Source organism: Sminthopsis crassicaudata, chromosome 2 (assembly GCF_048593235.1).
Source record: "Sminthopsis crassicaudata isolate SCR6 chromosome 2, ASM4859323v1, whole genome shotgun sequence".
NCBI classification, from domain to species: domain Eukaryota; kingdom Metazoa; phylum Chordata; class Mammalia; order Dasyuromorphia; family Dasyuridae; genus Sminthopsis; species Sminthopsis crassicaudata.
This window is the reverse complement of record NC_133618.1, coordinates 21,787,576-21,859,664: the sequence shown is the minus strand read 5'-3', so window position 1 is coordinate 21,859,664 and position 72,089 is coordinate 21,787,576.

The following is a 72,089-nucleotide window of genomic DNA, read 5'->3' as shown; positions in this document are numbered from 1 at the left end:
ACTTGACAGAAGAGATTGACCTGGGTTACATTTGGGAAATTTTTGAAAACACCTGACATAAAAATCTTATGTTTTTAGCATTTACATTCTTCCAGTGACTTTATATAACTTCAGTTTCCCAATCTGAGAAAAATTGCTTTGTAGAGGATATATGATGATAGTGATAATATGAGCATAAATAATCTGCATTTTATAATTTATCATAAGTAAGTGGGTTAAATCACATATTTATAAAGAGAAAATCCAGGATTTATAGAATTGTAAAGAAAGGCAAGTCAGTTACAGAGCAAAAGTGAGACATAAGATATAATATTTTATTTGGTAGCTAAAAATGTTAAAGGACTTAAAATTAATCCACAACAAGCACTTACTTTTAAAGGGAATGACAAGGCCCGCTAGTGAATTGAGTAGAGCTTATATGAAAGATTTCATATTATTTTAAAATGCGGATTGTTCACTTTCAAGCTTATTTAACAACTTCTTTCTGGATTTTTAAGTTTCTAAGAATTAAAGAGAAAGAAAACTTTATTTTGAAAATGACTAGGGTAAAATAATTGAAAAAAACATAAAAAGGAAATTGTTTGCTACTGAAGGTGAAATTAATAACTTTTTGATAATTGGCCCTGGGATTAATCATGACATGAGTGAACATAGAACAGAATAAGAACATAATGACATTTTTCCTAGATAAAATGATGCCTTTTAAATATTAATATTTTTACTATCTATGTCTACATCTATATCTATACATGTATTTATCCTCTATCTATAGCTCTATGTCATTCTCTGTCTCTCAATTATTTCCCAAATGGAATCATCAACAAATAAAACCTGCCAATTAAACAATCACATCTGATAATACATACAATAATGTATACCTATACTACTAAACTTGTCTCCTGTAGAGGGTCAAATGTACTTGAAACAAGTAATCTTACAACAAAGTATTAAGTAGGACAGCCACTAGAAGGTCTTTTTCTTCAAGCTTGAGTTTGAGCTCCAGCCTCCAGTCTTCTGTCTTTTCTATCCCCAAGTCTGTCTTCCTTCCCAGATGTCTTAGCTCTAATATACTCTATTATAAGTACATCATCATAGATGTCAATTTTGTAGAATAGATGTCAACTTATAAAACTATACTAAGTCCTAAGTACATGTAAACTAGAGAATCATTATCTTAATTCCACTGAGTTAACACCTTGTTGAAAGATTACTTGTTTCAAGTATACTGAGCCCTCTACAATCTCCTGGAAAGAAGATAAGTTTATCAAATCCTCTTTGACCAAATATAGATTTTTTGACAAAATTTGAGTCCAGTTGTGCTTCCATGTCTTTTGTATTACATTATTTACGTACACATCATTCTTATGGTGATTCTGCTCTTTTTTTTTTTTTTTTTAATTCTGCATTGTTCCTTTTATGTCTCTTCATAATTCTCTGACTTCCTCAGATTTGTCATTTCTTGCAGAATGATATTTCAATATATCCATGTACCACATTTTGATATACTTTCTTTAATAAAGAAAACACTTGCTTCCAATTTTTCTGTTTTATAGTTTTGTTTTTTTTTTTCACAGATTTGACCTCTTCTTGCTTTTATACAAATGAGTGGCTTACCCCCAATGGCAACAGCAGTATAGATTGGGTCTAGATGCTGTATTCCCTCATATTCAACTTATCCCATGTGTATCAGCCTCACCTGCAGGTCATGAAAAGGGAATTGAATCTCTGGTGGACTTTATAGTCTCATAAAGCTGTTTTGAGACTGTTTATTAGTTCCTGAAAAGGCCTTTGAAGATGAAAAGTGTTCTCATTATTATGTAGAGAAATTATTTCCATGAGAATTCCTAATGAAAAAGTTCAAAGTCAGTTGACAGCTCACTGGATTTAGAGGAAAACATACTAAAAGCAGGTGTGGGTATATTATCAAACTGGCAATTCAGTAATGTCCCAATAGCAAACAATGCCTGTTAGAAGTATGTGTAAAGGGGAAAAGAAATTCTATTTAATCACATAAGTAAAATGAACTTAATTTAACCAAACAACCAAAAGAAGAGAGATCTTTATATTGATCAAAAAAGAGAAATATTGCCTTTTCCTCTTCCTTCTGAAGATCCCTAAACTTTCTTTGACCTTTCCTCCTACTGAAGGCTATTAGATTATCACTGTTCAGATATAATAGGTTATTAATTATTAGACAAGTATATAACACCTGGTGATGATTATATTGACCATAGTCAAAAAAAAATTTGGTTTGCAACTTTACCTTGAACTCTTACTTATTGTATGAATAATAATAATGCATAATTTCTGTAATCTATAAAATGAGGATGAAAATAGAATTTGTACTTCAGATTTGTAGTATCAGATTCAGTTGGAAAGAGACAGACTCAAACATCACCTCATTTTACAGATGGGTCAGAGAATTCAAGAAAATTTAAGTGATTTACTCAAAATCAGAGTCTATGACAGAGTCCAGCTTCTGATTGGAATCATAGCTCTACTACTTTATATGATGTCTTTCTAAGTTGGGATGATCAGATATGACAAGATATGCTAAAAACAAAAAGGATTGGGGAAAAATATCTTAAGACAGTAGGTAAGGCCAGAAAAGGGAAGGAAAAGAAAAAAGAGGAAAGGAGAGTACCAGACTAGAAATATTCTTTGCTAGCAACAAGTCATTTCCTCTTTTCTGTCTTGTAGGCTTCTTTTCAGTTTGAGAATTGGATAGTTCGTAGAATCTCAGAACCATACTGTGAAGTCACCATGCTATAGTTGAATGCTTTATCTAAGAAAATTAGAATACTGAAGTTCAGTTCCTTTGTCAACTTCATGTAAACTATATGGCTTTAGATAAGTCACTATACCATGCATTATTTTGCTTACTTGGAAAATAAAGGCATGTTGCATGCATAAGGTCCTTCCCCTTTTGGTCTATAAGCTGAGGATATAGCCTAATGCTACTTTATGTTCCTCAAAGGATGGTTCCCTTTCAAACCTATTTCTCTCTTATTCAAATTTGTAGGGTGCTACTTCCTGCAGAATTTCCACTCTGTCATGATTTTCCAATTTATCCTGATCATTTAAAAACCTATAGGCAGTAAATCAGACATTTAAAGGGTGCCTTTGAGCCAAAGGATAATTATTTCAGGCCCTCTGAACAGAAAACTCCTAGGCAGAAGGAAATGCTACTGAAGTCAAAAAGGGTTGATTCATCCGAAAAAAAATTCAATTTGCAAAGCACTTAGGCAAGAAAGACCAGCATGGGATTCTGAAAGATGGAGTCCCATCCATTTCTTCTCATTTCCCTTCATCTGAGAAATAGAGAGTCCTGGCAGATGAATAGGAAGCATCTGGTGTCATTTACCTGAGGCTGCAATACCACAGCAGAAGTGGATGGCACCAGCTGACTCAGGCTTAGGTCTCTGCTGGCCATAGGCCTAATTCTGTGAGCACTATAAAGCTACAACTACAAGGCCACCTTATTGGCCTAACTTGACTAGTGTGGGCTGGTGAAATTGGACTGGTAAAAATCTTGTTTAACTCTATTTTGTGGAGGATAAAATGATGGAGACAATCAAAAGTATATGGAATCCCATGATTCTCAGGTGGGAACACCTGGAGGCTACCCTTATTTGCATATATTTCCATGAAGCTGCATGCCTAATTTAGAATACCCCACCAGGCTGTAGAAATGTCAAGTACACACATTTGAAAACAGGGTAAGTTAAGAATGTGTTGTGCTCACTTCAGAATCTTTCTCTCAGATTCTTAGCATTGCAGATTATTATAGACAGTTTCTTGGATAAAAGTTTCATATCTCAAATATATAAAGAACTTTGTCAAATCTATAAAGATACATTATTGCTCTAATGATAAACAGTGAAAGAACATGAACTCTCAGCTTTCCATTGTAGAAGTCAAAAATGTGTAGTCTTATAAAATGCTCAAAATCATCATTGATCAGAGAAATGCAAATTCAAACAATCTTGAAATATCATTTTATATTTAATAGATTGGCTAAAATGATAAAAAGGAAAGAGGAAAATGTTGGAAGGATGAGGAAAAATCAGGATACATTCATTGATGACATTATGAACTCATCCAAGCATTTTAGAGATTAATCTGTAATTATTCCCAAAGAATTATAAAACTGCCTATACACTTTAACCCAGTAATTTCACAGTATGAAAAAAATGTAAATGTTCTAGTATATATAATATAACATAATATAATATATAATATAAATGTCATATATATATATATATATATATATATATATATATATGTTGCTCAGCAGTTGACCGATATCTATTAGTCAACTGGGGAATGACTAAACAAGTTGTATATGATTATTTATTCAACTTATTCAATTTATTATTCAACTTTATTTTATTCAAAAATTATTCAATTTTATTTATTCAACTTCCTCCAGTTGAGGAATACTTACAAAGTTTTCTGGAAATATAAATAGCAGGTACAATCCCTTTAAGCACAATTAATCTCCGTTCCCACCAAAATATTCCTAATTGTCCTGGTGCAAAGTCAGTTTTAGAAGTTGTAAATTTTCCTTAACAGTCAATTCTTGAAGTTCCTCCACAGATCTTTTAATCATGGTGTAATGAGGTCATCCCTTTTCAACCTCTACACAGCAATCTCAGTCATCAATTGTATCTAATAAGATGCTCCCCACTCTGCTCTTTCCAGGACTCAGTAAGCACCCTCTATACTGGAACTGCAAACTTTCAAGGTGTTGTCTGGGGCAGAAAATCTTGCTTCCTAAGGGCTGAAGGGGATGAGGTCACTGTCATTATGTAAATCCTGAAAAATTATCATTTGTTTCAAATGAGGATATTTCCCTTTCTCCTCTCACATGAAGTAAACCAAATAGTATCTAATATTGTGAAAAGTCATAGAACACATCTGAGGACAGTACTATTTCTTTTTTTATTTTTAAAATTTAATTATTTTAATTATACTGTTTATTTTTAATTATTCCTTTATGGATCATGTTGGGAGAGAAAAAAATCAGAGCAAAAGGGAAAAACCATGGGAGAAAGAAAAAAAACAGGAAAAAAAGTGAACATAATATGTGTTGCTTTGCATTCAGTCTCTTTTTTTCAGATTGCAGATGGCATTTTCTGTCAAAAGTTAAATGGGATTTGGATTGGATTGCACTGAACTACTCAGAAGAACTAAATCTTTTATAGTTGATCATCACCCATTTTCACTGTTATTGTGTACAACGTATTCCTGGTTCTGCTTGTTTCACTCATCATTAGTTCATAAATCTTTCTAGGCCTTTCTATAATCAGCTTATTCATCATTTTTTATACAATCAGCTTATTCATCATTTTCAATAATGTTCCATTACGTTCATGTACCACAACTTGTTCAGCCATTCCCAATTGATGAGCATCTACATCTTTTCCAATTCTTTGTTACCACAAAAAGGGCTGCTACAAACATTTTTGCATATGTGGACCCTTTTGCCTCCTTTTTGATTTTCTAGGATATGTTCCCAGTAATGACAGTGCTGGGTCAAAGGGTATGCACAGTTTTCTAGCCCTCTGAGCATACTTTCAGATTGCTCTCCAGAAAGGTTGGATCATTTCACAACTCCACAAACAATGCATTATTGTCCCAGTTTTCCCGCATCCTTTATAATTGTTTCAATATTTATAATTTTTTTTTGTAATCTTAATCAATCTGAAATGTATAAGGTAGTACCTCAGAGTTGTTTTAATTAATATTTCTCTACTTAATAATTATTTAGAGCATTTTAATATTACTTTAAATGGCTTTAATTTAACAGTTGTAATTTTTTAACAAAGCAATAGGCAAACATTTGGTCAAAAGCAATCTAATTCTAGCATCATTGTAGTAATCTGTTTCTTAATGATGTGATTCATTCTTTCCACTTTCCCTGATGAGGGCAAATGCACAGGTGTATGGAGTTGAAACTCAATTTGCAATCCATCCCTATAATTTCTTATAAAACCTTAGTAGTAAGACATGATCCATTATCTGAATCAATGGTCTCTACTAATCCATAGTTAGGCACAATGTGTTCAATGTTATTCCACTAACTCTTCTTAAGGTAGCAGAACTCAGGGGAAAGCTTCTACCCATCCTAACTGAGGTCCATTATAACCAATAAATATCTCAATTTTCCTACTGGTGTCATTTCAGTAAAACCTAACTTAAATATTGTGCAGCCAGTCTCCCTCCTTCTGGAAGAATACCTCCTTGATACCTTTTTAATCTATTGTTAGCCATATTACACACCATTTAGGTACAATTTGTTTTGCAATTACACATATGCGTACATGACAAATTTTCTTGCTTTGCTGACAAAAGGCCAGGGCTGGGACCAGGGCTATGCTGGTACTATCTGCAATAGGATTGCAGGCTGAATGTCCATCCTAGTATCATATAGATTTTCTGCTAGCCTTATAAGTTGCCTTCAGATAACAAAATGTTCTTCTCAGTTTTTTGGATGTTCTGATGTTCTAAAATTTGTTTAGAATAATCATTTAAAAGAATTTCTAGAGGTTTGGGAGAAAGACTGGGTAATTCGTATCTTCCCTCTCCCAATTGGCTACACCTTCCTAAATGTTCTTTTAAAAAACACCACATGTTGCTTGAGCACCTCAATGATTTCCCTAATACAATATAACTAAAATCTTCCTAGGCATGGCCTTCTTTAACATTCTCCTCTCATCAAGTAATTACCAATATTCTTCAGGGCTTTATTTTGTTTAGTTTGATTTTGTTTAATGTTCTTGCAACCATTTTCCTTCATTTTGTGAACCAGGAAAGGGGTAAGTACCTGACAAACTATTTATTACCAGAATTTTTGAAGTAGAGGCTAACTGCTTTTCTGTTTTCCCTAAAGTTTCTAAAATTCACATTTCATCCACACCATTAACTTTCTATTTTTCTTTCTTATTTTCATTCAATACTTTTCCTGCTTTCTTAAACTTACTTTTAACATGTTCACTATAATGAATATATTTTACTTCCTTTTCTATCTCATTCCTTTATCCTTGAAACAAGGAGTGGGAATAGTGGGGCTTGGAGAGGGAAAGCATCTTTTCCTTCAAAATCTTCAATCTTATCAATTTTTTCCTAACCAAACTTATTTATTTTTATTTCTTTGTAAAAGGGAGAAAGCAGGATGAATTTTTAAGATTCAGAATATAGGTAATATATAAATAACTTTGGAACAAATTTCAAAAATTTGTACCACCTGTACAGCAGGGCTGACAAAATTTTAAAGCACAGCTCATAATAACATTTAGAAATTACTCAATGCACAATTTAGAAAACAACATGCTGCCTTAAATATATTTCATCTAATTAGGAGATATAAACATGTGATCTCTTTATCTCTTTAGATAAGTTACCAAAGAACTTTGTTTTATTACTTTTTTTTTTTTTTTTTTTTTTGCTGTGGCGATTGGGCTTAAGTGACTTGCAGAGGGTCACACAGCTGATATGTGCCAATTTCTACTATAAATCAAATCTAATACAGACTTGATTTTTTGTAACAATATTTCAATATCAATGAACACATATTTCTAAAATCTTACACCAGAATGAACAAGTTCACAATTTTAGCATACACTAGTTGATAGTAATTGTCTGATACCAGAATTCTAATAGACAGCTACCAAATTTAAATACCCTTCAAATCTATCCAATTCAACTCTTCCTTCCATCCTCAGCAAGATGACTGAGATGATAAGCCATATCCTTTTATAGCTCCCTCCCCATACAAACCCACACAAGAGAGGGGAAAATCACAGAGATCATTTTATTTGTTTTTTTTGTTTGTTTGTTTGCTTTTCAGTTTTTCTGCAAACTTAAGGATTGACCCTCAGAAGACTTTTAGTCAAGTAAATTAGGCTTATTTAAAAATACAATAGACTGACTCTTTAGCTTATAGAGAAACAGTGCCAAGCAATTTAATGATTAGTCCCCAAGCCTCTAGAATCTGCTAAAATGTTTTAACAATTCCATAACTTTGATTATTTTTGTAGACCTAAATTGGCCAGTTCTAGGTCGACAGAAACATATTAGTTTTTTTTGTTTTGTTTTGTTTTTGTTTTTGTTTTTCTTTTTCTTTTTGATGTGTGAGTTTAAAACTTTCCTTATCTCAGAACTAGAACTTCCTCTCTGTAGCCAAAATCTGTTTGCATAAGTCCAATTATATACATACAAATGCTTTTAAATCCCAAATGGCTAGATCTTTTCCTTTGTAATTTGGCTAAGAGAAACATTGAAGACAAAGCACAGGTTTACATACACACACACACACACACACACACACACACACCCCACACACAAAGACAAACTGCTATCTGAACTCTTAAGTCTATTTCCTAAAGAACTATCTCCTGTGATACTAGATAGATTTATAGATCCATCTATTTTAGATTGTTCCTTTCCCATGGTTCACAGTTCCTTTTTGATAGAGGACTCACCCACTTTTAAAAAAGGGGAATTAGAGCACTCTTATGAAGTGCTTGTAAACCTCTTAGACTGTTTCCCAACTCCTGTCACCCAGAAAGCTCATCAGTTTTTGTCAAAGGAAAAGTACTCTTAGGAACTCTTATCACTTATAGTCCCTTCTGGCTTACCAGATTCTTGACCTATCTGGGCTATGTACACAATTTATGTGACAGATTCCAATCTTTTCTCCACTGGCTTATCTCCTGAACTGAATTAATGCTATTTTCACTAGCCCAGAGCTCCATTTAATTCCTTTCTGTTTTCTCCAAGTGTCTACCACTCTGTGGGAATTTACCCAATCAGAGTAGGAGTTCCCCAGTCAAGTTCAAGGAAGACTGAAGAAACCTGCAGAGGGTATCTACCTGAAGATTTTGTATTGGAGAGACTCCTCGTGAACAGAAAATATCCCAGACAAGCCCCCAAAGCTGTGTGAAAACAAACAAAAAAACATACCTTACCAACATTGAAATTAGAGAGTCTCAAGGCAACTCCCAATATACAAAATATATTCACTAGAGGAGTGCAAAGTGCATGCTACAAACCAGTATTGTATAGAACCTAATGCAGAAGCACCCCCCCCAACCCTCCTGGTCCTTTTTTCCATTGGCTGTGAGTCTGTACATACATTTTAATCTACCCAGAGCAAATGAATATTAGCCAATGACATACTCTTTACCATATTAAAAACTTAAGGCTAATGAAAAAGTCAGGGGGAGATAGAAAGGAAATGTATGTTTATCTAAGATAATCAAATACCTGCAGATTTGGGCTATCGTACAACTTGTTATTGCAAAGACTATCTTATAATTAGGACATAAGTCTAGACCACATTCTTATGAGAGATCTTCACTCAGTTTATCCCATCCAACTGTTAATGGTCCAGAACACAGTGGGATAATGTTGGCAACTTCATTTTCTGACAAAGCTCTAGCTCTACAGTGCCTCTTTCAGCCACCTTCATGAGTATTGAAACAAATTGCTTTCATCTACCCTTACTGCCCAGGAAAAACATCAAATACTTGGGGGGGGGGGGACATCCATCTAAGTAGCCAATGATTTTTGTGAGCTACAATTTGCCCTTAACCTGCTTTAGTCCAAATTTAAGTTATAGATGAGTTTATAGAGCGGTATTAGTCTGTATAAATGGAAACCTTTTTTCATACTGGGATTTCTCTGTACTGTTGGAATCACAGATCTATCTACAACTTCTTCATTCCCTCTCACTTCATCCCTTACTCAACAACTCTGACAAAGAAGTCCATCTTTTTCAGTTGCAGTTAACTCAGATGTATATATGCAAGAGTCCCTAGAGATGAACTAGTCCAATTCATTCATTTTCCCATTAAGGAACTAAGAGGCCATAGAAATAAAGTGATTTTCCCCAGGTTATAAAAATAATGATTAGCAAACAATAAATAAAGCTCTCTGACACTCAACCTATTTCTTTCCTAGTTCCATTTAATGTATTTGCCCTTGATTACAAATATTCTGAAAAATTAAATAATGAAAGCTAGTACAGTTAGACTCAGGCATTAGAAAATATCTAATGATGTGACAAGAATCATATGCTGAAACTTCTTATGAGACTCCCCTATCACCAATTCTAAATGCAAGTGATTAATTTCTCTGACTAAATCATTTGATATTGCTGCTTATGTATTAGTGTTCCCTCCTTAGAGTCTTCTTCTTGTCATTTTGTCAAGGTTTCGTGCCTGTCCATTTCACTCCCTTCCCCTATATTTTTTTTCATTTCACAATCATAAATGATGCCTCTCTTCTGATTTTGAGTAACAGTTAAATCAGTCCTTCTAGTCATTTATCTTTAGGAATCATCTCTTCAGTTCAGTGTTTACTTCCTTCTTAGCTTAAGCTCCATCCATGCTCTTACTCAGGTAAGATCCTCTACTTAAATCATTTCCTTGAATGAATATTACAAAATAAACTTCAAGGTTGACATTCTCTTTCTGCTACTACTACCATTGGCTCTGAAAGTGTCAAGCCCTGAAATAAACTGAAACAATGAATTGAGGAATAAAACCCCTTTAACTGAGATAATATATCTAGAGCCCTGGGGGAGTTACAGTGGCTTCCCCCATCAAAGAGACTGATGAAAATTTATTTAAATAGTTTTGGAAAGAGGGTGGAGGATACAGTATGAGGTATCAAGGCCTGACATTGATATTTTAGTTTCCTTTGGCAATCCAGGCAAGGATAGCCATATCCTTTTTGATGTTTTACCCTTCATGTCATAAATTCTAATGGAAAGGAGTAAGCTAAAATCCAGCTTGACCTAGGTTCTCCACAAGGCAAAACTTTTGCTGAGGCATATCTATGGACAGTCATTCTTACATGAGTAAAAGGTTTAACAGTATCATAATCAGTTTTAAGTTCATATTGCAATCAGTATTAACAATTTTCTGTCATCACATTAAAAATAATAAGTTTTGTTGAAAGTTCAGCAAGAAAAAGGACAAAACTGATTTACTGATTTTCTACTATTTGAGAAGTTTCTTAAAATCTGTGATGTTTTCTGTCTTATTCATTTTTTTATTCACATCTGAGCCCTATGAATAAAGAAGTACTAGGTATTGGGAAAGTGGTTCGGGATGTGAAAAATTTACAAGAGATGTTATTTTCATCATAAGGGCCCTTTAATAATGTGAAAAGGCTCATAGGCAAAATCAAAATGATTTTACCAGCAGGCTGTGATTGAAGGACGCTTTTTAAAAGTCAGAGGATGATGGGATGTAAAGGCAGGATCTAGAGAGTTAAAAAGGAGATAGAGAAAGTACTAGTTGAGAACAATGTAGCACATGCTTTGTCTACATGAGCAACTGAATGATGAGACCATTGAATATGACTTAGATTTACTAACAAGACAGTGGCCAGGAATTCAGCCTTCTTTTATGATATGGTATGGTTTACAATGGTAATAGAATGGATTCAATGTTTATGTCATTCCTGACAATGAAGCCGAGGCGGAGTAGGTTAGAGTTCACATCACCAAGTACCAGGTAGTACCTACAGATGAAATTAAAATTATGTTACTGAATGACACCTTTTTCTCAGTCCTGCTAATCAATCTGGTGGGAGGGAGGCTTGGATTGAGGGGAGATTTTTTTTGGGAAAAGCAAACGCAACTTTTTGCACTGCCTATTCTTTGTCAAATACCCAATTTGCAAACTATCATATTCTCAATTATCTTCAAAAGGAACTGAAAGGCAAGGGTGAATCTCTTCTGCTTAGGCAAACCTATCTGAATGATCTTAAAGTCAACTATAAAAATGACCTTATCTGGAAGATCTTCAGTTATCAGCTGATCTAAATATTGCTACCAGTGTATTGCTATCTAAATGAGCTTATAATAAACTTCTTTTAATTCTCTTTAATTTTCTTATTCCTGATTTTTGCTTCATTAATTAGGATAAAATTATTTCAACACATATAAAGGCTTCCTTGCCAGTAGAATCATTAGTTTGGAACAGGAAGATAATTCAGTGGTGTGGTCTGACCCTTTCATTTTACATGTAAAGAAACTAAAGCTAAAACAGGTTAAATACCTTGCCTTAAGATCAACCAAGCATTAAGTGATATGTCTATCCAAGCTTTGCTTAAAGTGTGAAAATACATTTAGTTATCAAAGTGCCTTTAGAAGTTATATAGCCAGAAAATTACAGTTTCAGAATTGTAAGGCAACTCACGGCTTATGTTCTTCAATCATTACCTGACTAGGAATGACCTCTTTTTACCAGAGGAAACTGAGTTCCAGAGGGAAATAATGGCTCTTTTTTTGGATTGTACTTATGATTCCTTTGGAATAGGCACTCTTGGTAAAGAAACTCCCTGCAGAGTTTTACCAGGAGAGATCTGGAATTTCACTGCAATTTGTAGACTGAGAGAATTGCCTGGGATGTTGGGAGATTAAATTCAATACTCAGAAATTTAAAGTAACAATGGGGGTCAAAAAAAATTACAAAGACATATTTAGGATTTCTTCCCAGGACTTTGAACTCCAAATCCTATATTCTTGTGATTATTCTATGACTTTAAGCTACATTAAGAAGAAATGCATTAATAAGGAAAATAGAAACACATTTGAATAGAGGGCTATGGATGTCACTAGGTCTCCATTGCAAGCCTTTATTAAGTGTCTTCACAAGGAAAAAAAAAATAATGGTATTTATCCTCATGAACTTTGTATTCTAATGGAAAAGACAAGTAAACATCAAGGTACATAGAATGGAGTAAATAAATGATAGGGAATTTCAGAAGAGACCACATGAGGGCTAGGATTAGAAAAAGCTTACTTAGATGGAATTTGAATTGTGCTGAGAGAAACTGAGAAAAGTGAGAGGGCAAAGAATTCTAGTCATGAGGAATGACCAGAACAAAGAAACCTAAAAATGGATGATATGATATAGATGAAAATTGTTCTAATATGGAAATTGTAAGTTAAGTCAGTAGACTTTAGGTAGACAGAGCAATAGTACTGAATTCAAAGAAGACTCAACTCATCATTGTTATTTAAATCAGGTCTCAGATACTTACCAATTCTTTGACACTGGTAGAGTCATTCAACCCTGCTTATCTCAGTATCCTTTTCTGTAAAATGAGCTGTAGAAAGAAATGGTAAAGTATTCAAGTATCCTTGCCAAGAAAAACCTGCAAATAGGTTATGCTATATCTCCTACAATTATTTTTATGGAAGAGAAAATCAGTTTAAATTACTTTTGGTTGTTTTAGATTTTGTTTTGTTTCCCCTTTAAGAAATCCCTATAGATACTGGTCATTTAAAAAAAAAAAAAAGAATATGGACACATTGAGGCACAACATACCCCAACAATATTAGGAAGCTAGGATCATCAGGCTGGTGTCACAGATATGGTAAAATAATTTGCAAACTCAATTTGTCTTCAAATTATTATGCAGGTGATAGTGAGCTAAGTTCCGAGGGGATTTAGTAAAGAATCAGGAGCAATAATTTTATAGGAAAAATAAATAAATAGCAAGTTCTTCAAGTCACTAATGTGCTATTTTTTATGGCTTAGAAGTAAAATTGAGTAGTGATCTTAGAGGTGGAGTTGAGAAGTATTGAATTCTAGGACTTAGAGGTAGGGCTACACCTGCTATTGTATTGTATGGGTTAGAACTAAAGCATTTCCAAACTATTGAACTCTCAGGAACTTTATTGTTACTGACCAATAGATTGTTATCTGACAGCCAGCATTGTTTGTGGCACTCCTGAGACTAGGTAGTCTTAGAGTTATTGCTGCATCCTTTCTAGGACCTACATTACATCAGGTATAAATCTAATAATATGATTTCAGGAGTACTACAATTCTGCAAATACTATAATTATATTTCCATAAAAAATAATGTAGGAGATATATCACATTAACTTTTGTTTTCAATTTAAGCTAAGAGCAGAGAATGTTTTGAAAACAAAATTGAATCTGACTCTCATTGTTTGTGAAATCAACTATTCATTAAAATATATTATTGTTGACAAAGGTAAAACCAGGCTATCTATTTATGGTATCACACCTTCATTCCTGGTGACTCTCTCAAGAGAGGATCTAAGTGAATAAGTGAATCTTTCATCTCTCTCTCTCTCAGTGAATCTTTCATCTATTTCTCTCTCTCTCTCTCTCTCTCTCTCTCTCTCTCTCTCTCTCTCTCTCTCTCTCTCTCGTCTCTCTGTCTCTGTCTCTCTTTCTGTATCATTATGTCTGAATATTTCTCTCTGTTTCTCTGCCTGTCTTTTTGTATGTATATGTTTATATACCAGGGAATGAATTAAATTACAATTTTATTTTTTTGTTGTGATTTTGTTTTAATCCATAACAAACTGACCCACATCATCCTGCACTGCAGGATCCAAGAAAAATAATATTTTTAACAAATGTTCAATATATTCAATCAAAGATTTTTTTTGATACTACATTTTGAAGTTCATAGTGATGGGGGTTGAGGTCCCTTGAAGATTTTTCTCTGACTGCCCAACCCCATGGCTGACCTTGATTTACAAATCCTGGTCAAAAGCACCCTTTTGAATATCCAGGCCCAGCCCCACTATCTGCTCAGCTTCTCCCAGCCCTCAACTGATCTGAGCTAACTGAAAAGTCCGCCAAGAACTTGGGGGTACCACCCATCATCTTTTAGGCATAAAAGAGACAAGTGGAACTCTGTCTTTGCAGAAGCCCTCCCAGCCAATACATGGTATCATTCCAGCCATCTAAGGATTCCTGCCCACCCAATGGCCACCTGTGGCCCTGGCGTCTTTCTAACTGAACTTTACTTCCAAATTTCTACAATAAACCTTTTATTTATCAATCTAGGTTTTCGGGACTGTAAATTCATTTACAGGGGACACTGCGCCTCATGGGAATATCTATGCACCAAGAAACAGGGTTCCCCCTTTCCTTTCCCTCAGTAATAGTATTTGAAACTTGAGACTGGGGGAGAAATTAGCATCATACAATTATATTTATAACTACTTATTAATTTGTGATCCATTCTTTCCCTCCTATTTTTGTTGAACCCATTCCTGAAAGGTAATCAGTGTCTGAAGAACATACCTGAGGTTTATGATTACTCTGATCTCCTAAGGCATCTGCTCATAAACTAGGTTGGTTATCAATCCACCCAACTGAGAAACCTGATTTCTATTTATAGTTTATAGTAGAAACCATAATCCAATCTGGAAGAGTTCTTAATTCCTTCATTTGATCCCCTCTGTTATAGTTTAGGATAACCCTAAACACAGAAAGGATAAAACTAGCCAGAGACTTCTAGATGAAAATAGCTTTGCCTTATGGATGCCTTGAGATTTCTGAATCTCTTAATCAAGCCTTATTTGCAAGAGAAGGAGCTGGAAACTTTTAACCCATCTTTTAATTTAATGTTCACCAATCAGAGTTGAATTTTACTTATTGGTGACTTCTTTATCAAAAAGAATTCACCTAATTTAAAGTGTTTTATACTGGGGCAGCTAGGTGGCCCAGTGGATAGAATACCAGCCCTGAATTTAGGAGGACCCGAGTTCAAATTTGGTCTCAGACACTTAACACTTCCTAGCTGTGTGACCCTGAGCAAATCACTTAACCCCAGCCTCAGAACAAGAATAAAAAAAAATAAATAAAGTGTTTTATACTGTCCTTTAGAACACATTTGGTTACTGAGACTACTGATCATTAATTTGTTGATTATTGGATATATTAATTAATAAATTGATTACGGATACCTGGAAACTCTGATTCTCTGTTTTATTCAAAACTCCAGAAAACATCTTCAGTTTATACCCCTTTATAGCATTAATAGCAAATATTATTTTTCATTTAAAAATAAGGAAATTGAGGCCCAGGGAAGGAAAATGAGATTCCTAAACAAGTACTTGTCTCTTAAAGGAAGCTCCATAGTACCATGGAAATAAAGGAAAGATCCCTTCACTTTTTCTTTTATGACATCAGCAACTGCATTTTGAAACTAGCCTTTATTCAACATAGGATAATTATATGGATTGATTTTAGTCTTCTCCTAGTTTACTTAGCAAAGATGAGTACAGAGAAACCATTAGTTATTCCAAACAATTCTAAAAGAGAAAGAGTACTCCAATTATAAGACTAACATTAAACTAGAAACTTTCTACTTTATTGCAAGCAGAATTACAGATTTCCTTCAGTGTTCTAAACTATTTACATTAGTTTATAAAAATGAGTTTGCTTTGCTTTGCTTTTTTGTTATTGTTTTGTTTTGTTTTTATTTTTTAATATAGGAGTGAGGCAGAACATTATTGGAGCATATTCCCTCTGTTTCCCTGAACAAATATAATCACTGACTCTTTCCAGGAATATGAATCTTTGAACAAATTTTTCACATTTTTAAACCATTTTATTTGAGTCTTGTGTTTTTAACAAGGCAATATAATGGAAGGACTAATAGATTTAATCAAAGGACTTCAATTATAATACAGTTCTTCGACTATAACACCTGTTCAACATTGGATATATCACTTCACTTTGATGGGCCTTAAGGTTCTTATCTTTAAAAGTGGGGACTGGGTGTTCAAAAACATGACCTTTGATTTGCCTCTAAATATATAATTCTTATTATCAAGAAGTGAATTAAATGATGTTCATTGGTCCCAGATATGTCCATCATATGACAATTCTTTAAATAATGAAAATATTTATGATATGTAGATATAAGGTATCTTCAGAATTATTTATGTTTTCCCAAATTATGAAATGTCATAATACATATAACTGTTAAACATATATATCTACATAGATAGATACAATTTTATGTATGCATATACAAAGAGAGAGGGAAAGGTTTGATATCTAATAATGGAATTTCAGGAAGTAGATGGAAAGCATATTTCTGTGAGGCTCCTTGGTTGCATAGTGCATAGACTATTTAGGCCTGGAGTCAGCTAGACTCATCTTCCTAAGTTCAAATTTTTCCTCAGATGCTTACTAACTGTAAGGGAAAATTGACGAAAGTCTTTTAGTTATCTTTGTCTTAATTTCTTCATCTGTAAAATTAACTGGAAAAGGAAATAGCAAATCAATCTAATATCTTTGCAAATAAAATCCAAATAAAGTCGTGAAGGTCAGATATGATTGAAAAACTACTGAATATTATATTTTGCTGAATATGTAAGCTTTCTCAAGTTTCCTGAAATCATTCTCTAGTGTTACCAGATGTTTGCATTGCTTATACATAAGGCTGGAAGTTGGAATTTGGTCCATGGTTTATTGAACAGACATACCCAATTTAGTATTGCATTGGGACTCACAAAGAAACCCATTCTGAATCTCCTAAGTTAGGAAGATATTCAGTTAAATCAAAGAAGTGTTGAAGGTTTGATGAGTTCAATGACATGATCAGTTGGAAGAAGAATGGGAAATCATCAGTGTGGAAAGACAGGAAGAAGTGATAAGTAGACAGGCTTGAAGAAAGAAATCTCTGTCTATACATTTTAGACTGTACTGTGGAAATTTGACTCAATCAGTCTCTAGATATGAGATATAAACTCGGTCTGTTGGCATTTTGCTCGTGGTTATTTTATATTTCCTTTCTATACATGTTATCCAGAAATGAGCATAAAATGCAATATATGGTCTTACCTCCACAGGTAAAATAAAGCCATCTCTTTATCCCTAGATCCTTTCACTCATTTTAAGCAGTCTAAAATCATATTCAATTTTATAACTGAGACTATTAACTTGAATTGAATTTGAAGTACACTGAGACCTTCAGATTATTTTCAGAAAATATGCTTTTATTTCTTATATTTCTTGTATGAAGTATATCTGTTGAACTCAATTATAAGACTATATTTTACTTTAGAATTTATGTTTGCGACAAATCCAAAGACAGGAACTCATTTGCCAGCTTGATCCATTGGATAAATAATGGGAAGGAAAAAGAAGAAAAGGTATAAAAGGAGAGAGGAAGGGAAAAGAAAGAGAGGAGATAAGAGAAAAGGGGAGGGAATAAAAAGGAATGGGATCAGAAGGGCTAAGTAAGAGTAAAAAGGGGAGGAAAGGAAAGGGAAATGAAGGGAAAAAAAAAAGATGACATTTTTCTGAGATGTTGAAAGATTCCTTTTTTGTTTTTTACATTACAAAATATTCATATATCATCAATCAATTTTAATATTTTTTACATTTGCAGTTTTTCAATTTGTTATCAATGATGTGTTTGAGAAATGGCCTAATCCAGAAAAACTCTAACTCTCTCTCTCTCTCTTTTTCTCTTTTTCATTTTCAAAATATCTGTCTTTTTCTCATATTCATCTCTTTGGTGATTCCTGAGTATGCCCTGCCCATTAGTGATACCATTCCAACTTTATGTATCTGTACTTAATGAAATGATGTGCCAGATTGCTATAGTTTTCCAAGGATGAGAGGCAGAGAGTGATGGGCTCTAATGCCACTGGAACTTTTGTTATGAACTGCGAAAGTGTCATCTCTGCTAGGTTACTTTTTCTTACTTCTTTAAAGCTACAAGTGTAAACTCAAGCAATTAGCAAGGCAATTATGATGGGAAAGAGATAGACCAAAGTAAAAGGGAAATTCCCTAAAAGACGAAATGATTCAAAGGAATCAAAATTGTTTATTGTCATATATCATTGTGCCTTGTCATTCACTTACATTTGTCAGATCGTGTTTCTATGTTTAACCAGTCCAGGCATGTCATTAATATAATAAATATAATTTTATTTGGAAGCATTATAATAACTTATATTTATATGACATAAAAAGTTTGAAAATTGGGATGAAAATATTATACATATTTAATAGCTTCAATAAACTATTGTTAAAATTACACAAAATTTTTTATCATGTCCTGTATTATTTGAACCTCATTATTAATCTAGATATTATGTACTTCACCTATTATTACCAACATTTTACAGATGGAGAAACTGATATTAAGGGAAGTTGTTAGTATATGTGGAAGAGAAAATTTGAACCCAGTTCAGGTACTCTAATCATTAGACCAGTCATTATAGAAGTTAGAGAGAGATGGGCCAGTCAAAGCATTCATTGCAAGAAATTTACCTTTATCCAAAGATGGAGATAATAAAAATCATATGAATAACTTTTATAGATAATATGACATTTGTTATTTATCCAAATTGAGGAGAAACTCTGTATGCTATACTTTAAACAGTTATTCAGGATTTCTGTATAATTCAGATTTGTTCCAGTCTACTTTCTGAGTCAATCCAGAATAAAGTTCCAAATCCTTCTATGTCATAAGAACATTCATAGAGATAAAAAAGGCCCTATGAATAAACCCTATATTTGAAGAAGAAAAATAATCAGTAGCAGCTAACCCAGTTCAAACATAAGAATGGGAAGGTGAGAAGGAAGCTCATAGTACCAAGACCGAAAGACAATGTCAGTAGACTTAACAGGTGAAGAATGTGTTAGATAAATCAATCACTAAGTTGGCTATAGATTTGACCTTGAGGGTCATAGATCACCATTATCATTTTATAGATGGGGAAACTGGTCCAAGGAAGTGAAATATCTTTTCAGAGATCTCCTTTTTGATGTAACTGGTCATTTAATATCCCAGAATATCTATTTTCCCATTTCTAAAAGAGGAATAGTAATATTTGCCTCAAATATTTTAATAAACATATATTTAGCATTTTCCTTTTTTGATAGGTAAGATATCTAACAGTAACATTACCTGCATCTTACAGGGGATATTATTACCCCTATTTTACATAGTAGAAGTAAATTTTTAAAAATATTGTATAGTGGGTATATTTCAAAATAAATTCCAAGCTTATCTTTATTTATATGTAAGATTATTATATTATTCTTGGATTAGAATCTGGGTAGTAGAAAGTAAAGGACACAGGAAAGGAGTAGAGGGTAGGATGTAGTCATAAAATAATTCTGAAATTAAGTCAAAAGTAGATTCTTATTTCTAATAATAAACTTGTCTATTAGAAAACAACCAAATACATGAAAGAGTGTTCCAAATCACTACTGATCAGAGAAATGCAAATTAAGACCACTCTGAGATACCACTACACACCTGTCAGATTGGCTAAGATGACAGGAACAAATAATGACAAATGTTGGAGGGGATGTGGGGAAATTGGGACACTAATACATTGCTGGTGGAGTTGTGAAAGAATCCAGCCATTCTGGAGAGCAATCTGGAATTATGCCCAAAAAGTTATCAAACTGTGCATACCCTTTGACCCAGCAGCGCTACTACTGGGATTATATCCCAAAGAAATACTAAAGAGCGGAAAGAGACATATATGTGCCAAAATGTTTGTGGCAGCTCTTTTTGTTGTAGCTAGAAACTGGAAGATGAATGGATGTCCATCAGGTGGAGAATGGTTGGGTAAATTGTGGTATATGAAGGTTATGGAATATTATTGCTCGGTAAGAAATGACCAGCAGGAGGAATACAGAGAGGCCTGGAGAGACTTACATCAACTGATGCTGAGTGAAATGAGCAGAACCAGAAGATCACTGTACACTTCAACAACAATACTGTATGAGGTTGTATTCTGATGGAAGTGGAAATCTTCAACATAAAGAAGATCCAACTCACTTCCAGTTGATCAATGATGGACAGAGGTAGCTACACCCAGAGAAGAAACACTGGGAGGGGAATGAAAATTGTTAGCACTAATATCTGTCTGCCCAGGTTACATGTACCTTCGGATTCTAATGTTTATTGTGCAACAAGAAAATGATATTCACACACATGTATTGTACCTGGACTATATTGTAACACATGTAAAATGTATGGTATTGCCTGTCGTCGGGGGGAGGGAATAGAGGGAGGGGGGTAATTTGGAAAAATGAATACAAGGGATAATATTATAATATATATATATATATATATATATATATATATATATATATATATAAAATAAAAAAAAAGAAAGAAAACAACCAAATAAGTAATTTCATTTAAATTTAACTCAATAAATATTAAGCTCCTGTCTTATGACAGATACTGTACTAAGTGCTAGAGACACAAATAAGGAAAGAATAAATAAAAATAAAGACAGACCCTACCCTCAAGGAGTGTATAATAGAATCAGGGAAATCAATTAGAAAACTGGGAGGGGAAAACCAGAGGATACCCAGGATGGAGAAATGAGCTGCTTTTTTAATAGTGGAGTTAAAGCAGATCTGCTGATGGAAAATGGAAAATTACTTGGAATGTTTTGTTGTTCCTCCTTCATTTGTCAGGAGGACCAATGCTTGGGAAGGTGATATCTAGACTTGCCAGTGAATTGCATTTAAGTAAGGCAAGCTGCACAAAGTCAGCAGTTTCACTCTCTTTCCCACTGAGACAATCAGTAAGACATGACAGTAAGATTTCAGTTGAACAGCTTTATCCTGGGGGAGGCATGATGTTCCATGGTCTTAAAAACCAGCAGAGCTACTGATTAGAAATGGAAAGTTAATTGGTAAATTGAGAGTCCTCTATAAAGAAAAGCTCCTCTCAAAGAATCCTTTCAAAGTAGAGCTTAATATTCTACTTCAGATTAGTTTGGTATGAACAATACAACCTCCTAATTTCTAAGAAACAGAAATACAGATCAATTCTAATCCAGATAGAGATTGAGGCTTCAATTTAGGAAGATATGGCCTTAAAGTTGATCTCTGATACTTAACCTGTATGACTTGGATAAATCAATGAATTGGTAGTATTTGATGAATTATATTACAATGGGAAACAGAAGCCTCCAATCTGAGTATACTCTGCTATAATTGTGTGTTGAAATAATTTAATTCTTATTCTACCAATTAAACTCTTTAAGTCTGGGTTCTCTTGGAATTCAGTGGTTGTGGGTTCAGAAAACCTTTATTTGTTATTTTTAAAAATTTTTTTGACATTTTTCCTCTGTCTTTTCCTCTTCAGGAAAGCTTCAATGGGACAGGAATGAAATAATGTCCTGCACCTTGGGCAATAGACAATTGATGCAATAGCAATCCATTAGTTGATACATTTAATTATCTTTGGCACACATAATTATTAGGGAAGAGTAAACTTACCTCCCTCTGCATCCTTCCTTAATTCAGCTTACTTTGATGCTAAGAATAAGTTTAACCTTAAGGGAAATTGAGCAGGAGATAGTGTTTGCCTTTGACATTCTCTGCTCCTCTCAGTCTACACTCACAATAATTAATAATTGTTAATTTAATTTCCTAAACAGTGCCCTTGGATATTATCCAAGGAAAATGTGTAGGTTCTCCTCTCTTATGAGTTAGCTATGTAGTGTAGTGAATAGAGTTGTACTTGGAACCTGGAAGACTTGCCTTTGAGTCTGATTTCAGTAATGTGGTGATTGTGTGACCTTCAACAAAAAATAGAATGTCTTTAGGCATCAATTTCCATATATGTTAGACTGAAATAAAAACAGCAGTAGATAATATCTATTTGAAAGGATTGTTGACAGGATCAACTAAAATCATGTGGAAAGAGATATGGGAATGATACTAATTATTCATGGCTAGTTTAGAGGATCTGTACATAGCTCCCTTGTGTCAATTAGTGAAAAATGAATGTCTGGCATCAAAGTATCTGAAGATTGGATTTAGAAAAATCTAATTTATTTATTTACATTTAATATTTGTTTTAGCACTTACAATTCTATTTGTGTAATTTAGCCTCATTGTGCTTCAATAAACACCTTAGTATTTCTATCTACTAAGTCAAAGAGGGTCACAATGATCTTAGAGAAAGATTTCACTTCAGTCCTCTCATGTTTAGACACATGAAGGTGTATAAACAAGGACTAAATTGTCTAATACAACATACACATAAGATGATATTAGAGAAAGGCTTTAGGGTAAATGGAAATAGAACTGATTTAGAGTCAAAAGAATTCAAAGAATGGAAAGCCAAAGGACTTAATTTCAAATTACATATTTGCAACTTACTACTTGGGTGATTATAGCAAGTCATCTCAACAATCTATAATTTCTTTTTTTCTCTTATAAAATGAAAACTGAAGGCTGTTTGAACTCAAAAAGTCCTTGAAACAAGGTACTAAATGGAATTGAGGAGACAATGGTTAAATCTAGTATAACATTGGTTTAATCCTACAATAAATAATGATTTCCTAGAGATATAATGATTGGTGATTAATCAGTGTGGAGCATATAAACTAGGAGCCTTAGCCAGGATTGAGATTTGGAAGAAGCTAGAGGCAGAAACTGGCAGAGGTAAAGGACTGGCAGCAGGAGCGAAATCTCTTGGAACCAAGGAGAGAGATAGGCCTTTAAGAAAGCTAACTGGACATTAGGAAAATAGACAATATTTTGAAAGAGATAATAAAGGATTTGGACTTTAACCCTTGGCTACTCATATGGTTAGTAATAACTGAAACGAAGGCTGCCTCCAAAAACCCCAAGAAAACCTCAACAGACAACATTACATTTTAAAGAGAACATTACAGTACTATCCTCTGATCTGAATTCAAATTCGAAATCTGTAAATGTTGTTCTAAAAATCAGGGGAAAGTTGTCTAATAATTAATCCTATAGGAGACGAGAAAGCTTCAGACAGGTTAAATGATTAAATTATGTTCACAAATGATAACATCCAATATCCAAATACATGTTCAATAGAAACTGCTGAGTGCAAAGATAGATCCAGAAAATATTAAGAAATGAGTGAGAGGAAAGGAAGTTTATCATTGATGGGCTTCTGCAAAGTGGTTTAGCATAAAATAAGAGAGATGTTGGAAAAAAAAGCCAATGATCACATGTTTATATGTCTATTGAATTGATGAAGGAATGGATGGATACACTTGGCATCTGGAGATGGTGGGAAACCATTCTCTATGAAGATTGAAAATTAAATAAGTTAGCATCAATTAATTAATCAGGTCACCTATGAATAAACATTTATGAAGTATCTGCTTTAAACCAGCCAATGGGATAAGAGATAAGACTAAATATATATAAATGAAATGATCATTGGCTTCAAAGAGCTTGTGTTTTTGGAATTCTTGAGAATAAAGCCAGCGTGGTAAGGAGTTCTAGGGACATTGACCAAAATCAAATGTTTTCATAAAGTATCATTAAACAATTAGCTTACCATTATGGATTAAAAATAAAAAGCTACTCTTGAAACCTGGGAGAATGGAGTTTTGTCACACATAAATACTTTCTGGCTTATCATGAGCAATTCAGTTACCTAGACTCAAAAATTATAACATACCCACACACATACACACACACACACACACACACACACACACACACACACACACACACAAGATGCTATTGGATCTTAAGTAATTTCCTCATCAAAGATTTCATAAAGTTCTGACAGCAGAGGTCCTGTCTCTGTCTTTGACAGAGAATATATGTTGAGATGGATACATTGACATCCAAGGGCCTTGAAAATGAATCTATATTGTTTGGAGTTTACTTTTAGGACAATAGGGAGCTACAGCTAAATGTTGAGAAATGATGAATAAAGATTTTGGTTATGCTTTGCTTCCCAAGACTGAATCATCTTTTAAAAGAGTCCCATTTTCTGGTTAAGGTACAGACAACTACACTATTAGGCTGAGAAGAGAAATGCAGAATTATGATTTAACTATTCTTTGTTCATAAAAGAATATTAGCCATGCTTCACCCCCACACACATTTCCAAGCATGTGTTACTATTCCTTTGTAAATTTGGAAAGACACAACTTTTTTTGTTAAAGCTCTTCTGCTTTTTAAGTGAGCCATTTGAATATACCCTGCCTCGATGTGTCATGATTATAGGTTCATTTCTGTCATCCAGGGAGCTCCAATTAATTATGTTCTTCCTTGCCTTTCACCAGCTTTCTTTTTCATCAAGTTATTTGTTTTCTGCAAGATTTATCTTTGCCCAATTATTCGTTAATTACCCTGACATGTTGCTTTTAAAAAATAACCACCTCTAAACCACAAACTTTCTGAAGTATTTACAATCTGACTGGCAAAAAAGGGAGACAGTTGAGAAGATTTGAGAAACTTTATTCCCCATTAGGGGTGACAGCATTATTATCTACTTAAAATGTGCTGATTAAGTCAGCTTTACATCCATGAGGAGAAGGGGTTGGCTGGTCTGATCCCAGTATTATAGAATGCTTGTGCTGGAAGGGATCTTAAAAATCTACTAGTTTATTGTTTTGTAGTTGCAGGAAAGTCTCAGCCTTATGTGCAGCTGTGGAGGAGGGAAGGGAACAGAGATTTTCTGTCAGTGTTTTCTAACTTTTTTGTGTGTGTCATGAATGGTTTCTTTGTCAGTCAATCTGATGAATCCTATGGACCTCTTCTCCAAATCATGCTTTTAATCATTAAAGAAAATGCTATATTTAATTAGATGGCTAAAATTAAGATGTTTTCTCATACAAATTCACACCTATATCTTGGGGTAGATCTCAAGTTTATGGCCCAAAATTATACCAGGTCCTTGAATGTATATATCAGGAAATTAATGGCCTTAGAGAGAAAATTATTATTCTTATATCAAACAGATAGGAAATGCCAGAAGTAAAGGCATTTCTATAGGCCATAAGTCCTAATCTCTTTCATTTATGACATATTCTCTCCTAAGGAAGTGAAGTAACTTTTGGAATGGTTAAAAATTTTACTTCCTTTATCATAAGCTTTTATACAAGAATACAGAACACAACAGCAAATCATTTCTATCCCTCACTGTGTTTCCTTTGCTTCACTCCAACCTGAATATACACCTCAAATTCAATCCATGAAGATGGCAGAGGCAGCCTTATACTGGTACAGTGCTAAGGACATGAGTTACAAAGGCATGTTACAGTGCATGATCTCACTGACGAGATTAGGTTATATGGGGGACAAGCAAATTACAGATAGAAAATTAAATTATATTTATGTATACATTATGCACACAAATATGTATCATATATGCTTACATATACTTTCATGTAGTAATATGAATACATAAAGATTGATATATAGCTATATATGTAATGACTTGTTTATGATTTCTCCTCTCTACATCCTTGCACTTCCCTCCCATATTTTTTCCTTTCTTTGTTCCAGTTTATCATGCTCACCAGCCATACTACAGAGTCCCAATGACAATGGCAAATATGAGATAACCTGAGATTCCTTGTTGAAGCAGTAACCATTGTTAGGATTCTTACAAGGTGCTAAGTAAATGGAAATGAGGAGACAGTGGTTAAATATAGTTTAGCATTGATTTAATCCTACAACAAATTATGGTTTCCTAGTGACATAATGCTTGGTGTATATTCAGTGTGGAACATATAAGGAGGAGCTCTCAGCACCAGAGAGGAGAAGCCCACTAGAAGCTCTTGGGGCCTTAGCCAGGATTCAGTAGAGGAGATTCAGAAGCCAGAGAAGGCATCTTAAACTCTTGGAACCAAGACTATAGATAGGCCTCTAAGAAAGCTAACTAGGCCCAAAGAAAGAGACAAGACCTTGAAGGAGACAATAAAGGATTTGGACTTTAACTCCTGGCTGCATTTGGGGTGATTACTCTGAACGGAAATTAAGGCTGCCTCCAGAAGCCCCCCAAGAAGTTGCTCCCAGAGAACAATATATTTTAGAGAAGAATATTACAAACCATGGCAGTGGTGAGGGCAGGTCCTGCTTCTTCTTGGATATCACCATCTTGCCAGCACACATCACATTCTGCAGCAGAGTTCATTTATGGAAGGTATAATATGTTGTTGATTGCTCCATTGTCTTAATTATACTTCCTGGTTTTGTATGATCCATTTTTCTTTTCTCCTGAAATTCTGCTGAAGAGAATCATAGAAGTCAGTGTTAGCATTAAGATGTCTTAAATTAGAGTACCATTTCCTACACATAAGAAATGGATAACCCTGGGAATGTCATTGAGTCTCTTAATTCTTCAAACAAGCTTGAATAATTACAAAGAAGCAAAGTATATATGATAACACAGAATGTTCCTACAAAGTTTCCTACTCTTATGAATCCCAGGTCTGAGGTGAGGGGGATATATGTACATATGTATATGTATATACACATACAGACACACACACATATACATACACACATATATATATATATATATATATACATATATGTAATATATATATGTGTGTATATATAGATACACACATATATATATGCATATATAATATATATATATATGTGTGTGTGCATATATAGATACACACACACACACATATATATATATAACTCATTTCTCACATTCAATTTAATGCAGCAGTCACTTCTGTAGAATTCTTACTAATATCTATCATCTCTTTTATAGCCTCAAATAATTTTCTCTAGTTATTGATCTTCTAATCACCTATTAAGGTACAGTTGAGTTCCTAATTCTTTTTTGTGTCATACTTTTTATGTCCTTTTCATATGTTCTTTTTCTGACAAGCACATTTCTTATTTTTTAATTGTTGTTTTATTTTTCTTAATTATATGTGAAAAAATTTTGTTATTGTTACTGTTTTTTAAAATTTATTAATTTTATAATTATAATTTTTTGACAGTACTTATGCATGGGTAATTTTTTTACAACATAATCCCTTGTATTCACTTTTCCAAATTTTCCCCTCCCTCCCTCTACTCCTTCCCCTAGATGACAGGCAATCCCATAAATAATAAATGTGTTACATTATATCCTAGATACAATATATGCGTGTAAAACCAAATTTCTTCTTGCAAGGTAAGAATTGGATTCTGAAGGTATAAGTAACCTGGATAGAAAGACAACAGTGCAAACATTTTACACTCCTTTCCCAGTATTCCTTCTCTGGGTGTAGCTGTTTCTGTCCATCATTGAACAACTGGAACTGAATGGGACCTTTGTGTTGAAGATATCCACTTCAATTAGAATATATCTTCATACAAAATCGTGGTTGAAGTGTACAGTGATCTCCTGGTACTGCTCATTTCACTCAGCATCAAATCATGTAAGTCTCTCCAAGCCTCTCTGTATTCCTCCTGCTGGTCATTTCTTACAAACCAATACTATTCCATAGTCTTCATATACCATAATTTGCCCAACCATTCTCCAATTGATGGACATCCATTCATTTTCCAGTTTCTAGCCCCTACAAAAAGAGCTGCCACAAATATTTTGGCAAATACAGTTCCCTTTCCCTTCTTTAGTATTTCTTTGGACTATAAGTCCCATAGTAGTACTGCTGGATCAAAGGGTATGCATATTTTGTTAACTTTTTGGGCATAGTTACAAATTGCTCTCCAGAATGGTGGGATTTTTTCACAACTCCACCAACAATGCAACAGTATCCCAGTTTTCCCACATCCCCTCTGACATTCATCGTTATATGTTCCTGTCATCTTAGCCAATCTGGAAGGTGTGTAGTGGTGTCTCAGAGTTGTCTTAATTTGCATTTCTCTGATCAGTAGAGATTTGGAACACTCTTTCATATGAGTGAATATAGTTTTAATTTCATCATCTGAAAATTGTTCATATCCTTTGACCATTTATCAATTGAAGAATGGTTTGATTTCTTATAAATTAGAGTCAGTTCTATATATATTTTGGAAATGAGGCCTTTATCAGAATCTTTAACTGTAAAAATATTTTCCCAATTTGTTACTTCCCTTCTAATCTTGTTTGTATTAGTTTTGTTTGTACAAAAGCTTTTTAATTCGATGTAATCAAAATCTTCTATTTTGTGATCAATAATGATCATTAGTTCTCTCTGGTCATAAATTCCTTCCTCCTCCACAAGTCTGAGAGGTAGACTATCCTCTGTTCCTCTAATCTATTTATGATCTCATTCTTTATGCCTAAATCATGGATCCATTTTGATCTTATCTTGGTATATGGTGTTAAGTGTGGATCCATATCTAATTAATGCCATACTAATTTCCAGATTTCCCAACAGTTTTTTTTTTTTTCAAATAATGAATTCTTATACCAAAAGTTGGTATCTTTGGGTTTGTCAAACACTAGATTGCTGTATTTGTAGCCTATTTTGTCCTGCGTACCTAATCTGTTCCACTGATCAACTAATCTATTTCTTAGCCACTATCAAATGGTTTTGGTGACTGCTGCTTTATAATATAGCTTTAGATCAGGTACAGCTAGACCACCTTTATCTGACTTTTTTTTTCATTAATTTCTTGAATTTTTGTTCTTTCATATGAATTTTGTTATTTTTTTCTAGGTCATTAAAATAGATTCTTGAGTATCTGATTGATATAGCACTAAATAAATAGATTAGTTTTGGGAGTATTGTCATCTTTATTATATTCACTCAGCCTATCCAAGAGCATTTAATGTCTTTCCAATTATTTAAATCTGACTTTATTTTTGTGGCAAGTGTTTTGTATTTTAGTTCATATAATTCCTGACTTTTCTTTGGTAGATTGATTCCCAAATATTTCATACTCTCAACATTTGTTTTGAATGAAATTTCTCTTTGTATCTCTTGCTGTTGCATTTTGTTGGTGATGTATAAAAATGCTGAGGATTTATGTGGATTTGTTTTGTACCCATCAACTTTGCTAAAGTTGTGAATTATTTCTAAAAACTTTTTTATTAGAATATCTGGGGTTCTCTAAGTATACCATCATATAATCTGCAAAGAGTGATAGATTGATTTCCTCATTTCCTACTCTTATTCTTTTAATCTCTTTCTCGACTCTTATTGCTGAGGCTAGTGTTTCTAATACAATTTTGAATAGTAATGGTGATAGTAGGCAACCTTGTTTCACTCCTGATCTTACTGGGAAAGGTTCCAGTTTATCCCCATTGATGCTTACTGATGGTTTTAAATATATGCTCCTGACTATTTTAAAGAATAATCCATTTATTCCTATACTCAAGTGCTCAAGTGTTTTTAGTAGGAATAGATGTTGTATTTTATCAAATGCTTTTTCTGCATCTATTGAGATGGTCATATGTTTTTAATTAATTTGATTATTAATATGGTCAATTATACTAATAGTTTTACTAATATTAAACCAGCCCTGTATTCCTGATATAAATCCTACTTGATCATAGTATATTTTCCTGGGCATGATTTTCTGAAGTCTTTTTGCTAATATCTTATTTGAGATTTTAGCATCAATAGTCATTAAGGAGATCGGTCTATAGTTTTATTTCTCCATTTTCAACCTACCTGGTTTAGGTATCAGTAGCATGTCTGTGTAATAAAAGGAATTTGGTAGGACTCCTTCATCCCCTATTTTTTCAAATAATTTATATAACCTTGGTGCTAATTGTTCTTTAAGGGTTTTGTAGAATTCACATGTAAATCCATCTAGTACTGGGGATTTTTTCTTGGGGAATTGATTAATAGCTTGTTCTATTTCTTTTTCTGAAATGGGACTATTTAAGCTGTTTACTTCCTCCTCTGTTCATCTAGGAAGCCTATATTTTTGGAGGTAGTCATCCACTTCACCTAAGTTATCAAATTTATTGGCATAAAGTTGGACAAAGTAATTCCTTATTATTGCTCTAATTTCCTCTTCATTTGTGGAATGATCCCCCTTTTCATTTTTAAGACTAACAATTTGATTTTCCTCTTTCTTTTTTCTGATCAAATTTACCAAAGGTTTATCTATTTTATTGGCTTTTTCATAAAGCCAATTCTTAGTTTTATTTATTAATTCAATTTTTTTTACTTTCAATATTATTGATTTCTCCTTTTAATTTTAGAATTTCAAGTTTAGTTTTTGGTTGGGGGTGTTATTGTTATTGTTGTCCTGATACATGTACATTCATTTGTTACAATAGCTTTTTTTCTTTTTCCAAATACAAGCAAAAATAGTTTAAATAGTTTACAAAACTTTATGTTCCAAAATTTCCTCCCTCCTTCTTCCCCTCTTCCAGACATCAAACAATCTATTATAGGCTATACATTTGCAATTCTTCTAAACATATTTCTATACCCATCATGCTGTGTAAGAAAAATGAGATCAAAAGGGAAAAATATAAGCAAGCAAATGATAGCAAAAAGGGGAAACTATTATGCTGTGATACACATGCAATCTCCATACTTCTCTTTGGATGTAGATGGCTCTATATATCACAAGTCTATTGCAATTGGCTTGAATCACCTATTGTTGAAAAGAGTTAAGTCCATCACAATTGATCATCACATAATTTTGTTGTGGCTGTGTAAAATGTTCTCTTGGTTTGACTCACTTTACTTATCATCAGTTGATGTAAGTCTTTCCAGGTTTTTCTGAAATCAGTCTGCTTGTCATTTCTTATATAGTAATGATATTCTATTATATTCACATACCATAACTTATTTAGCCAGGGATAATATTATAAAAAAAATTACTCATGCATTATTAATCAAAAATTATTAATATTATAAAAAATTTAGCCAGGGATAATATTATAAAAAAAATTACTCATGCATATATAATGTGGAAAAAATTCTTAAAAAAATAAATAAAAGTATGACTAAATTGTCCATTTAAAAAAAAAAAAGTCAGGCATGTTTCATCCAGCAGTGTCTCTATTGGAGCTGTATCACAAAAAAGATCATGGAAAAGGAAAAATAACCCACACTGCAAATAATTTTGGAGCAGTCTTTTTTATAGTGATTCAAGCCAATTCCAGTATACTTAGGATGGAGACAATCATCTGCATTTAAAGAGAAGACTATGGAGACTAAATGTGGAGCACAACATTTTCACTTTTTTGTTTCCTTATTTATTTTTTTCATTCTCATTTTCCCCTTTTGATCTGTATTATCCCTTGTATTCATTTTTCCAAATTATCCCCCCCTCCCTCCATTCCCTTCCCCGATCACAGGCAATCCCATACATTTTACATATGTTACAATATAACCCAGTTACAATATATGTGTGTAAATACCATTTTCTTGTTGCACATTAAGTATTAGATTCCAAAGGTATAAGTAACCTGGGTAGATAGACAGTAGTGCTAAGAATTTACATTCACTTCTCAGTGTTCCTTTTCTGGGTGTAGTTATTTCTGTCCATCATTGATCAACTGGAAGTGAGTTGGATCTTCTTTATGGTGAAGATATCCACTTCCATTAGAATACATCTTCATACAACATTGAAGTGAACAGCGATCTTCTGGTTCTATTCATTTCACTCAGCATCAGTTGATGTAAGTCTCTCCAAACCTCTCTTTATTCCTCCTGCTGGTCATTTCTTACAGAGCAATAATATTCCATAACCTTCATATACCATAATTTACCCAACCATTCTCCAATTGATGGACATCCATTCATCTTCCAGTTTCAACTAGAAACATTCTTAATAAAATCAGGGGTGAAACAAGGATGTCCATTGTCACTTAGATATTAGAAATATTACCTTTAGCAAGCAATAAAATAAGAGAAATTGAAGGAATTAGAGTACTTTGCATTCCTAGAGGATCAAGTTTAAAATATGCTAGAAACAATTAACAACTTTAGCAAAGTTTCAGGATATAATCTGTTTAGAAGAATAGTACATATTTAGGTTATAATGGATTGCTTGTTATGTGGGGGAGGTGAAGCAGGAAGGAAAATAAATTTGCAATAAAGTTCTCTAGAACTTTGCATGTATTATTAAAAAATAAAAAGCTGTTATTTTTAAAAAAGAGTCAGGCATGAATGAAATGATTAAATTATAATGATGATATTTATATAGCACTATAAGATTTCTTTTACTCCTTTACAAATATCTTACTCAGTGTTAGATATGACATTAGAAGTCACTAAGTCTTACTTCCTTATTTTACATGTGAGGAAATTGTGCCAAAGACCTTAGCAGGTTTGTACAAGGTCACATAATAAGGAAGGTCTGAAACAAGATATTAAATTAGATTTTCTTAACTCCAAATCAAGCACTCTATTGATTATAGCATTTAGTTTCTTCATCTTCTTGAAGTTTTTTATGCAAATTCCAATTTCCTTCATGGTGTTTTATTTGTTATTTTCCATCATGAAGGATACAACATGGATGACCTCATGCAATAAAGTGTCATTTCCATGGGAACATAATGTTACCACTTTTGTTAAATCAGAAAGAGAACTGGGTCTGCATCTCAAATAACTCATTTGTTATCTGTGTAAAGCCTTAATTGTTTCTCAGCTTTTTGATATCTTGGTTCTCAGATATGTAAAATGGTAGGTTTAGTGCTATACTTTGGTTTCTCATCACAAATCAATAATCCTACATTCATACTTAAAATGAAGGCTTGAAATAAGATTTTTTTCCATGTAATTTTAACTTCTTTACATGTTCTCCATTCATTGCAAAAAAATTGTGTTGATTGATGATGCTAAGTTTCTCCATGAGTCAATTAACTCATGTTAGACAAAATGTCACATTGAAAGGAGCAACACTGAAATTGATTTCTATAGATGACTACAAAACTGTATTATTCTTAACATTCTGTGCCCATTTACATGTTCCTCTCCTGCCAGATCTGTGGAAGTATAAACAGATTCATGAGGCTATGAACTATTTTGTAATTTTTTAACGTTCCAGGGATCCTACGCATCACCTAGAGAATAACATACTAGAGAGGAACTGCTCCACACTTATCTATGTAAGTCCTTGGAAAACAGACATAGTTTGATGCAGTTTGATAAACTCTACAAGGCTTGAAAATCCAGTGTAGCCTCTCAGAATCCAGTGTAATATCAGGAAAGGATAAAATATTAAAATATCTATCTATCTATCTTCTTTCATCTATTTATCTATCTTTAATGTTTTTCATATTATATTATACGTAACATAATATTCATATAATAATGTATACAATATTATGTAGTAAAATATACCTATATAATATATAATATTTTATATATAACATGTAATATTATAAATAATGTTTTCAATTAATTTTCTTTCTTAACTCTGTGAGGCAGATAGAGCAATTATTATCAACAGTTTATTTAAAGCTGAGCAAACTGAGGTTTTAAAAGGTAGAAAAATGATTCAGAAAGCTAAGATGACTAGATTATAACTAATAAGCTCCAAAGATGTTATTCAGTTATTCAGACTCCCATTTTATGACTTCCCAATCTACCTAGATAGTTATGTAAATGTCTCAGTCTTACCTTAGATGCATCTTAGAAATCATGTATTCAATTTTTATCATTTTAACAATCACTTAATAAGTACTCATGAAGATTAAATAGATAACATAAAGCTAGAATCTAAATAAGGACATATTCCCAATGCTTCATGCTCACCCTCTTTTGTGGTGTATGTGTTATATAAACAAGAGTAAAAATAAACAAGAGATCATGAATTATATTAATTTATTATCACCATTTTATTTATTGTTAAATTAATTATTTTATTTTTATACATATATATTAACTTTTAAAATATGCATTTCTTCCTAAATATGCATTATGTTGGAAGCAAAATAATAAAACCAAAAGGCTAAAATCATGAGAGAAAAAAAAACAAACAGAAAAAGTGAATATCACATGTGTTGATTTACATTCAATCTCCATATTTTTCTTTTTAAATACAGAAGGCATTTTCTATCCAAGGTTTATTGGAATTGCTTGAATCACTGTTTATTTCAAGACTGTCTTTTTTTTGTCTTTTTCAGATTTTGCCTCCATGTCTTGGTTGATTTCTCAGACTAAAATTTCTTTACTTCCTAGGTTTCTTCTTACCCTAAAATATTACTCTGATCCTGGGCATTTATTACTCTAGAAAATCTTTCCACTGTTCTATTCTTCATCTTACATTTTTTATTTCTATCCAGTGAGATATAATCAGAAATGTTGTTCAGAAGAGCCAAGCTTCATTCTCTTTTTATTGGATTTTAGACTTCCTATCCCTTGTTATTATGGCTCTACACAACTAGGTTCTTTTCCTGTGGTCCCGCACCTCATGATTTTAAGTTTTTTTATTAAGCATTATCTTCTTCCATTTGAATTAAGCTTCTTGAATTCAATAACTTCTTTTTTGCCTTTTGCTTCCATCCTCTTCCCCCAAACCACAGGAATTAGCACAATCTTACACAAAGTGCTTAATAATTATCCATTGTCTAATTGCCAGGATGACTTTGCAGGCTTTGTTCACAGACCTCATTCCACTACTGAACAAGATGTGAGTTCTCAACTGTTACTTTTTTTTTTTTTTTTTTTTTGAGGGCCAGGTCATTTATTTAAATATTAATTTAATGTGTTTATTTAATTTGTTAATTGAATTGATATGTTTATTCCTCCCTTCCTTCCTTTCCTGCTTCCCACTTTTCTTTCTTTCTTCCTCCCTCCCTCCCTCCATCCCTCCCTTCCTCCCTTTATTTCTTCCTCCCTTCCTTCCTCCTTTTCTCCTTTCCTCCCTTCCTCCCTTCTTCCTTCCCTCCCTCCCTCCATTTTTTTCCCTTGCTGGATATAGATTCAATACAGACATGAATTTCAAACATATTTCTGACCTTTATTAGTTACAAAAAAAAATTGACAAGCATTCTTTGTACTTTAGTTTCCACGTTTTAAACATGGGTATAATAATAGTTGTAAAGTTTCTTGTGGGGCTCAAACTATATGTTTGTGTATTTGTATGTATGCATGTATGTATGTATACCTATATCTATATCTATATATGTGTGTTTATATGTATATGTTTGTAAATATATATCTTTATTCTAAGGATGACATTATTTATTATTATTATATTAATAAAGAAAACATTTCTTAGGATAATATAAACGCTAGACGTTTTGTAATGTCTTGTTTTTTTTTTTTAATTGATTTAAAATTACATGAACTAATTTTTATACCATACTTTGACTCCATATTTTCACAGGGTCATATAATTTTAGAATTGCATTGGGCACCAGAGGCTAAGTAGTCTATGGAAGAGGGAAAGAAATCCTTTTATGCAATAGTCAACAAGAGTCATTAAAAAAAAAAAAAAAAAAAAAAAAAAAAAACTACTTAGAAATGTAGGCAGAAGGGGAAGCCACTGCTTCTCAAAGATGAATATCTCACTTTTGAATAACCTCTTTTTAAATACCTACACATTAATTCAATTTGTTCTGCCCCCCAGAACCAATAACTACTGAATTTTTCTACTATAATAATATTGAACATCCTCTTGAGAGTAGCTATTATCATCTCTTGCCCTCCATCTTCTCTTCTCCCTATTGAACATCCACAGTTCTTTCAAATAATATCAATGTGAAATGCTTTCAAAAACCGTCTTTATTCTTGAAATCTGCTTCAGTACATTCTCCGGTTTATCACCCTTCATAAATGGTGACACTAATCCTGAACACATTATTTCAGTAACTGAATTACCATAGAATTTGGGCAATGTCATGTCCTTGCTCTTGAATGTGGTACAGGTTTTGCTTTTTTTTTTTTTTTTTTTTTGCAAATTCAAAAGAAACATTTTTTTTTTTATAATACAGTAGAAGGTGATTGAAATAATGAAACTGAAATCTATGGAAAAAAAAGATTTCAATTGCAGTTGCTATCATCAATTTGAGTTGACTCCTTTATTAAGAATAGTTTTACATTAGGTTTAGACTGGTGAATCAATATTCATTGTTAAATTTTGCTCAAAATATATATTTGAATATGTATCATACTTTAGTATTTCCTTTGGAAATTTAGTTCCACAATATTTTTATTTTGAATCAAATTCTCATAATTTAGATCTTTGTTAGAACATTATAGTTTGTATTAGCACTTTTATATTTATATCTATCTGTCTACCTATCTATACAAAGCAATCTATCTGTATCTATCTATATGAGAGAGAGAAGGAAAGAAAGAGAATATGAAAAAAAGAGAGAATGAAAGAAAGAAAGAGAGAATGAAAGAGGAAATGAAAGAAGGAAAGAAAGAGGGAAGAAAGGAAGGAAAGAAGGGAGGAAGGAAGGAAGGAAGGAAAGAAGAGAGGAAGGAAGGAAGGAAAGAAGGGAGGAAGGAAGGAAGGAAGGAAAGAAGGAAGGAAGGAAGGAAGGAAGGAAGGAAGAAAGAAAGGAAGGAAGGAAGGAAGGAAGGAAGGAAGGAAGGAAGGAAGGAAGGAAGGAAGGAAGGAAGGAAGGAAGGAAGGAAGGAAGGAAGGAAGGAAGGAAGGAAGGAAGGAAGGAAGGAAGGAAGGAAGAAAAAAAGAAGAGAGAGAGGGGGGAAACAGAGAGATAGAATTTTGACAAATCTGAATTTTAGACATTGGTAAAAATCAAAAGTTGTTTTAACTCAAGAGGCTTAAAAGTGATTTAAACAACAAAACCTGCAGCCTCTTTAAAATTGATATCTGGGTCAAAGATTTAATTTATTCTCTAATACTTCCTTATATTTATATTTATATATTATATTATTTATATTATTATTTTTATATTATTATATATTTTGCTTTAAGTTATCTCTGTGACAGACTTCACTGAATTCATTATTGCATTATTTTAGCAATTATTATTGCTAATTACAATGAGCAATTGTATTATTGTTTTTATTAGCTATTATAGAACTATTTCATATAAATAAATTATTCTTTTGATAAACTCATCTTTGCTTCAAAACAATCTTTCTGGAAATGCCTCAAATACTTAGAAAGAAGAAACTATCATAAACTAATAAGTCAATTTGACAGTATCAGTTATCATGGATCATATGGAAATAAACAATCATTCAAATTATAGCAAACAATTTATTTGAGAAATGATAAAACTGGGGATCTATAGAAATTTTGACTGGGACTAAAAACAATTCTATGGTAGAATCATAATACTCTTGATTCAGAAGATATCTTAGAATTACTTAATACAACCTTTTATCCAATGGTGAATTTTTTTATAACATATTTTATAGACAGAGACCTTTTCATGTTTACATTTATGATCTCAATAAGTTTTTATCATCCCCTCTTTGGAAGCTTGTAGAGTTAGAGATCTCATGATATTTTCAGTTAGCTTGACCCATTGTTAAATACTCCTGGTAACAGATGAGTGTAAATATATATATATATATATATATATATATATATATATATATATATATATATGTATATATATATATTTTTTTTTTCTGTAGCTGGAAACCACATTTGACTCTCCTAGAGTACTTTTCAATGAATCCAAAACAGTGAGACATGTGGAACTATGCCTAAAGGGATATAAAATTGTGCACACTTTTTGATACAGCAAATAGTCCATGTCTATATCCCAAACACAATCAAAAAAGAGAAAATGACTTATTGGTACAAAATTATTATACTAGCTCTTTTTTTAATGGGTAAGATTTAAAATAGAAAGTAGCTTAACAAGCTATGTGATTATGTGACTTTATTATTATGCATGACAAGTAGGGTGTTTTTCAAAAAAAAAAAAAAAAAAAAAAACAAAAACAAACCTGGAAAGGCATATACCAACAGATGCATACTGAAGTGTCCAGTAAGGGCAATATTGTTCCAAGAAGAATTAGGAAGAGCTTAGATTTTCTTAGCAATACAGTTATCTAAAATATTCCCAAACAACAAATGATAATACATAGTATTTACCTCCAGAAAAAGAATAAATGCTAATTGAACTAAAGCATGCTGTTTTTCACTTTTTTTCATTTTTTTCGCTTTTATTTGAGTCTTCTCATACAAAAATCACTAGCATGGGAATGTTTCATTTATTATACAGATGTAATCTATATCTGATTGCTTTCAGTTCAAGGGATGTTTGAATTGAAGGAAAGAGGGAGGAATAAAATTTGGAACTCAAAACTTTAAATAAATGTCTTAAATTGGAAAATAAATAAATATATTTTCAGATTTACCAAGATAATTGATTTTATAAAATTTAATTTAGTTAGGAATATATTCAATGTGTCTAAATATTTTTAAATTTTATTTTATTATAGTTTTTGTTCACAAAACATATGCATGAGTAATTTTTCAACACTGACCCTTGCAAAACCATCTGTCCAAATTGTATCCTCCTTCCCCCCACCCCACCCCAAGATGGCAGGTAGTACAATAAATGTTAAATACATTAAAGTATATGTTAAATCCAATATATATGTACACATATTTATGGTTATCTTGCTGCACAAGAAAAATTAGATATAGAAAGAAAAAAAAACATATCTTGAGAAGAAAAACAAAAATGCAAGCAAACAATAATAGAAAGAGTGAAAATGCTACATTGTAGAACACAGTTCCCATTGTCCTTTTTCTGGTGATGGCTCTCTTCAATACTGAAAAATTGGTACTGGTTTAAATCATATCGTTGCTGAAGAGAGCCACATCCATCAGAATTGATCATTGTTTATTTTTGTTGTTGCTGTCTATAATGATCTTCTGGTTCTGCTAATTTCACTTAGCATCACTTCATGTAAGTCTCTCCAGGCCTTTTTGAAATGATCCTGTTGGTCAATTCTTAAACAGCAATAATATTCCATAACATGCATATGCCATAATTTATTTACCCATTCTCCAATTGATGGGCATCCACTCAGTTTCCAGTGTCTAGACACTTCAAAAAGGGCTTCCACAAACATTTTAATACATGTGGGTCCCTTTCCCTCCTTTAATATATCTTTGGGTTATAAGCCTGGTAGAAACACTGCTGAGTCAAAGGGTATGCATAGTTTGATAACTTTGTGGGCATAGTTCCAAATTGCTCTCCAGAATGGTTGGATCCAGTCACAGTTCCACCAACAATATATCAGTATCCCAGTTTTCTCACATCTCCAACATTCATCATTACTTTTTTCCTGTCATCTTAACCAATCTGAGAGGTTTGTAGTGGTATCTTATTTGTCTTAATTTGGATTTATCTGATCAATAGTGATTTGGAACACCTTTTCATATGGCTACAAATAGTTTCAATTTCTTCATCTAAAAATTTTCTGTTCATATCCTTTGTCATTTATCACTTGGAGAATGGCTCAATTTCTTATAAATTTGAGTCAATTCTCTATATATTTTAGAAATGAGGCCTTAACCAGAATCTTTAACTATAAAGATGTTTTCCCAGTTTATTGCTATAGTTATTGCCTATTTTGTTCTGTAAACCTATCCTATTCGAGTGATCAACTAGTCTATTTCTTAGCCAGTACCAAATGATTTGTATAATATTTTATTGTTATAATATAGTTTTAGATCTGGAATAGCTGGGCCATTTTCATTTGATTTTTTTTTCATTAATTCCCTGGAAATTCTTGACCTTTTGTTGTTAAAGATGAATTTTGTTGTTCTTTGTTGTTATTTTTTCTAGGTCATTAAGATAGTTTCTCAGAAGTCTGATTAATATATCAATAACTAAATAGATTAGATTAGGTAATATTGTCATCTTTATTATATTCGCTTGGCCTATCCAAGAACTCTTAATATTTTTATAATTGTTCAGATCTGACTTCATTTTTATGGAAAGTGTTTCATAGTTTTGCTCACATATTTACTGACTTTCTCTTGGCAGATAGATTCCCATATATTTTATACTATTGACAGTTATTTTGAATGGAATTTCTCTTTGTATCTATTGATGCTTAATTTTCTTAATTCTGTATAAAAATTCTAATGGTTTATATGGACTTATTTTGTATCCTGTATCTTTGCTGAAGTGGAGGATTATTTCTAGTAGCTTTTTAATTGATTCCCTGGGGTTCTCTAAGTATACCATTATATCATCTGCAAAGAATGATAATTTGGTTTCCTTATTAGCTACTCTAATTTGTTAAATCTCTTTTTAATCTCTTATTGCTAAAGCTAGCATTTCTAATACAATATTGAATAAAAATGGTGATAGTAGGCAACTTGATTTCTCTCCTGATCTTTCTGGGAATGGTTCCAGTTTATCCCCTTTACATATGATCCCTATTGATGGTTTTAGATAGATGCAACTGAAGATTTTAAGGAAGAATCCATTTATTCCTGTACTATCTCGTGTTTATGATATTAAAATTGTGATATGAAAGAATTTATTTACTATTTCTTCATTTGATTTTGAAATCTTTATGTCCTAATATTTGGTCAACTTTTGTATAGGTTCCATGAATGGCTGAGAAGAAAATGTACTCTCTTCTGTCTCCATTCAATCTTCTCCAAAGATCTATCATACCTAACTTTTCTAGTATTCTAATATTCTCTTTAACTTCTTAATTATATATTTTGTGGATTGATTAATCTATTTCTGAGTGCAAGGTTGTGATCTCCCACTATTATAGTTTTGTTGTCCATTTCTCCTTGTAGCTCTCTTAACTTCTCCTTTAGGAATGTAGGTGCCATACCATTCAGTTCATATTGTTTCATTATCTATGGTACCCTTTAGACACAGTGTCTTTCCTTATCTCTTTTAATTAGATCAGTTTTTGCTTTTGCTTGATCTGAAATCAAGATGGCTACTCCTGCTTTTTTTTTTTTTTTTTTTTTACTTCACCTGATGCATAATAGATTCTACTCTAGCCTTTACCTTAATTCTATATGTATATCTCTGCTTTAAATGTGTTTCTTGTAAACAACATATTGTAGGATTCTGACTTTTAATCCTATCTACTATCAACTCATTAATTATGGGAGAGTTCACCCCATTCACATTTAGGTTAAAACTACTAATTTTATATTTCCTGCCATCTTATTATTCCCAGATTATACTTTTCCCTTTCCTTTTCCCCTTCTCTGCCTCTGCCATATTTTACGTATTAGCACCACTTGCCACAAGTAGCCTTCCCCTTTAGAGTGCCTCTCCCTTTCTTATGCCTTTCCCCTACTATTTCTGTATTTCATTCTATTTAGCCTACCCCTTCCCCTTTCACCTTTCTGCTACCACTTTTCAACAAAGGTGAGAGAAATTTCTCTGCAAACTAAATATGTCTAATATTTTCTCTTTGAGCCAAATCTGATGAGAATAAGATTCACACAATGTTCATCCCTCTCCCTTCTTTCCCTCAATTATAATAGGTTTCCTTTGACTCTGTAAGCTGTACTTTCTGCTTTTGACTTCTACTTTTCCCTTTTTCTGATACAATCCCCTTTCTACTTCTAGGTTTTTTTGTTTGTTTGTTTGTTTGTTTGTTTGTTTTTTTAATAACAGTAAAATCCAATTATATGGATTTTATATGTCTACCCATAAAAATTATATGTCTACCCATAACAGAAAAAAACAGTTCTCAAGATAATTTTTACCTTTTTATGTTTCTCTTGATTCCTATATTTGGAGGACTTTGTTTGTTTATTTAGCTCTGGTCTTTACATCAGAAATAAATGGAATTCACCTGTTTCATTGACTGTCCATTTTCTTCCTTGGATGTAAATGCTAAGTTTAGTGGGGTAGTTTATTCTTTGTTGCATTCCTAGTTTCTTTCCTTTGGGAATATCAGATTATAGGCCCTTTGATCCTTTAAGGTGGAAGATGCTAGATCAAAGGTAATCATTATGGCTCCTCTGTATTTGATTTTTTTTTTCTGGCTGCTTGTAATATTATCTTGATCTGAGAATTCTGAAATTTAGCCATGGTATTCCTTGGAGATTTAATTTTGAAATCTTTTTAGAAGGAGTTTGGTGAATTCTTTCAATTGCTATTTTACTTTTTGAATCTATGATATTAGGGCAGTTTTCTTTAATGATTTCCTGAAAAATAATATTTATGCTCTTTTTTCATCATGGTTTTCAGGGAGTCCAATAATCCTTATATTTTGTTTGCTATATCTATTTTTCAGGTCTGCTGGTTTCCCAAGTAGTTTTTTTTTTTTTTTTTTAATATTTTTTTGGTTTTGCTTGACTGATTCTTAATGTCTTATTGAGTCATTAATTTCCATTTGTTCAGTTCTGATTTTTACTGAATTATTTTCTTCATTTACTATTTTTATTTCTTTTTGTATTTGTCCAATTGAGTTTTTAAAACAGTTTTTTGTTCTATGGATTTTTTTTTTTTCATTTCACGAATTCTGTTTTTTAAGAAACAATTTTCTTTTTCTAATTTTGTTTTTCTGGGAGTTTTTTTTTTTTTTTTCATTTTGTCAAATGTATCTTTTAAAGAGTTATATGTTTTTTTTTTTTTTTTTCAATTTCACTAAGTATTTTGTGTTGCTTTTTCCAAACCCTCTTGTCAAGTTGTAATTTCTTTTACCCAATTTTTTTTTTTTTTTTTTGCAGCTTGCTTTTTAGATCTTTTATAATTTCTTCTAGGAAAGCCTTGTGTGATATGTCATTCTTTGGGGTTTCATCTGAAAAAGATCTGCTTTTAGTCTCCAGAGGGTTTGAAACCTGTTCTCCTCTTTTATTGTAAAAACTATGGTCACAGTTCTCTTTGCCTTTTTACTCATTTAAAAAACATGTTGGGATCTGCTTTTAGGGCAAGTGAGGTTTTCCAAGCTTCCTCTACTAGAGGCAGTGAGGCAGCAATGGCTGCACTGAGTCCATGCTCACTCACTCCCAGTTTTGGGTGGGCATGACCAGGTCCCATGAGACTCTAGCACTTTGGGGTTCATTATTTATCTTTTGTGTTTGTGTTGGGTGTTTTATAACTTCCCTGTTTGTCTACTGGCTTGTAACCAGGGCAGAGAAGTCAACACAGCTGTAGAATCCTCTGCTTATATTCTCTGCCACAATGATTCTGCACCACCCTACAGAGTCCAGCCTTCTCTGCAAAGTACCCCTTGCCCTGCCTGTCCATAATCTACCTGTCTGGGCCTGGCTATCTCCCTCCATGCCCAAACAAAACAGACATTACCTGGTGATCTTCAAAATTATCTTCTGCTCTCAATATTTTTGGATTCTGACAATCCAGAACTAATTCAGAGGCTGGATTTACTAATTAGCTGAGGGTCATTGGAGAAGATCAGAAAGAAGCATGTGTCTTCTACACCATCTTGGCTCCACCCCCTGTGTCTCAATTTAATTAAAGCAAATATACCCCCCAAATTTATCATACTTCCTCTGTTCTTTAAGTTGGAGAAATCAAACAAACTGACTCTTGAGTTGCACTGTGAAAGAATTGTATCTGATAGAAAATGAGATGAATAAAGAAAAAATGTCAGGATGGAGGGGTAGATGAGCTGTGCTATAAGTTTTATTAATTGCAAAATGGGATATAAGAACAGGAACAATATGGAATAAAGTTGAGAAAATTTTCCTGTTCCCCAACATATCTTTTTTTTTTTTTTTTTCAGTCAAGAATTGGGTCTCATATATAGTTAGAAAGATGAGTTTTACATCAAGACAAGAAACAAATTATTCAGTTTATTCTTAGTAAAATAAAAACTTGAAGACATTTAGGTTAAAAGGGAAATTCTCAGCCACTATTACATCTTGTCTAAGTGACAGTTTTAATTGGGAATCTATCCATATCAATTTATGATTTCTACTTTTAGAAGAGGAGAAAGAGTCAAGTAAAAGGAAGGGGGCAAAGTCAAATTGGGAAAAATTTTCTTTTCAAAGAAAAGAAACTAACTCCCAAGGCATGACTATACTTCATCTCAAACTCCTTATCTAGATAATATAAGAATAAATAGTTTAAATGATTATAACAAATTTAACACTGATTTCAATAGGATTTTTTTTTTTGAGGAATATTTTAAAACCATGAATAGACTTATAAAATACCACTAGGATTCTACTTTGTTTGTTGGACTATATATTAATGGAAAAAAAAAAAAAAAAAAAAAAAAAAAAAGGAGATGCAGGTATTTGAAAGAGATTTTTCACACTACTATGTGCAAACTTACTCAAAGTATTCCATATCTATATAGAGAAGGGCTTGCAACCCTGTGAGTGAGTTTGGAAACTGTGGTCTACTCAAAGACTCTTTCCTCTGGCTGTCAAGTACTTTATCCATCAGCAACTTTACTCTAGGACTAATGAGCACATCCTTCAGAATTCCTGATAACATGTTCTCTTCCTCATGCAAATCATGGCAAGAATCCTGTACATAAGATCTCGAAATAAACTTTCTGAAGCAATTAATACTAATACTAATACTAATACTAATAATAATCATAATAATAAGCTCAGGCCTACAAATCCACAAAACAGGAAAACAACAAACAGAAATAGAAAAACAAGACAACTATTATCTATACTTTGACAGAGCTTTGGACCTTAGTTGCAAATAATGCTTTTTGATTAATTACTATTAAGTTAATTGGACAACCCATAAAATTAATTCATCAGGGCTTTTTATACAGGCACTTACATCAGATCCTTTTTTTGACATGTCAATCTTTCAATACTTTGAAGACAGGTATCATATTCCCCAGGGCCTTCCCTTTTCTAAGTTGCACCATATGTGCATTGATCTTAAGGTCTTTTTATAATTTGTTACCTTCTATTGATGACTTACAATTGAGCAATATCCTCCCTAAAATGTGGTATCTGTAATTGAACAAAATAGTTTAGATATAATATGACCTGAACATATGTAGGGGTTCTCAAACTATGGCCCGTGGGCCAGATGTGGGGGGGCTAAGGATTTTTATGCGGCCCGCCAGGCCAGGTTATGGCAAATGGCCTGAGAGGTGGAGACAAAGTGTGAGTTTTGGCTTTTACTATAGTCTGGCCCTCCAACAGTCTGAGGGATAGTGAACTGGACCCCTATTTAAAAAGTTTGAGGACCACTGTATTATAGCATAACAGTCTTGTCATTATTACTAGACAATATGCTTTTCTTAAGATGTTCATAGTTTCATTAGATTCCTTATAGTCCATATTACTCTTGTAGCTTACATTAAGCTTCAGTGTAATAATTTTTCCTTAGACTGGTATTTGTAATATCCATTTATTGAGCCTAATTTTATATTATTTTATATTTCCCTCTTTAAATTTTGTGTTATCTTTGGGCAGTTGTCTTTTCTGTGAGAGTATTTCTGTATCCTCACTCAATTACCCAGTATTTCAGCTATTTTTTTTCAGCTCTAGAAAAATTATCCATTTTATAAAGATGTGACATTAGTCTTCATTTGTACAACTGATATCAAATTATACAGTGTAGCATACAGAATGGGTGTAGGATGACCCCCTGATTACTCCATGGGACCTTTCCATGGGATACTTCCCTTTGTGTTTGTGTTGTACTATTATCAAGGAATATTTTAATCAAATCAACCACATTGTTCAGGATTGATATAAGTATGCTAACATCACTTATATGTTGGTCAATGAGATTTATGGAAATTGTTCTAATGATGATACAAATTATGATTACAATTATATAATTATGTTTAATTATAATTATATAATGCTTTAAGATTTGCAGAGAAATTTATATAACCTATTTAATTTTATTATCTATCATAACAAGCCAGGAAGGTAGGTGATATTATTATTCCCATTTTATAGGTAAGAAAACTGGCTGGCAAAGATTATCTGAATTGTACAAGGTCATATATCTAGTAAGTGTCTGAATGCAGAATCAAATTAGAGTCATGGAGACTACAAGTCTCACAATAGCAATTATATCAGTTAATTGCCCAAATATAGAGAGTTAAGGATAGGATCTATGTTTTCACTGCAATGTGAAGTATCTTGTGAGGTACTTTTTTTGGCAGTGCATGTCAAACATTCTGTATTACATGTACATACACATGTAGTACAAACCTGTGTGAGTGTGTATCTTCTTGTAGATATTCAAATATGCACACATGCATGCATTTATGTAGATAGTTCTGTAGCTAACTAGAGTATTGACCAGTATATATAAATGATAAGTCTTTTGAATCTGTATATGTTCTATGTACTTGAGCTTTAATGACTATCAGTTACAAGATTTTTCAGCAATGGGCTTATGCTCTAAACAACAAAAATTAGCAAAGTCATTTACTAATCCCTTATAATCATGTATGAGAGAAAGGAGGCAGTACATGATAAGTTATAAAATTCCAGAATGAACAATCTGCTATTATGTGAATAATGTTCTATCAGTCAGAGCTAGACAAAGCCAGCTTCTAAAACCCAGGCTTACTGATGCACTCATCAACACTCCTGGCCCAGATGGTAACAGCAGCTGGAAGGTTACATAGAGTAGCCATTATTGCAGGATAGAGGGCTATGGACTAGTCAAGTTGAAAATTTTCCATTACCACCATCCAGGGATGAGCACTTTTGGGAAAGAAAAAGCCAGCAGCCAAATCTGTATTTTTCCTGCTTCCCTGTGATGGCCACCAACCCTCCTGAGATAAATCCAAAGAGCCCATTTCTTTCACTGTGTAGCTCCAGGCATGGCTAGTGGGCAGCTCTCTTTAAGCAAGTTCTGCCCTGGGGCTTGTTTAACAATTGATGGTAATTACCATGTCCTTTATTTCAGAGAATTTTTAACTGGCTATACTTTAATTTCCTGGGTTTAATCTCCTGGCTGATTCATTTCTTTTGGAGTTGGAGATGGAACCTATTTCTGGTAAGTGTTTGGTAACACAAAAGATTCTAAGAACTAAAAAAGAGAAAATCTAGCACTAATCATCAGAATGTTCACTTCTTTCATCCCAAATGAAAAAACAACACCATATTTACCAGTGAATGAATGTTTATTATTTGTAAAGAATTACACCATATTTGTGGGGATACAAATAGAAAATTAATACAAGGAAGATGGCTCCTCTTCTAAAGGAGCACATCAGCTGATGGGGGAGACTATACTAAGAAACATTTTAATTGTAGATCAGTCAGATAGAATGGTCCCATGATGCTTAGGGTAAAACAACAAAGAAGATAGTAATGATTTCTCTTGTCAGGTGCCTTTGCATTAGTTTAATTGTATAACCTGAGCCAGAGTAACTAAATAGGACAATTAGGGAAACTGGGTCATGACATTAAAAGAGAACTGTGGCACAACAGGAAGAAGGAAGAAAGGAAGGAAGGAGGAAGGTAGAGAGAGAAAATAGTGCTTGGACAAGGGTTGAGAAAAGAGATTCTGTTTTGGATAGTTCCCATACTCCATTTTTGAACCTTCACCATTAAAGAAAATGAAAAAGCTTTGGAACTTTATTATATAACTCTTTAACAATATTATCACAGCCTTCCAGGACTGGACAAGAGATATAGATGAGATGCCAGAATTGAGGTTAAGAGATCCCCCTAATTTGCCCTAAGAAGACAACTTTTTGGCAGGATAGTTTTGCAAAGAGGGGTTTACATTGAGGAAAAAAAAAAAATATATCTTCATGTGTGGGTCATCCTGATTACCAATTTGGCAAAGATTCTGGATTTAGAATCCTCTTTTATTATCCCTCTAGAGGCTTGGAGCTTCAAATCAATTCAAAATAGAATGAGATTATTTAACTGGGAATTTGAGCCTCTCAAAAGGATGTGGACTATGCCCTAGGCTGAGATTACTTATAATGAATGGGTGTGGTCCCTCTCAGAGGCTGCAAGAGTTTGAGACTCAGGAATACCCAGAAGGTGTACACCAGGGCCCTCCTAAAATTAAAGGGGACACAATTTACATCAATTTCAGCAACAGAAGTATTGGTGGATTATTATCTGAATCTTTGAAGAGGTAGCTCATATTGAGGAGATCATAAATTTATTTCAGTTACACAGTATTTCAATATATAATTAAGTATACCTTACTTAGTTGAATGCAACTTCCATGAATATAGGAAATGTTTATTATTTCTCTTTATATCCTCACACCAAGGACAGTGTTCTGAAATTAGTAGGTGCTCAAACACTGATTATTTAATTTAATTTTAATCTTCATTTTTACATTTTTTTATTAAATTAAATTTTGTCATTCTGCATAGAAATATCTTCTCATTATTTCACCTTACCCATGAAATCATAACACCTAAGGAAAACACCAGGAAGATGTACTTAGTTATTGGTTCAATATCTGTACTGACTCATTAAATTTTAAAAATTGTGTTAAATAGGGAGAAAAAAAAACAAAACAAAACAAAAAAAGCATGCTGTGTGTTATTACTGCTCTATTTTTCAGTAATCTACATATGGAGAAAACTTAGTTTTTTGAGGAGGATATTGTTCAGAATTCTTGTTGTGAAGGCATGAGTTTAAATCGCTACTCTGACTTTTTCTAGTTGTTGATTCTGATGGGGGTTGAGGTCCCTTTAAGATTCCTTTCTAATTGCCCAACCCATCTCTGACCTTGATTCACAAATCCTGGTCAAAGGCACCCTTTGAATATCCAGGCCCAGCCCCACTATCAGCTAAGCTTCCCCAGCCCTCACCTGATCTGAACTAACTGAAAAGCTCTACTTCTTGGGGTACTGTAATGAGCTGTCATCTCCAGAAGCTGCTGGATCACTCTCTGGGAAGAGATCTGCTGTGTCTACTCAAATCTCTCAGACAGATTCTTCTCCCTGTAGAGAACTGTTGGTCTCCAGGCAGTTGCCATTAACTCTTGTCCAGAGAAGTGACTTCCCTTCCTGCAGAGAGCCCCGTCAAGCCTGATGTAATGCAGAGACTTCTCTTTCTGGAGTGCTGTCCTCTTTTATCCTCCCAGAGAATGGGCATGGGATAATTCAAGGGCTTCTGGGAAGAAGTACTCCAACCAATGAGCTTGCTCCTCTTAAGAATCTGAGCCAGAGAACTGTCAAGTCATCCTGACTTCGCACCTTGTATTTGTCCAGACAACCTGAATTCTCACCTTGTCATTGTCCAGACAACCTGAGTTCTCACCTAGTAATCCTAACAGGGTACCACCCATCATCTTCTAGGTATAAAAGAAAGAGTCAGAGCACCCTCTTTGCAGGAGCCCTTCCAGCCAACACATGGTATCCTTCCAGCCATGTAAGGGTTCCTGTCCGCCCAGTGGCCACCTCAGGCCCTGTCATCTTTCTAACTGAGCTTTACTTCCAATTTCTACAATAAACCTTTTATTTATCAATCTAGGTTTTCGGGCCTGTAAATTCATTTACAGGGGACACTGTGCCTCATGGGATTATCTTATTATCTATGTACCGAGAAATGGGGTTCCCCCTTTCCTTTCCCTCATCAATTCTAGGTATGTTGAGGGGTGAGATACCCTAACAGTGATGGGGATCTCCAGGCCATTGTGGAAGGTTTTGCAAAAGAATTCACAATCCCAGTCTCTAAGCAAAGGTTGGCAAAAATGGATTTATTTTCACTGAGAAGCTCTTTCTCTCAGTGGGCCCCTTCCTGATTAGGAAGATAGCAAAGATTGGGGTACTTAGTTTTGATTTTATTTAGCTTTCTATGGCTCACTAGGGAGTGATTTGAGGGACTAAATTCCAAATCAATAAGGGTAGTGATTTTTTTTTTTTAGGCCAAAATGATTCCCAGATTAATTGGAGATGGGAGTTTCCCTTGAGAATCAGGTAGGAGGGTAGGGATCATTTTAGAAATTTTTCTAAAAGCCAAGAGGGATTGAGATTCAGAGTTTTTCTAAGCCAGGTCTACCCTTACCCTCCCAAAGATCAGGGAGACACAAAGTTCTATTACATCAGGTAGATCACTCATCTTATCTGAACCTATGTTTTCTCATCTGTAAAATGAGGACAATATCACATGAAGTATCTATATCATAAGATAACCATGAAATTTAAATATGTAAACATGAATAATACTATGCAGGCTTTAAGGACTATATACATTTATGCTAATAATTATTTTAATGGAATTTTATTTTGAATTATTGATTATATATATTTTGCCCCTTCTCAATCTTTCTTACATCCTTATGGTGGAAGGGGTGGTATCCATGGAAAAACTATTTCTAGTAAAATATACATGTTATATATCTATATATATCATATTGTTCATGCTCAGAAAGGTTTGTGACATTTTATATCCTTAGTTTCTGACCTATCAGGAGTTGGCAATATGCTTCTTTATGGGAAATCTTCTAAAATCATGTTTGATTATTTAAGCTATTCTTTCTTAATGCTTTAAGTCAATTTTCTAAGAATATAAATTTTAACAAAGATGTCAGTCTGAACTGGTGGAGGATTTCCTCCCCTGGGAGTTCCCTGTATCATGGAAATAATTTGTCCAGTCTCTATTCTAATTGCAACATAGCTCCCTATTCATGACAAATAAATGCTTATTAAATTTAATTCATTTTCTAGTAAAAGGAAGGACATAGCATGAATTAAGCATCTACCCTATGCTAGAAACTTTTTGAATATCATCTTATTTAATCCTCAGAATTCTGAAAGTTGGTTGTTATTATTACTCCTGTTTTACCATTGAGGAAATGGGACAAATAAATGTCAAATGACTTCCCAAGAGTCATATATCTAGTAAGTGTCTGAATCCAAATTTGAATTCAGGTTTTCTTAACTCAAGGCCAGGCACTCTATCTTACTGCATCATTTAGCTGTGACTAATTAGATGGAATAATTCCCTTTTGACATGATGGCAGCTATTCTGTTTATTTCTTTTTTTCTATTCTATTATTAGCTTTGAGAAGAATATTATTTTCCCTTGAGCTTTCACTAAACAATTGTCTTTTGAATGATTATAGGAAAAATATATTTTCAAAAATGGCCATCATGAAATAATGTTCTTTGATTGAAAAGAGCCTGAATATTGTTCATCATTGTCCATTTCATTAGCATTGAAAAGTTTCTCATGGACAAGTGTATTGTTCTGGTTGGTTCTCTGGAGGTCTCTGAACCAGCTTCTGTTTCAGCAGATTAATCTCCATGAGAATAGCCAGGGATAAAGTCCAAATTCTTTATTGTCTCCTTGCCTAGGGCTTGGCTAGCTTTCTGGAGGCCCTTTAGATTGTCCTTGGTCTCAGTGGGGGAAGTAGAAGAACAAGCCAGTCACCATGTTTGTGTGAGATTCAGTGAATATCTCTTCTTGGCTCTGAGAGCTTGAACTGCCACCTCCAGTCCTCTCTGTCTTCTCTGAGTCTGATCCTGGCTGAGTTTGTCCCAGTTTATATGCTCTATTATATTTAGATCATTTACAATATACTGAGTATAAACCAATCATTATATCACTAGAGAAACTTTATTTGTTGTAAGATTAAATAAATCATATTGAACTTGAGAACTATTAATCACCATGCTAAACTAGATAACCCTTGTCTTATCAAATCTACTGAGTTAGTACCTTGTAAGAATTTTTGTTTCAAGTACGGAGTTCTGGCCCATAACAGATAAGGATTTTTTCTTTTTTTGGCTATGTTAGCATGGAGCTCTGTACATATTAAGACTTTCAGGAAATACTTTTTAAGATAAGATCTTATCCCTAAATATATTTCTTATGTATTTATTTAAAAGAAAATAAATTACTCACAAAAAATATCTCATGCTACTTTTTTTTAGAAATAAATGAAATAAACCAAGAAAAAGAAATCCAATGATTTTCATTAACTAAATGAAAAGTAAGACAAATCATGGAGAATTAACGTTTTGGAAACTAATTGCACTATTAGAAATAGTGTATACGAAAAGATTAGAGAAGCATAAGATGACATATAAACTGAGAATGTTGTGATCAGAACTTAGAAAACAATGTAGATATTGCTTACAATGATGTAAATGTTAGAAAAGAAAAAAAAATCATTAATTTTGTTTAAATATGGTATAAGTATGACACTACAGAAGAGGTGAGAAAATATACTTCTTTCTCATCCTCAAAGAGATGGTAAAAGGCTATTGGTGAAGTTATATATATCTATATATATATATTTCTATATATATGTAGAGAGAGAAATGCACATACATATATTTTTATATATTGATCACTATAGATATATAAATCTAACATTGGAATGTTTATGTGTTTTGTTTCAACTGATCACCTTTAAAAGTTTTTATTACAAAGGATAGCACTCTTGGCAGAAGAATGGGAGAAAACAAACACCTTAAGAGGAATATATATATATGTATACACACACACACACACACACACACACACACACACACACACATATATATATTATATATCTATGTATGTGAAGATATAAAATATGAAATTATACATATATATTATGTGTGTATGTGTGTGTACAATTATATATACAGGTATATATAATTATGTGTACTTATAACTTCATATAGACACATACAAAATATATTATAATTATAATCAAAAGCATAGCTGTTCACCCAAGGGGAGCTACATAAATTATAATCATAAGTTAAAAAAAAGGAAATGGACAACTTAAAATTCAAAGCTAAAAATAATAATAAAAATCATAGTCATAATGCTAATAATTCTTGGCTAAGGAAATGCCTCAAGAAAATTGATTTATTAGGAAAATTAACTGAATATCCACAGGACACATTTAAAAGGTAAAAAGAAAATATTGTTAAAAAATTATGATATGATAAAGGCCCAAATATATCTTTAAAAAAATCATACCTGAAACTAAATAAGAGTTTTTATTTATATTTTTTCAGAGATACTCCATTATTTATTTTGACTTTTTTCCCCTCCTTCTTTCTTGCTTTCCTTCTCTCTTTCTTTTCCTTCCTTCCTTCCTTCCTTCCTTCCTTGTTTTCTTTTTATTTTTTTTAAAGGCACAATCATAATGAGTGGAAATTATGTCATTAAACATGCTTAGATTCTCAACAATCATCAGAAATGGCAATATTCAAATAAGAAATATGCACCTAAACAGCTTCTGTAATTGACAAGGTTGCAATTAATTTAAAAGTTTTAAGACTTATGGCATGGAAATTGCTATACTAGACATTGGGTGAAATATAAAATTTAGAAACCTAATTTCTAGAGAGAAAATAAACTCATTGAGGATTATTTATATCCTCACAGCTTTGTAAAAGGCCCAGCACATAGTAGGTGTTGGTTGTTAAAAAGAGATAGAGGGTTTATTGCTAAAGTTTCCTGGGGAAATTATTCACAAGTAAGAACAGCAAGGAAGATTTCCCTGAAAGAGGTGATATTTGATCTGAATTTAAAAATAGATAGGAAATAATAAAAGAGAGGGAAATTCAGGATAGCTGACTTGCCTGAACAAAGCATAAAGGCAGTGAAGTTTCCAAAATTGGAAAGAAAGAGATCACAACTGATTTAATTGTGTCATATAAAGATAGTTGGGTAAAACAAATGATGAGTAAAATGAATGCAGAGTAAGGTGGAAAGTCTTAGATAAGATGATGCCTAGTAAGTGACACAAATAAGGGCAATATAAACCCAATCATTACAATGAATGCAATAAAACAAATCCCAAAATGCCAGATGAGCTTCAATGACTAATTTTGTTTATGGAGAACAGATAATGAAACACACTGCTCTCTTGAAAGACAAGTATGTGGTGAAATGATATTGAATGTTCCATATGTTTTAAATATTGTCACTTTCTCAGTAATTTTTCCTTATTTGTTTTTCTATGTAATAAAGAAATATTCAAAGGGAAGGAAAGAGGGAGATAACCATAATAATTAAAATGGAAAAAAATGTTAAATAAAATATTTAAATGGAAGTGGGTAAGTGTTCATCTTATCTCCAAATCTTCCCTCCTCAGAACATGTAAGCATACATAAATATATTCACACACAGAGACACAGAGACACACACAAAACACTCATACACACTTGAAAAATAAAATCAATTGAAAGCCATATATAAATATTAGTGAGTGTCCAGTTTGGATAAAGTATTAAGCATGAGAAAAGGAATAATAAGGCAAAGAGCCAAGATGGCAGGTCTTTGAGCTTTTCCTGACTTTCCGCAAAATTAATACTCGATCAAGCCTCAGAATGGATATTGAAGTGACAGGACCCATAAATATTGGGAGTGTAACAAACAAATTTCAAGTAGAAAATATCTTCTAAGGATTTAAAGAAAGGTCTGTCTTAATTTGGGCAGAGGGGACATGCAGGGAGGCCAAGGCAAAGTGGCCCCATATCAGGAATCTAGTGAAAGGCTATTAGGCAAAATACAGCAGTTTTGGGCACTCTGTTCTGGTTTAGAAGGCCAGTGGATCAGCAAACTAGCTATGAGATCTCCAATGCAACTATAAAAAGCAAATAGGGAAGCCTATACACCAGTATAACACCTGGTATATGGTCAGGCCTATCTAGCCCAGGGAGATATTGTTACTGTTGCCTTATAGAAGAAGCTTGGAAAAATCACTTCTGTGCTTTAGGAGTAGATCTAAACTTTGAAAAATGAACAAAAATTTAAAAAGAGCTCTGACCTTAGATAACTATGGAAAGAGGAAAGAACATAAGTCAAACCCTAAGGACATCCAAAGCAAAATGCCTTCATATGAAGCCTCAAAGAAGGATATGAACTGGTCTCCAACTCAAAAAGCTTTCATGGAAGAATTCAAAAAGGTTCTAAAAGAAAGTAAAGGAAATGAGAACTTTGCAGGAGAGTTTTGAAAAGGAAACACATAAATTAACTAAGGAAAACAATTCCTTAAAAAATAAAATAAAATAAAACATTTAGAGAAATGGAAAACATATACTGAAGAAAACCAGTTCTTTAAAAAACAGATTTGGTGAAATGTAAAAAGAAAACAACTCTCGGAAAATGAACAAAACAATTCCTTTAAAAATTAACTTGACCAAAAACAAAAGGAGTCAAAATAAAAACTAAGTGAAGAAAATAATTCTGTAAAAGTTAAAATTGAAAAAATGGAAGCAAATAGGAGCAAATTGGTGTCAATGAGACATCAAGAATCAATCAAACAAACAAACAAAAAAAAAAAAAAAAGAAAGAAAGAAAGAAAAAAACTAAGCAAATGTAAAATACCTTATTAGAAAAACAACTTATCTGCAAAATAGATGTAAAAGAGACAATCTAACAATTATTGGCCGACCTGAAAACCACAATAAAAAAAAAAAAAAAAAAAAAAAAAAAAAAAGCCTGGACAACATCTTTTAAGAAATCATCAAGGAAAATTGCTCTAATGTCCTAGATCCAGAAGATAAATTAGACATTGAAAGAATCCACCCCCTGAAATACATCATAGTAAAATGAACACTTCAAGGAGAAAATACTGCAAGCAGCAATAAAGAAACAATTCAAATATGGAAAAGCCACAATCAGGGTTATCCAGGACCTAGTAACTTCCAATTTAAAGGATCAAAGGGCCTGAAATATGATATTCCAGAGGGCAAAAGAGTTTAGACTACAACCGAGAATACACTACCTAGCAAAACTAAACATTATCTTTGTTGGGGAAATTTGAACATTCAGTGAAATAGGGTTTTTTCATTTATTTTTGATAAAAAGACAAGAGCTGAATAGAAAATTTGATCTTCAAATACAGAACTCGAGAGAAGCATAAGAATGAAAAAATGGAAGAAAAAACTATGTTTTAAAGGTTAAAACTTTTAAATTACATGGGAAGATGATATGTGTTAGTCTTAGAGGGTATAGGTATAAGTAGACTTTATAGTGTAGAGATAAAAAAGAAATTAGGAGTGGAAAATGGATTGTAATGGAAGAAGAGGAAAAGGGATTTAAAATAGGGCAAGTTGCATCACATGAAGTGGCAAAAAATACCTATTACAGACTCAAAGAGAGAAAATTAAATATATTTAGTTTGATTTAGAAAAAAATTCTTACAATATAGGTAAGTTGGAGGGGAAAAGAAATGGGAAGGCTAATAAAAAGGAGGGCAGAAGTAGAAGGCAGAAAGAATAAAAAGGAGAAGGAATTGAAAAAAGGAGAAGTAGATTTAGGGAGATGGTGATGAGAGGCAAAAGGCTAGTTTGGATGCTATTAAAAAATGACCATCTATTAAAGCATACAGAACTCAGAATCAAATGCAGAAAAATAAAAATTAATGCATCCTTTTCAAAACATGATGCAATGATAATTTCATATAATGACGACCCAAGGGAAAATTGAACAAAAATGTATTAGCAACTAAGTAATATAATCAAAAAGAATGAGTGGATAAAAGAATAAACCATAGAAACAATTGATAATTTCATCCAAGAGGATAATATTAATGAGACACTATAGTAAAATTTATAGGATGCAAATCAAAGCATTTCTTAAGAGAAATTGTATATTTCTAGATACTTATGTAAAAAAAAATAAAGAGGAAATTGATGAATTGGGCATGAAACTAAAAAAGATAGAAAAAGAACAAATTTTAAAATAACCTAATTAAATATCAAATTTGAAATTGTGAATATAAGAAGAGAGATTTTAAAAAATGAAAGTAATAAACAAGCTGACTTTAGAAAGGTCCAGAAAGATTTACATGAACTGATGCTGAGAAAAAAATCAAGAACCAGGAATACATTATGCACAGTAACATCCAGATTGTGAAATGATCAAATATAAAAGACTTGGTTCATTTCAGTGGTTCGGTGATTAAAGGCAATCCCAATAAACTTTTGATAGAAAATTTCATCTGCATCCAAAAAGAGAACTTTGGAGTAAGTCAACACATGTTAATTTTATTTTCTTTTTACTCTTTATTTTACTTTTCTCCTTTTGTTCTGATTTTTCTTACCATGACTCATAAAATATGTGTACTTTAAAAGTGAATATACATGTATAACCAGACAAAAAATTTACATAGTCTCTGGTATCGTCAAATGGCATTGTCATCATCTGTAATAGATTTTTTTATCAAGATAATTCACATTAAAAAGAATACGTTTTCATCTTTTTTTCGGATATACCATAGGGACTACTGTTCTTTCTATCTTAGTTGTAGCTAATACCACCTATATGCATTGCCTTAAAATAGAATATGAGATTTTTGATAACAGGTACTGGTTTGCTTTTCCTTTTATATTTCCAAAGCACAAAATAGTACTTTATATATAATATGTGCTTGATAGATGCATTTTCTTCTTAAACAATATTTAATATTTTCTCCAATGACACTCAAATCAATTTTTTTTCCAATTGTTTTTAAGATTTTTGAATTCTAGGTTCTCTCTCTTCTCCCCCCCCAAGATTAAGAAATCACATGTGAAGTTATGCAAAACATTTCCATAAACATCAAGTAGTAAAAGAAAACAAATCTCCTACCATAATGACAGTAAAAACCCTCAAAAAATTAAGCTAAAAAATAAAGATATAAAGAGGAATAAAGAATGTTTTGATCTATATTCATACTTGATCAGTTCTTTCTCTGGGTATAGATAGAATTTTTCATCATAAGTGCTTCAGAATAGGTAAGGAAGATAGTAGAATAACAATCATTTACAGCTAATCTTCCCAGAACTTTGCTACTATTTTGTATACAGTATATTTCACTTTGTTCTTAGAGGACTTTCCAGGTTATTTATTTACTTATCTATCTATCTATCTATCTATCTATCTATCTATCTATCTATCTATCTATCTATTTATTTCTGAGGGTATCCTGCTCATGATTTTCCAGTTTTCCATTAGAGAAACCTCTTTCAAAATGTTTTATAATTACTATTGCTAATTGTATTTCCCCATGTTTTCATTCTATTCGTTCACCCTGCCCCTCCTCAAAAGTGTTTTGCTACCTTTTTTCCTCCAATGTTCAATCTCTTTTATTACCCTCTCCCTTTCCCACATCCCATTCTTCTCCAGTTTCTTGGAGGGTTAAGATAGATAACTGTAACCCTATTGAATATGTATGCTATTTCCTTTTTGAACCAATTTCAATGAGAGTAAGGTTCACCCCTTCTTCTCCTCCACTGTAAAAACTTTTACTTACCTCTTTTTTGTGGCTGATAATTTGCACCATTCCAGTTCTTCCTCTCCTTTCTTCCAGTACATTTCTCATTTTTTAATTTCATTATTTAAAAAATTACTCTTTCATATTCAACTCATATCCCTCTGTCTATATATGCCCCTTCTGTCATAATAAGAAGAATATCCTAATGAGTTACAACTATCATCTTTCCATTTAGGAATATTAACAGATAAACCTTATTAAGTTCCTTATGATATCAATGTGCTGATTATCTCCTTATCTACTCCAAAATCCTGTATTAAAAATCAAATTTTCCATTCAACTCTGGTCTTTTCATCACAAATGGTTGAAAATCATGTTTCATAAAATGACTATCCTCTCCTCTGAAGGATTATACTTTGTTTTGCTGAGTAGGTGATTCTTGGTTGCAATCCAAGTTCCATTGCTCTCTAGAATATCATATCCCAAGCCCTCTAGTCCTTTAATGTAGAAGTTGTTACATCTTATGTTATCCTAATAGTGGTTCCTTTATACTTGATCATTTATTTATGAATGCTTGTAATATTTTCTCCTTGACTTGGGAGTTCCAGAATTTGGGGATAATATTCTTGGGAGTTGATAGAGTTCAATTTCTATTTTACTCTCTGCTTCTAGAATATCAGGATAGTTTTCCTTTTTTAATCTCTTGAAAGATGTTGTCCAGACTCTTTTTTTTTTTTTTTTTTTTTTTTTAAATCATGATTTTCAGGTAGACCAATCATTTTTAAATTCTCTCTCCTAGATCTATTTCCAGGTCAGTTGTTTTTCCAATGAAATATTTAAACTTTATTTTTCTTTTATATATTTTTTTGAGGTTTTGCTTAATTGTATCTTCATTTCTCATAGTGTCATTAGCTTCCATTTGCTCAATTGTTTTTATGTAATTATTTTCTTCAGTGAACTTTTGTAACTCCTTTCTCAATTAGTCAATTTTGCTTTTTAAGGCATTCTTATCCTCATTAATTTTTACTATTTCCTTTTGCAACTCTCTCAATCTTTACCTCATTTTTCCTCTATCTCTCTTATTTTACTTTCAATGTCTCCTTTGAGCTTTTCCAAGGCTTGAGGCCAATTTTCTTTGGCCTTTGGATATAGAAACTTGGATTTTGTTATCATATTCAATGTGAGTCTTGATTCATCTTGTCACCATAATAACTTTCAGTGGTAAGAAACTTATTTTGTTTTCTACTAATTTTCCTAGCCCATTCCTCTGCTTTTAACTGTTTGTCAAAATAAGGCTCTGTTTCCAGGGTAGAGAGTACAATGTCCCAAGCATCAGGTGTTTTGTGCAGTTCTTTTCAGGAATCTTTCTAGGAATATGACTACAAACACTCTTTTCTGTCCTGGAGCTATTAGGTATATCTCCACCCTAATGGAGCTGTATATCTAATGTGCTGTCCTGGGCTGGGGCTTCCCTGACCAAGGGTGCTCTGGGACTATACATATACCAGACACCCAACCCATTGCCATAAACTCTCTCTACTGACCTTCTGACTTCTCCCTGGTGTCCCAGGATTGAGAGGTTAAGAACCTCCAGCACAGTTGCTTTTTTAGAAATGCTGCTTTGCTGACACTGGTGCTGGGGCAGGCCTGCACTGGGAATGCAAGTCAGAATTCTGCTATGGTTCTGATATAATATGATTTTGTGGTCCCCTGACCTCATGAGGTAATAAGTCTGTAGTCCTAAATCTTCTAGTTTTGGAATCTGCCTCGGAAAACCCCCAAATCCAATCCCTCTGATTCTAACCACACTTTTAGTCTGATAGCTTCTGGCCTCAGGAAACTCCCACAGAGCAAACTCCTGAGACAATAGTGAATAAGAGTACTCCTCAAACCACGCTGAATGGTAATCTTGTCAGTAATAATCTGGTCAACAGAGAACCACTCTTTCTGGAGACTACTCCTTCCTACCGATGAGCCATAGAATTAGCATATCTGTGATTGAAATCTGTATAAAAAATATCTCCTTTGCTTCTTTTTCTCTGCTGAATTCCCTTACAATTCAGTTTGCTTTGTAATGGTGTTACCCTTACTTTCAATAAACTTTGCTCCTTGACTAGGAGATAGGTTCAAGCCTGCAAATTCTTTTTGAGACACCTCTCAACACTGGTCTATGACCACAAACTTTTAGTTGCCCCCTTCTCAACCATAACAGTACCTTAGACTGTTTCTGCTGACCTTCCAGGTTCTCCCTAGTGTCTGTGGACTAAGAGGTCTGAAAGCCACCAATACTGCTGTTGATTTAGAGGTCAGGACAGGGTCTGGCTGGGACTGGATCCAGGGCTACACCTGCACTCCCATAGTGGTGTAACAGATTTTTTTCTCTTGAACTCCTAAGTTGCCATGTGCTAGAAAATGTTTCACAACATATTTTTGATTATTCTGATCCTCTAAAATTTGTTTAGAGTCATTACATAAAGGAATTTGGAGCAGTTTGGGAGACAGATTGGACAAGTTCCAACCTTTATTCCACCATCATCGCTCAATATCCTTCCTGTAAATGAATTTTCAAAAAAATTGAACTGATAAACAAAACTCAGATATTGTAGAAAAAAACAAATGAACAAACAAAATATATACTCCTTTAGTTAATGTAATTTAAAAAAAAAATTAAAAAAAAAGAAAATCAAATTGTTAGTCTCAAAAATGAAAATGGAAAACTTACCACCAATGAAGAGGAAATTGGAGCAATAATTTGGAGTCATTTTGCCCAATTGTATGCCAATAAATCTGATAATCTAAGTGAAATCAATGATAATATATCATGCTAATAGAGAATTGTCCAATTGGTAATTAGTCTTAAGTGCTAGGTTATTTTATTTAAGTGCATCTGCTCAGTTCTAGCCCTTTTACAATCACTGAACTGAAAAAAAGGTGCTCCAAGACCTTGAGAAAATGAACCAAGTACATTACAAGGGAGGGAGAGAAATGGTATTAAAAATAATACAAAGATTTTTGTTCTTGGGCAAAAATGGAAGTTCCCTAGAAAATGCTAGCCATTCAAGAAATAGGAGCTGGTTCAATGTATGATTATGAGCTCATTCACTAGCAAAACATTTTTAGGAAAGATAAAATCATCCATTGGTAATGGAATTGCAAACTTGTATAATCTTTTTGAAGAATAATCTGGTATGACATAGCAAAAATTACAAACATAATCCTATCCTTTCACATAACCATTCCATTGTATAATGATAATATGTTCTGAAAGTATTATTTTAAAGATATATTGGTTCCAAAAACGATAGCATCATTATATATAATTGCAATAAATGGGAAACAATCTAACTACTGAGATATAAATTTATAGTTAAATAGATTTTAGCAAGTTATTATAATAGAATACAAAAAGGTAAATGAAGCTAAAAAATGAGAATTGCCAAGTAAGCTAAAAAGGCTTTAATGAACCTATACAAAATAGAAAGAAACATGGGCCTAAAATACAATTACTGAGATAATTTGAGAAAGATGAAAATAAAAATAACTTTAAAAAGATTATGGATGTATTTAAAGACATAAACTAAAATATTTTACACATATGTTATAGTTAATACATAATAATATATAAGCTAATCAAGATTAATTGACAAACTTTTGTGGTAATGTTTGCTTAGTACTGGAAATACTATGCTATTGTTACATGAAATCTCTGCCTTAAAGGGAATGTCAGCAGGCATATTTAGAAGCAGAAAGTCAATTGATGCAGAAATGAAAAGAAAACCTCAAAGACCAACATCATTCAAGGATGAAATCAAAGAATCATCTTCAATGAGGGTAGATAGCATCCAAGACAAACTCAAGAGTCATAAGAAATATCTCTGTAGTCTCCAGGTTAGCATAGATATGGAAGAGCCCCATTTGAAGAAATGGAAGAAGATATAAAGTGAAAAAACAAAAAATCTCCACATACTTCTCAAATCACATAATGATTATTTTCTGATGATTCACACACATGGTACATATGGCCTTTCTTAAAGAAAGTCCAGCAGTATTACTAGAAATTTTGAATTCTTAACAAAGAAACTGGTCTCTTCCCACTCCATTTTTCTTTTTGAATATTAGGGCTTCCAAAGAGAGAATAGGATTTGGAAAGTGAATGGCTGATTAAAAAGATGACATCTAAGCACTGGATTTGGGTTTGTACTCTCTTGCTAAAAATAAAGGATGCATATTTTATACATGGCCTTAGATATGTGCAAAGAATGGGTATTGAAAATGGCCAGTGAGAGTTACTATCATGAAGGGGCAAATATTATTCTGCTATTATCAGTGAGATTTGTGATTAGTCATATTATTGCAATATGACTCAGCAAACCTTTTATGTAAAAAGAAAAGGTGAGTACAAAGTTGGAATGGGATTGGTTCAAGTAGGGTTGCCAAATCTTCTCCACTACAGATTGACCTTTCTGGTAACTAGATTTTCTTATATTTATGAATTTTATTAATATTTAATATATAGAAAGCAGTAGTTAGTCTCTGAAGGATTTTGGTGTTTGTATACCAGTAGGTGCTCTGAATCAAAGGAGGAAACAGACAGCATTTTCTTAACACTCCCATTTCTTGGCACTATCAGCTTTTTATTTTATTGATTATTCCTTCTTTTTTTATACTAAATTTTGTGAGATTACTTTCCTTTTATTTTCAGATTAGAATATATATTTTCTATATTTCCTTCTAGGCTATTATCCAGTTCCTCCCACCAAATCATGAATTTCCTCCAAAATCAATTAACCAAAAAAACATTTTTTAAAGCTTCTATTATGTATTGTACTAAGAACTGGGGATATAAAGAGGGGCAACAAGAGACTGGGACTCATAATTTAATTGGAGAAACACAAAATGATGTACAAACATGCTATATATTGCATAAATAGGAAATAATTAAAAAGAGATTTCCCTATAATTGTGTTTTTGGAAAATCCTTTCTGTAAAAAACAAGATATTAGTTGGAATTTGACAGAAGTCAGGGAAACCAGGAAGTAGAAATGAAAAAGGGAAAACAAATTCAGATATGGGAGAAAGCCTGAGAAAATATCTTGATAAAATAGAGATACAGGTCTTTCAAGACCTTTTCAAGAAAAGTCAAGGGGCCACTGTCACTGGTTTTAAAAATATTGAGGAAAACTATTAAAAAAACATGGGAAAGTTAGTTAGGCTGAATCAAGTTGTGAAGAGCTTTGAAAGAAAAGTGAAGATATATTACATCCTTGAGATGAAAGGGAACCACTGATGTTTATAAAGTAAAGAGTGAGTCAGATTTGTACCTTAGAAAAATTGCCTTCTGGGCAGAATTCAGTATGTGTTATATTGTAGAGAGAAATGAGGCAAGAAGAATCATGATCAGTCTACCATAACAGTTCAAGTATGGGATGTTGAAGATCCTCCACCGATGTGGTCACAGAATCAAAAGAGAGAAAGACATGTATTTGAGATATAATGGAAAAGTTAAATCAACAGGTTTTGACAAAATATTGGGAAAGGTGGGCAAAAAGAGAATGAATAGTTGAGGAAAACACAGAGGATTCTGGATGCACTAGAGGATGGTGATCTGTTTTACAGGGAAACTTTATTATAAGCCCTTTTCTCTCAGTTTAAATTCTCTCATCATGGCAATAACATCAACTTCCCATTGTTTGAATTTACTCTGTACTAATTACTCCTAAATCTTCATATCCAGCCCTAATTCATTTCATGAATGAAATCCCAAAATTGTTGATTTCCATGATTGTTGATTATTTTTCTGTGATGTTCTATGGTAATTTCAAACTCAATCTGGCCAAAACTGAATTTATGATCTAATCCAAAAGTTAGAAGGGTTTTGGTGGAGAAAGCAATGAATAGCCAAATTTCAGAGAGAATGGAAGGAATGAACATGAGAGAACTTGAACCTTTATTTCTTGATTAACCAGGAAAAAAAGACACAGAGCCCACAATTTTATTGAACTTCTCTTTCAGAGGTTTCCAGTGATCAGAGAACTGAATAATACAATAGTTGCTTACAACTTTTCCCAAAGCCTGGCACCCCAACTATGTACTACTAGTATTAATAAATACTAGGTGACTGGCATTAATTATAATGCTCTTTTTTCTATGTTCCCATTCTTCTTAAAGTCTCTATAGCTTTTCCTATTCTCTTCTTTTTTCTTTTATCTTTAGTAACACTTCTGTCTTCTGGTTTTCTAATACTAGAACTCTTTTTTTCAATCTCCTTTGAAGTATTGTAATTTATCTTTTGCATGCTAGACATGAGCATCCCCTAAGTAAGTCTCTAAATTGATCTCTTTCTTTCTTTCTTTCTTTCTTTCTTTCTTTCTTTCTTTCTTTCTTTCTTTCTTTCTTTCTTTCTTTCTTTCTTTCTTTCTTTCTTTCTTTCTTTCTTTCTTTCTTTCTTTCTTTCTTTCTTTCTTTCTTTCTTCCTTCCTTCCTTCCTTCCTTCCTTCCTTCCTTCCTTCCTTCCTTCCTTCCTTCCTTCCTTCCTTCCTTCCTTCCTTCCTTCCTTCCTTCCTTCCTTCCTTCCTTCCTTCCTTCCTTCCTTCCTTCCTTCCTTCCTTTTTCTTTCTTTACACTCAGTCTGTTTATTGTCTCTTATAAAAGTACTTTCTTCAGTTGAATTATAACTTCTTTGTAGATAAATAAAAAGAAACAATGAAACAAATGTTAAAAAAAATTTGTCTATACTAAATTCCTTTTTTATATTTCAGACAATGGTCCATTATTGGCATTTAAATCAAAGTTTTTACATATAAAATTCTTTTTCTTTGCTCTGCTCTTCCCCTGAATTTCCTCATTTCATAGTAAGTTGAACTTATTCTTACCCTTCTCGTCACCTATAGATCCTCAGTGTTGCTTCTTTCTGCTTCCCAACTCCCACCATATAAAATCATTTTTTAGTTACACATTTTATTTAGGAAAAAATCTCTAATATATTCTCCCTTTGGAGCCTCAGTCACCAACCTAGATGAAGCCCTCATTTCTACTTATCTGTACTTTTACAATAGCTTCTTAATTGTTTGTCCAAATTCCAGTCCATCCATATACCACTACCAACACCACATCATCATTTTAAAATGCATTTTGGCCATACCTCTTTCTTTCAGTGAATCTAAGACAATTTTACTGTTACACCATCTATATTACGCTTGTTTCTTCAGCATTTACTTCTCCCATTCCCTTTCATAGGTTAGCCTATTTGGATAGAATGTACAATATAGAATGCTTGATTTCTTGAATTTCCTGTTTGAACTGGTTTAAATCATACTTTACATTACCATTGCATCTAGACTCTTTGCAAGATGCTTTGTCATTTTTGTTAACATTGAAACATTCATGAAATTATAAAACTATACAGATCAAATGAATCACAAGATGCTAGAATTACAGGTTGAAGAAACTTCAAAAGTTTTCCAACTGATAGGCTCTGTTCATGGATCCAAGAATGTATGCTTAATATAAGTCATAAATCATCATCTAAAGGAAGGGGACAACTTCAGGTATAGGTCAATTCAGAAATGAATTCTATTTAAAAATCAGAAATATTTAATTCAAAATTACATACACTTTTTAGGCAAAAATCACAAAATAATAGATGCACCAAATTCTTTCTGTGTTGCAAATATGATCATGATATATATGCTAGAGGTAGTCAAAGCAGAAAAAATAAAGTTGCCAACTTAAATCTCAAATGAACATAGAAAGAAATAGTTGAAGTAAAATGTTAGCAAAAATGTAAAAATACCATGTAGGAAAGATCTGTCTCTCTATCTTTCTATCTATCTACCTCTTTGTCTCTCTATCTACATACATAAAAACATATGTATGTATAAAGTCATAGTTATCTTTATGTATAAATAAACCATCATTTTAAGGTGGCAACAAATTGGAAATGGACAGGATGACCATCAGTTGAGGAATGGAATGGCTGATTAATTTAAGGTTTGTGAATGTCCTATAAGAAATTGAGACATAAGAAATGAAGAAATATATAATTTCAAAGTCATGGAAAGACGTATTTGAACAATGAAAGTAAGTAGAAATGGAAAAAGAAACAATAACATCAACATTACAAAAATGAACAGATATTATATTTTTAGTATAGTGTTAAAGAATTAAATTAGTAGAACCTGTTTTAATGACCATGCCTAAGTAAAGAACAGGTCAATTCTCCAAGAGCCTCCACAGCTGTGAATCATAAACTTAAAAGGAGTAGCAAAACAGCCTTTACTTATGAAGATGTTCCTTGTGAATTGGGAATGAAATAAATTGGAGGCAGAGGGAAGAGGAGAGAGGTCAGATAACTCAACTGCCTCTCAGTGGAGAGGTGAGAGAATGCAACTGCCTCTCAATCTTCTTGTATCATCATCATCCTCTCACATGAAGAGATCCATTCAACAGCTCTGAGTTAGACCTCCAGCAGCCACTGGCAGGTAGCTCCTGTAATTACAACAAACTGGGAAAAATTTTAAGTAATAATAATACTTTTATGTTGCAATTCCATTAATTGATATCTGTGAGAATTGTGGTAATTATAAGTGACTATTTAAGATTGTTAGATGAACAGTGATGGTTCATATTATTCATCTCTTTGGAAAGAACTGAAGGGGGTTAGACAATTAAGAAAAATAATTCTTCAAATTAAAAAAATGAGTTTTTTTATTAAACTAGAAATATAGTATTGTATTACAAAAGTATCTTTTCCAATATGTTATCCCTCATGTCATGCCCAGACTCTTACTTATTTTCAATCTCTCTTTCATTAGTATTTATTTCCTATCAGCATACCTATGTGTCCCCAATTCACAAAAGCTGTAACTTAACCCATTCATTCTCACAATTTATCATATTTTGTGCATCATTGCTAACCTTCTTGAGAAGTATATTTAATTCTACTCTTCCTCCTCACTCACATTGTAGATTATATCATCATTAATTCTGAAAATTATCTCTCCAAAATCACTGATGATCTTTATATTTCTGATTACAATGATGGATGTTCAATTGTAATTTTTATTGACCTCTCTGAAGCCTTTGATACTTATGATCACTCCCCTTTCCTTCAACTCATGTTATTATCACTTTGAAAATCAAATGACATATTCTGCCTGCCATTCAAAGCCCTTCACATAGTAACTCCCTTTACAACTTCCCAGGCATTTAATGTTATTCTTCCTTCCACTTTTTGAGATCCAATAACATATGTCTATGCATAATTCATAAAAAAAAAAAAAACATTTCCAGATATTGAGCATTTACCTTGCCTTCTCTCCTGTTCAAAAATTTTGCTATTTTTATTTCTACTTCATGACTTCCTTGATTTGATTTAAACTCCATTGCAAATATCACAAATTTTTTTTTCTGGAATTTCCTTTAAAGATAATGGGCATTATCTGTAAAGGAAATTCCAGAAAAAATTCTCATATATTATGATATTTGCAAAGGAGCTTAAATGTGCTGCAGTGGTTAAAGCACCAGTCCTGAAGTCAAGAGTTGCTGATTTCAAATCTGATCTCAGACACTTAATACTTCCTAGTTGTGTGACCCTAGGAAAGTCACTTAACCTCAATTGCCTAAGCAAAAAATAAATAATAAAGCTACTGTCTTACCTGTATTGATTATATTTTCCACTCAGATGTCTTATATCTATATAGTTATTTTTATTTTCTCTCTCTATTAAACTGTAATCTCTTTGAATGCAGAAACTAATTTTCACTTCTTTTTTTTAATATTTTATTTTTAGTAAGTCTTTTTATTTACAAAACATGCATGGCTAGCTTGAATTATCTCATTTTTGAAGAGAGCCACATCCATAAGAATTGATCACCATAAAGTCATGCTGTTGCTGTGTATAATGATCTCTTGGTTTTGCTCATTTCACTTAGCATTAGTTCATATAATATGGCTCTCCAGGACTCTCTGAAATCATCATGCTTGCCATTTCTTATAGAAAAATAATATTTCATAACATTCATATACCATAATTTATTCATCCATTCTCCAATTGATGGGCATCCATTCAGTTTCCAGTTTCTTGCCACTACAAAAAGGGCTGCCACTAACATTTTTGCATATGTGGATCCTTTTCCCTCCTTTAAGGTCTTTTTGGGATATAAGCCAAATAGAAACACTACTGAGTCAAAGGGTATTATTCTCAATTTGATAACTTTTTGGGCATAGTTCCAAATTGCTCTCCAGAATGGTTGGATCTATTCACAGTTCCACCAACAATGTATCAGTGTCCCCTTTTTCTTACATCCTCTCCAACATTTGTCATTATCTTTTCCTATCATATTAGCCAATCTGACAAGTGTGTAGTGGTAGCTCAGAGTTATCTTAATTTGCATTTCTTTGATCAATAGTCATTTGGAGCACCTTTTCATATGACTAGAAATAGTTTCAATTTCTTTGTCTGAAAATTGTTTGTTCACATCCTTTGACTATTTATCAATTGGAGAATGGCTCGAATTCTTATAAATTTGAGTCAATGTGCTATATATTTTAGAAATGAGGCCTTTATCAGAACTTTCAATATAAAAATATTTTCCCTGTTTATTGCTTCCCTTCTAATCTTGTCTGCATTAGTTTTGTCTGAACAAAAACTTTAACTTAATATAATCATAATTATCTATTTTGTGATCAATAATAATCTCTAGTTCTTCTTTGGTCTCAAATTCTTTCCTCCTCCACAGATCTAAGAGGTAAACTATCCCAATGTTCTCCTAATTTGTTTATCATATCACTATTTATGCATAGATTATTAACCATTTTTACCTTATCTTAGTATACGGTATTAGATGTTAGTTAATGCCTAGTTTCTGCCAAACTAGTTTCTAATTTTCCAAGCAGTTTTTATCAAATAGTGAATTCTTATCTTAAAAGCTGGGGACTTTGAGTTTGTCACAACACTAGAGTGGTATAGTCAATGTCTTATTTTATTTTGTGAAACAAACCTTTTTCCATTGATCAACTGCTCTGTATTAGCCAGTACAAAATGGTTTTGATGACTGTTGCTTTATAATATAATTTTAGATCTGGTAAAAGTAGGCCAACTTCATTTGCTTTTTTTTCCCATCAACTGCCTTGAAATTCTTTACCAATTGTTCAATATTCAAGAGTACTCAATATTTTTTCCAATTGTTTATGTCTGACTTTATATGTATGGAAAGTATTTTGTTAGTTTTGCTCATATAGTTCCTGACTTTCCCTTTGCAAATAGACTCGCAAATATTTTATACTACCAACAATTATTTTAAATGGAATTTCTCTTTGTATTTCTTGCTGTTGGATTTTGTTAGTGACATATAAAAATGCTGTGATTTATATGGATTTATTTTGTATGCTGCAGTTTAACTGAAGTTATGGATTTTTCTATTTTTTTTTTCTGTAGGGTTCATATCATCTGCAAAGAGTGATAATTTGGTTTTCTCATTACCTACTCTAATTCCATTAATCTCCTTTTCTTCTCTTATTGCCAAAGCTAGCATTTCTAATACAATATTGAATAGTAATGGTGATAATGGACGACCTTGTTTCACCCCTGATTTTATTAGGGTTGGTTCCAGTTTATCCCCTTTACACATGATGTTTGCTGATGGTTTTAAATAGATGCTTCTAACTATTTTAAGCAAAGGTGCATTTATTCCTATTCTTTTTATTGTGTTGTTGTTTTTTTTTTTAATAAGAATGGATGTTGGATTTTATCAAATGCTATTTCTGAATTTATTGAACTAATCAAAAATTTGGGGTTAATTTTGATACTGATAAAAGTCAAATATGCTAAAAATTTTCCTAATATTGAACTAGCTCTACATTCTCTTGGGGATAATTTTCTGTAAACTCTTTGTGTTGGAATACATGGGAGAGCTGTTGGAATGCAAGGGCTGCTGGAGATCTAACCAGAATGGATTTCCTCTTGTGAGAGGATGATACAAGGAGATTGAGAGGCACTTGCTGTTCTCTGACCTCTGTGAATGAGAAACCATTGCGTTGTCTGATCTCCTTCCACTTCTGTCTGCCTCCAATTTATTTCATTCCCAGTCCACAACACCTGTATCAGCAAAAGCTTCCTTACAACTCCTTCAGATGTTATGATCCACAGCTGTGGAGGCTCTTAGAGAATTGACCTGTACCTTAACAATTCCCTTTTTTTTTTTTTTTTTTTGTTTGTGTTTTGCTGTGATTTTCCCCCTATAACATAGTCTGCACACTGAGGAATGCAAGCAGCACTATTACTTCTGAGTGTTTATGAAAGGTGTTGATCTTGAGAAATATCATAGAGACAAACTTACAAATGGAGAAGATTGTAGTCAGAACAGGCATTTAAGTCTCTCATCAGTTCCTGGTTCGGCCCTTTGATGCGTTGGCCTATTTAATCATCCCAACTGGAAAAAAAAAATCTTACTGGGGCTCTTCTCCTTAACTTTAGAAGGAGCCTTCTCAAGAACAGCTCTGGTTCTTGTAATTCTTACCCCACATCCAGGCACCATATGTTGGACACACAGGATAACTATTGGAATACAGGGGTGGCACCTGACAGTGGCTACTGGAGATCCAACTCAGAAAGGATCTTCTCTTGTGAGAGGATGGTACAAGGAGACTGAGAAGTGGTTGCTATTCTCTGACCTCTCTGACTGAGAGGCTTTGAGTTGTCTGACCTCTCTCCTCTCTTCCTTCAATTTATCTCATTACCAGCCAGCAACTCCTGTGTCAGTGAAGGCTGCATTGCAACTCCTTCAGATGTTATGATCCATAGCTGTGGAAGCTCTCAGAGAATTGACCTCCGCCCTAACATCTTTACTAATATTTTATTAATATTTTTGCATCAATATTCATTAGGGACATTGGTCTATAATTTTCTTTCTGTTTTTGTCCTGCGTGGTTTAGGTATCAGTTCCATGTCTCTGACATAATAGGAATTAGGTAGGAGTCCATCATTCCCTATTTTTTCAAATAGTTTATATATTATTGGAGTTAATTGTTCTTTAAATATTTGGTAGAAGTCATATGCAAATCTATCTGGTCCTGGGAATTTTTTCTTAGGGAATTAATAGCTTGTTTTATTTCTTTTTCTAAGAACTATTTAAGTAATTTATTTTTTTCTGTTAATCTGGGCGATCTATATTTTTGTAGTCTCCATTTTCTTAGGTTTTCTCCATTTTGCTTAGGTTATCAAATTTAATGGAATAAAGCTGGGTAAAATAACTCCTAATTATTGTACTAATTTCCTCTTAATGGGTGGAAAATTCTCTATTTAAAATTTTGAGACTAACAATTTTATTTTCTTCTTTCTTTTTTCCAATCAAATTAGCTAAAGTTTTATCAATTTTGTTGGTTTTTTTCATAAAACTAATTAAGTTTTTTTTTTTTTTTAATTCAATAGTTTTTTTGTTTGTTTGTTTTTTTACTTTTAATTGTATTAATCTCTTCTTTTATTTTTAGAATTTCAAGTTTGGTATTTGATTGTTTATTTTTTTTTTTTTTTTGCTCTTTTTCTAGCTTTTTTAGTTGCAAGCCAAATTCCTTGATCTTCTTTTTCTTGCTTTTATGTAAGTAAGCATCTAGAGATATAAAATATCTCCTTATTACTGATTTGACTGCATCCACCAAGTTGT